This window comes from Staurois parvus, unplaced genomic scaffold (genome assembly GCF_062004578.1).
Source record: "Staurois parvus isolate SC_StPar_1 unplaced genomic scaffold, SC_StPar_1.0 ptg000244l, whole genome shotgun sequence".
NCBI classification, from domain to species: Eukaryota; Metazoa; Chordata; class Amphibia; order Anura; family Ranidae; genus Staurois; species Staurois parvus.
Window position 1 is genome coordinate 10,181,078 of NW_028318040.1, and position 72,089 is coordinate 10,253,166.

The 72,089-nt window shown below is 39.7% G+C and overlaps 1 protein-coding gene across 1 annotated transcript; it reads left to right on the forward strand.

Annotated features, from left to right (window-relative positions):
* Positions 1-14,014: 14,014 nt before the first annotated feature.
* Positions 14,015-48,164, forward strand: LOC149459879 (alcohol dehydrogenase 1-like). The gene is made up of 9 exons (XM_089680570.1): positions 14,015-14,154; positions 23,567-23,668; positions 27,957-28,098; positions 28,249-28,336; positions 29,226-29,445; positions 32,653-32,913; positions 38,669-38,804; positions 38,926-39,067; positions 47,900-48,164. The coding sequence occupies exons 1-9, from the start codon at positions 14,137-14,139 to the stop codon at positions 47,940-47,942; spliced, it is 1,152 nt and encodes a 383-aa protein (XP_089536696.1). The 5' UTR covers positions 14,015-14,136; the 3' UTR covers positions 47,943-48,164.
* The last annotated feature ends 23,925 nt before the right edge of the window (positions 48,165-72,089 follow it).

A 72,089-nucleotide genomic window follows, 5' to 3' on the forward strand; every position in this document is an offset into this window, starting at 1 on the left:
CAGAGGGGAGGGGAATGTGCCAGAAGAGAGGGAGAGATTAAAGATGTGGGTGAAGGAGCATAGGATGGAGGAGGAGGGAGATTGTAGGAGTTGTGAGGGGACAGGGTCGAGGGGGCAGGTGGTGAGGCGGGCTTCAGAGAAGACTTTAGTGACCTCCTCAGTGGCAGTAAGGTCGAAGGAGTGGAGTGGGCTTCAGTGTGAGGGATGTTAGGTGGGGTGGAGGTCGGGACAGTGGTGAGGCCAAGGGAGAGGGGTGTTGGGGGGGTTACCGTGTGAGAGGTGATAGGTAGGGTGGAAGTCTGAGCAGCGGTGATGTCCCTGCGAATTGTGTCAATCTTGTTTTTGAAGTGATTGGCAATCTTGTGGGCAGTGAGTGAGGTACTGGGTGGAGGTGGGGGCGGAGAGAGTAGAGAGTTGAAAGTAGAGAAGAGCTGGCGAGGATTGGAGGAGATGGTATTGATGAGAGTCAGAAAGTAGGCTTGTTCAGCAGCGGGGAGGGAGGAGGTGTAGGTGTGGAAGGCAGATTTATATCGGGTGAACACTAATTGGGATCTGGTTTTGAGCCATAGTCGCTCCAGCGTGCGACTGCGTTGTTTGAGAGTTTTGGTGTGATCTGTCTGACAGGGCTGAAGCGGTCGGGGTCTGAAGCTTCATGTGGTTAAAGGCGTTAGCGAGTCTAGAGCGTTTGACAGCGAGTTATAGGCAGTCGTGGCCAGGTCGGGGCAGGACAGCGGAAGGACGCTGTCGTAAAGTTGATCAGCTGCAGAGTGGAAGGGAAGTTCAATGATAATGGTAAACAGGACAAATAGAAAGGGTGAACCTACTAAATGGGGGCATAGATGGCAATAAAATGGACAAGCATTCTAATCTCTCTACACTCTATTTAAAATTTAAAAAAAAATGTTTGCCTTTAGTTATATGAGGTGATATAAAAAAAGTTTTGAGACTAGTTTTGTAACACACCAACAGATGACAGGCAGCAAAAGGCTGCATGCACAGTCACAGTGAGCACCGATCTTCATAAGTCAGTTTTCCAAAAGACATTGTCCTGTGTACATCGGGAGCTGTGCAACTGGTGCTATTCCAACCATGTGCATTACCACATCTGCTATTTCATCATGGACAGCAAGTTAGAACAAAGGACAAACATGAAATTCTGCCTGAAACTGGGCAAAATCGTCACAGAGACGTTTAACATGATTCGGCAAGTTTACAGTGATACTGCAATGAGTCGTTCGAGGTGTTCTGAGCGTAAGAACATCACTGGAAGACAACGAGAGATCATGAAGACCTTCAAGGAGCTCAACCCCCAAAAATGTGGAAACCATTTGGCAACTTGTGCATGATGATCATTGGAGCACAATCCACATTTCCAGTGTGCCATACGGAACAGTCCAGGCAATCCTCATGTTTGAACATGTGCTATGTTGCTGCTAAGTTCATCCCCAGGCTGCTGACCCAGGAGCAGAAAGAAAACTGCATCAAAGTCTGCCAAGAACTGCATCAGCATGCCGTGTATGACCCATCCTTCATGTAAAAGATCATTACCAGTTACGAAACTTGTGTGTACGGGTTTCACGCAGAATTTTATGTTTGTTCTTTGTTCTAACTTTCTGTCCATGATGAAATAGCAGACATGGTAATGCATGTGGTCAGAATAGCACCAGTTGCACAGTTCCCGATGTACACAGAACAATGTCTTTTGGCACACTGACGTATCAAGGTCGGTGCCCCCCTGTGACTGTGCAAGCAGCCTTGTGCTACCATCTGTTGGCGTGTTACAAAACCACTCTTGAAACTTTTTGATACCACCTCGCACTTTATTTTCCTATTAATTAATTATTATTTTCTCTTCTCTTTTATCCAACACCCATTACACATTTAAGATGATTCTGGGCTGATGACTGAAATTGAGGCTAGATTACTTCTCTCTTGAGTTTAAAGTCTATTTCCTCTCAAGTCCCCCTATTGAGTCCTGTAGCCTAGAAGATGGAAGACTCAGGAACCAACTTGTCAAGTAACCACTAATTTATTACAATTAAACATTTTAAACTGATGTTGTATATCTTTTTTGTATGATTATTTAAATTACATTTTATTTACAAATAAGCGTTTAATTAAGTGTAAATCTATTACACTGGTGTTACAGAGCATTATACATTTTCTAAAAAAAAAAAAAAATTCAAGTCCCCCTATCGAGTCCTGCAGCCTAGAGGATAGAAGACTCAGGAACCAACTTGTCAAGTAACCACAAATTTATTACAATTATACATTTTAAACTGATGTTTTGTATCTTTTTTGTATGAATTATTCAAACAACATTTTATTTACAAATAAGCGTTTGGTAAAGTTTAAATCTATTACACTGGTGTTACAGAGCATTACATTTTTTCTAAAAAAAAGTTTTAATTTTTATAAAAGTATGGCAGAAGCTGTTCTTATTAGATTCCCTCTCTTCAACTAAACCTCTACATGGGCCAATATGAAAAGAATAAGAGGAAAGGCGGTGGAAGGAGGATTACTCATTGAGCTGTGTGTATTTGAAAAACTGAGGTATTGAGGTCTGAAAACCATCTAACTCAGCAAAGCCATTAAGAATAACTATCAAAATACATAAAAAATAACTTAGAGCTTAACATGTTTATTGACCCTGTTTCTGAGACATAGTAAGTTTTTTTTGTCATCCGTACATGTAATGGGGACACCAAATTTTTTGTTTCACTAAATAAAGAAACACCTTTTCCTTTTACCACTGGAAGCAATTTTACTGGGGCACCCTTCAGCGCTAAATTTTATGTGGTTGGGGTCTCATGCTTTCTATTTCTGCAGCCATGAGAACAGGAACTTGTACAACTGTATGGTGTTGTAGAGCTGTGTAAATCTCAGAACTGGAGGGACAGAAATACAGATCCATTTGACAGAAACAGCTCCCATATGTATTTATTTATTTCAGGTACTTATATAGCACTGTCAATTTACACAGCGCTTTACATATATATTGTACATTCACATCAGTCCCTAACCCTCAAGGGGCGTAAAATCTAAGGTCCCTAACTTACATTCATACATACACATTCTAGGGCCAATTTAGACAGGAGCCAGTTAACCTACCAGCATGTCTTTGGATTGTCAGAAGAAACACACGCAGGCACAGGGAGAACATGCAAACTCCAGGCAGGTGGTGCCACGGTTGGGATTTGAACCGACGACCCTCGTGCTAACCATTTAGCCACTGTGCTGCCCATATATATATTTCATCTGTGCATTTAGCTGTTTGCTTGCAATTCAGCTCTAAAATGAGTATAAAATAAGTTGAGGGTAGACCAATAAAGGCACCACATTCCAGTTGAACAAACATTAGAAAAAAAACAAAATTGGGAAAGGTGGGGCTTCTAAGGTGCCAATAACATGAGTACAAGCAACACTTAAAAAAAAATATTTATTATAATGAAAACACTGTTAAAATCCATTTTCATAAAAACATATGGTGAATACTCATTATCAGGACAAATAGTTTGATGCTAGATTTAGCAAGTAGTTATTTCAATGCGTTTCATGACTGGCTTCATCAGAAAGATATACATACCATAGATATATAAAATATAAATGCCACGCTCATTCAAGATGGGTCCAAAGACACCTATGGTCAGACCACACTGATGGGTGTCCCCATGCACATAAATCCGGGGGGGGGGGGAATACAAATTGTGGACACTTGATAAAAAATGAGAGTGCACAAGAGGACACAAACCCCCGGCAGCTTTAAGGTGTATGAAGCATATTATTTAATATTGTTGTTGCTGCAATAAGACATGTGCATCCTTGTGGCTCCGGAGAAGCAGCAACTGTATAACTTGATTATTTATATTGCACTGATAATGGATATTCCCCAAATTCACTATATCAAAATAATTATTTTAAGTGGTTTTTATGTTATTTGCACCTTTAAAGTCTCACATTTTTCAATTTTTTTTAATCTGCTGCAAGTGAAAAGCTAAGCAATTTTAACACCTAAATAATACTTTGTCATCAACTAAAAATATTTGTAACTCAGGTGTTAACATTTCAATAGATGCCTTTCAGGCCTTTTATATTGCATTGTTTAATATTTCATAATCACACAGCCAGCTATTAGATATTAAGTCATATGTTGTATACTTCAAGAAGGCAGAACTTCTGTTTTCCCACTGCAACTATGTAATCATGTAAAAAAAAAACGATTTTCTGCATTGCAGTTGCTAGCTTGTTACATAATCTTCCTGGGTAAACCAAATACAAACAAATAAATGATCCTGCTTGGGAACTACACCCTGATATACAGTTGTGACCAAAATTATTCAACCCCCACTGAAATTGAGTGTTTTGGCCAGTTTGACATTGCTTTTGATCATTCAGTCATCTTGCTTACATTTACATTAAAGAGGCACTTGTAGGTCAGACAAATATAACATAACAGTTATAATGAAATAACCACAAATGTCTTTTCTGTGCTCACAGCATTATCAGTTTTATTCAACCCCCAAGTGACATTCAATCTTAGTACTTAGTACAGCATCCTTTTACAGTTATAACAGCTTTTAAACGTGAAGCATAGCTTGACACAAGTGTCTTGCAGCGATCTACGGGTATCTTCGCCCATTCTTCATGGGCAAAGGCCTCCAGTTCAGTCACATTCTTAGGCTTGCGCACTGCAACTGCTTTCTTTAAGTCCCACCAGAGGTTCTCAATCGGATTTAAGTCTGGTGACTGCGATGGCCACTCCAAAATGTTCCAGCCTTTCCTCTGCAACCATGCTCTAGTGGACTTGGAGGTATGCTTGGGATCATTGTCCTGTTGAAAGGTCCAACGTCTCCCAAGCCTCAGGTGTGTGACGGACTGCATCACGTTTCCATCCAATATCTCCTGGTACTGAAGAGAATTCATGGTACCTTGCACACGCTGAAGCTTCCCTGTACCTGCAGAAGCAAAACAGCCCCAAAGCATGATTGACCCTCCACCATGCTTCACAGTAGGCAAGGTGTTCTTTTCATCATAGGCCTTGTTCTTCCTCCTCCAAACATAGCGTTGATCCATGGGCCCAAACAGTTCTAATTTTGTTTCATCAGTCCACAGAACACTATCCCACAACTTTTGTGGTTTGTCCACATGGCTTTTGGCATACTGCAGTCGACTCTTCTTATTCTTTGGAGACAGCAAGGGGGTACGCCTGGGAGTTCTGGCACGGAGGCCTTCATTACGCAGTGTGCGTCTTATTGTCTGGGCTGAAACTTCTGTACCCACATCTGACAAATCTTTTCTCAGTTCCTCAGCAGTCACACGGGGACTTCTCTCCACTCTACGCTTCAGGTAGCGCACAGCAGTCGAAGTCAGCATCTTCTTTCTGCCACGACCAGGTAGCGTTTCAACAGTGCCCTTTGCCTTGAATTTGCGAATGATGCTTCCTAAGGTGTCTCTTGGTATGTTTAACATCTTTGCAATCTTCTTATAGCCATTGCCCTTCCTGTGAAGAGAAATCACCTCTTCTCTTGTCTTCCTGGACCATTCTCTTGCCTTCACCATGTTTGTAACCACACCAGTAAATGTCTAGAAGGAGCTGAGTATCACAGTCATTTTAAAGCTGCCTAATTGGTGCTTATTATGCTTGATTGCTGCTCGGTGACATCCACAGGTGTTTTCAATACCTGATGGAAAGCACCTGTATGAACCTCTGTTCTTCAGAGTGGTAGTCTTTAAGGGGTTGAATAATTGTGGCAATGAAGAAACCACATAAGAACCATTTACTACTGTATTACATAAACAATTGATGTCATTTTAGTTGCATTTGGGTAGTTACAACGTCCTTGTAGGATTTGATTCTGAATACAATTCCAAATGTACACTATAGTCCCTAAACCCCTTTACAGCATTGGGGGTTGAATAATTTTGGTCACAACTGTATACACATTTGTATTGTTTGTGGAGTCATGTGAACAAACATTGTGAGTACTTTGCAGTATTGACCATTGTATTTTTTCTTTTTACTTTTTTGCATGTATAACATTGTGAAGAATCAAAAACGTTGTTTAAAAATCCCAAATTAGATTTTTTTAAGGACTACAATGGCTATTATCATGAAAATATTTTCTCTAAATCTTACTTGTAATAGTGGTTCTGCTAATCTTAAAAAAACATAACTACACCTTAAATGTTCCAAAACATAGTGAATTGTCTTTAAAAGGATAATTTCACTTTTATTAAAGAAAACAAAAGCACTTTTTTGCAGGTAAAGAAATGTGCATTGAATATTTTTTTTTCCTTAGGTGCCTGCAGAGCATTTCACCCATGATAAACAGATCACAGGTGCAATATCAGGCTCCTGCGGACTCTCAGAAAAGCTGTCTGCCTGTACCTCCTGTATATGGAACATCTTACTAAAGGTGGACTTATCCTTTAAAATGTCTCAAAAATTTGATAACTATCAACTATCTATCATTAGAAAAATAAGAATTGGTAACTGTTTAGTCCTTGTCTTTAAAGAAGAATTATGGGGTCAGTAAAAAAACAACTGTAGCACCCTGCCCTAGTTAGGCTAATTTTAGTTTTTGACTCAGCTGTACAGAGTGGAGCAGCACTTTGTTTTCTGGGTCTGAAGAGGTTTCTGTAAGTTTGGTGGTTGATTGCTTCTGTGTGTCTCTGGAAGAAGCTTCCAGACACAGAGTAGGAGGGCCATCTACTGTAGTTCTGAATATTTATCTGAATCAGCCAATCCCTGAGAAGGGGCACCCAGAAGGTAGATGGGGGAAATAATAAATGTTCAGGAGGCCTGTTTGTTGGTGGGGTGGTTCCTCTCCTATGAGGTTTTCATCTCTCCTGAGCTGCTTTCCCATGGAGGCTGCCAGTGTGTGTTTTGAGATGTTGTTGGGCCTGAGCATGTGCTGGGCATCACTTGTGGAAATAATCTGGAGAAGGATCTGTTCTCATTGCAAAACACAAAAACAAAAATTCCCAGCTTGTTTACCAGCCAGACTCCTGAGTTGGAGCATCTATATAATAATGGATAGATTGAGGGCAGGTATACCTAAGAGAGCCCGCCCCTCTTTCAAGGTATAGGGACACACTGTACACCCAGCAATAGCACAATGGCAATGGAGGTATCCAGTGCATCCCCTCACCAATTCACCAATAGTAAAAACAAATGGCAACCACCCCAGCCTATAACTGACCTTTGCAGCAAGGAGCACATGGAATGGCGGTGCATGCCAAAAGACAACAAACAAAGATTCACAGCTCACTTGCCAGCCTGCAACAAACTGAATTAACTCCGTATAACAGTTCACGTTAAAACAAGGGGTTTAATTTGCACACGTTTGCAAATATATGTGCCATGTCATGGCACCCCAATGTACCACAGTCCTAAATCTACAATTTTGAGTCTCCTGAGTTGGAGCACATATATAATAATGAATAGATTAAGGGCAGGTATGCCTGGAGGGAGCCCACCCTTTTTAAATGTATAGGAACATCCAGCAATAGCACAATGGCAGCAAAGGTATTCAGTGTGTCCCCTCACCAATTCACCAACACTACAAACAAATGGCAATCACCCCAACCTATAACCTTTGCAGCAAGGACTTTTGAAGCAAGGAGCACATGAAAGGGTGACACATATCAAAAACAGCAAACAAAAATTCCCAGCTCACTTACTAGCCAGCCTGCAACAAACCGAATTGACCTTGTCTACCAATTCACATTAAAACTTCAGTTTTAACATGAACTGTTAGACAGGGTAATTTGGTTTGTTGCAGGATGGCTAGTCAGTGAGGTGGAAATATTTGTTTGTTGTTTTTTGACATACATTGACCTTCCATGTGCTCCATGTTGCAAAGGCCAGTTGTAGATTGGGGTGGTTACCATTTGTTTGATCTGTTCCAACTCACTGCAGAGTATCATGGAAGCTGGAATGAGTGACAGCTGTCTTAGGACATTGTGAGTAAAGACCTTCATCTGGGATCTCAGTTGTGCATGTGCTTGGGGAAGTAGGAGTCAGAGGTTGCTATAAGAATAGGGCTGCTCACATAGAGTCCTAGATCATATGGTCATTCTTCCTACCCTCAGCAAAGGCTGTTGCTAAAGGATTTTCTGCCGAAAGACTGTCCTGTTATTTGTTGCTAGCATTTTGGAGTATCCTGCACCCTTATCCTTCTCCTGTTCATATGTTCTGTAATAAGTTCACAAAAAGACATTCCCTAGACTGAGCCTGTGTTTGCCAGTGTGCTTGGGACTGTCTGTGGCTGTCAGCCTCTGTATTATTCTGGGAGAACATGTGTATTTCCAGTGGCCCCTTCTGGGAAGAGCACTACACAACCATACAAATTCACTTCCATGCTGCAGCATCCATGTGATGCTGCAGCTGTCCCTTGCCAGTTCTAGAACTAAAAGCGGAGCTATCACTTGACCACTAATCAGTCAGCTCTTAGGCTACCCACAGCTGGGAGCTGTTGTCAGCACTTACTTGAGTGCCAGGCTGGGGAAGAGGCAGGCGAGTAGGCTCTGACTACCAGGCGTGCCCTGAAAGGCAGAACCAGCTGTCAATTCGACAATAGCCTGCTATCAGGTGACTCTGGGTCAAAGGAGAACATTATTAAATGTACTCATGGTTCCAAAAAGAGAAATATACTGCTGTTACTGCTATATTGCTGTTACTGTTTTTACACTTCTGAGGCAAAGTGCGGTCTATTGTGGCTAAATAATTTATTTCCATGCAAATGTCCTTGTTTGATGATAGTGAATTATGCTGAGTTTTATACTGTGAGGTAGGTACTTAAATTTTTGCGAGTGCTACTTAAAGAATTTTTTTTCATTTGCTCAAAAGAGAAGTATAGCCAAAAAAGCAAAAATGATTTGGCTATACTCCTCTTTTACATCACTGGGGTCATGTAGACAGCAGTCTGTGCTTAGTGCTTATTCAAGTTAAGGAGAATATTCTTTAGATTTCTAATAGTTAAAGTGTTTGGTTTATTTCTTTCTTTCTCACATTTTCCAGTGCTGCCCATTCATTTTCTTTTTTATGCTTATTTTTGTATTTGATCTTTCATAATTTTTAGGAGGTTGTTGGAAACACAAACAATAAAGTAATTTGATATGTAAAGGGATAGTAATAGCAGTCTATAACCGTCTCCTGAATTATGTCTGTAGTCTCTGAAAATGGCCATACATGAATGTTTTTTTTTTGGTCTGCCAACATAGTGTGTGTGTCCTAAATTCTAATTAATCTAACATGTGGAGTTTTAGTTTTTACCAAAAAGTACAATAAGACAAGGATAGTTTTATGTAATGTGGCCACTTTAGAGAGTATACGAATTGGTTACCATATATGTTTTTGGATTTACCCATATATTTCACTATACCCTTTGAACAATAACTGACATAAGGGAAAACAAAATGCAAAAATAATAGCATCTAAAGTATTTTAAGCTGAAATACTGAAATTATGCTATTATCTGTTATTTTTCTAGAAAAATGGCATGTTCCTACCTCTTAGATACCTTTTTGAAATTTCTAACACAAAGTGGGGGAGATTTCCTAAAACTGGAGAGTGCTAGTGCAGCTCTGCATAGAAATCAGTTTCCAGGTTTTATTGTCAATGTTTATTTGAGCAAGCTGAAGTTTTAAGCGGATTACCAACATGCAAAGCTGCACCATTTTCTGAGTGATCCAGTTTTAGTAAATCTCCTCCATTGCCTGATAGCCTATTACAAAAAATTTGATGGATTCATCGTACGTATGACTTATTGGTCTTGCTTTTTATAATATTTTATATCGATGCTCACTGTATTGGACTTTTATAATTGTTATAAAACTAAATATAAATGTTTAAACAAAAAAATCTGATGTTAAATGTTTTGCATCAGACTGCTTATTTTTCAAATGATGGCTAATTTATGTCGTATATTAATTTATCATCGTTTTTAGTGAACATCGCAGATCAAAAATTCACAGTGCTGAGCCTTTGTTGTTATAAGATTAGAACTGGGTGGTATAATTTTTTTGTTTCATTTAATTTTTTAAAATGTGTTTATCTTCAATGTCAGAGATATTCCCCTGCATAATTTGGCAAGCAAATGTGCTGGTACTCCTGTAAAAAAATTAGCAAAAAGAGCTAAGTTTAAATAAAAACTGCGACATACTTTTATTCTGTTTAGGTTTTCTTTTAAAAGTATTTCCCAAAATATTTTTTTTTTTTCACATTTAGAACATGTGTAATGCATGCTCCAAGGATTAAATTGTGAACTGGTCAGGTATAGGCTATGAAGAGAAGTGGGGGAGGCACACTGTAGGCATCACTACTGCCAGTGTTACAAACAGGGGTGGACTGGCAACTCATGGGGCCCCTGGGCAATAAGGGATCATGGGGCCCCTGTGTCCTTGTCCAAACTCAAAAAAGCCTATGAAAAAGGTACCATTGGCATCACATGGGGCCCCCTACTGACCCCGGGCCCTCGGGCAGTGCCCGAGTTTCCAAATGGTCAGTCAGCCCCTGGTTACAAAGAAAAAAAGTAATTATACAAGGTATTTCAACCCATGCTAGTGTTTCTTCTTCAACAAGCTATGGTCAGTGGCATCTGTCAATGTTCCATAGACATAAGCAGGGGCGGACTGACAACTCATGGGGCCCCCGGGCAATAGGGGATCATAAGGGCCCCTGTGTCCTTGCCCAAACTCAAAAAAGCCTATGAAAATGGGGCCCCTGGGCAATAGGGGATCATGGGGCCTCTGTGTCCTTGCCCAAACTCAAAAAAGCCTATGATAAAGGTACCAGGGGCATCTCATGGGGCCCCCTACTGACCCCGGGCCCTCGAGCAGTGCCCCTGTTTCCAAATGGTCAGTCCGCCTCTGGACATAAGAGATTGTTTCCTGATCTTGTTAGACAGAAAAAATTTGCTGAATGACACAAAAACAAAAGTCTCAGTAATTAAATCATAACACATAAGCAGAAATCACATTAGTCAAATCATAGCACATAAATTATATAAACAGACCTACAACCAAAGATGTATAAATACAGCTCAAATAAACAGTTTACAGGGTGCAGAAAAAAATAATGCCAGAAGAAATGTGGGAAAGATACTCTTTAAATATTCTGCCTCCTTCTGTAAAGAGCAGTAAATTGATTCCCTGACCCGATGCAATATATGGACACTCATTCAAAAATGGTAAAAGCTTAAAGAAATGAGGATCTAACAATTCAAAAAGTGTAAGAATTATCTTTAAGAAGTCTGAGGCTGGCCAAGTCTTTACTATCTGGTGGTTTGGTGTAAGCGTAAAAAATATGGTTCATTAATGGAAATAAAAGTTGTTATCTTTTGTTGTTTTATTTTCCATCCCATTTACACAATATTTGAGCAAATAAAGATCACATTATTTGCCAAAAAGTTGGTGTGCGGATGCCTTAAAAGAGAAGTTTGGGAATCACAAAATAAAACAAATCATACTCACCTAGATGGCTGCAGCACCGATCTCAACTGCAGCTGTCCCCCACCACCTCTAAGACCAAGAAATGAGTAAACAAACACCACTGATCACCAGCTCTCAGTCCTCAACCTGCAGACAGCTGGTGACTGTCAGTCACCGGCTCTCTGTTCTGCCATTCCAGAGTTCAGTGGAGTGCCAGACCCTGGAGGGTGCAGGAACATTTGGCTCAGGCTCTCAGCAGATCGCTAAGAGGCTGAGTCAGCTGTTGGTCCAGGTTTCTGGGGAAGATCGCAACCATATGGTCAGGATCATTTCAGAGCCTGGGCAGGCTTTGTGTCAGCCAACAGCAGGCTCTGGCCCGCTGTCAGCTCAAAACGGGTCACAGGAGTGCAGAACTAACTGCACTGCTGTGACCTACAGAAAAAGTAGAGCCCAAAAAGCTCTAGCCATACTTCTCCTTTAAGGGCCTGGCAGCTGATTTAAATAGAACGTTAAAGAAGAACTCTGGGATAGGCAAAAAAATCACTCATTAATACACTCCCCACACAAAACACTAAAAAGATAAACAAAACTAAACAATTTTAAAAATCCTTACCATTTAGGTGAAAAATTCTAATTGAATTTTCATGACCTCATCTCTGTAATTAAAAAGATAACAGCATCTGCTCTGCCAAAGAAAAGGTGTAACAGCAGGGATTATGTCATATGCTCTCATTGCTCTCTCTGCAGTTAAATGAAACTACAGTTCGCATCAACCACAAGGAATTGTAGTGAATGTGGGCGGTACACTAGGCCTGTCGATGTTGAATGTGTTTGAGAGCTTTGGTCCACCCACCACTGAAAGTGGGGCTGTATTACATCACTGTGTCCTGGAGAAAGAACTACAGAAGGGATGTGCCATGACCAGTGGCTGGGGGAATAGGAGGCATAGCAGTCACTGGTCTTACAAACAGGAAACCAAACAGAATTCATGGTTTTGTTTGAAAATGACTAGGTTATTTCAAGCAACCACTGAGTGAACCAGAAGATGATTGACATATTCAGTGAAGCTAGAAAATCAGCAACAAGGACAAGTAAAGAGGTTTTTGCATGGATTTCTGCTTTCAGCTAAAAGGCGACTGCCATTCAAGATCTCTTCTGAAAAATGCTAGTTGCTATCTGTACTGCTGTTTCAATTGCTTCAATATTTTTTGAACCGGTGACCCAGAACAAGCATGAAAATCAGGAGTTAAGATTTAAATAGATGAGTGCTTATTGCAGGCATATTATTCAGGAGAAACTGGTAGAAATGGTATGCCTTGCATTTCTCTATGTCAAAGCTTCTTTTAATAAAACAGACCAGTGCTTGCTTCAAAGCCAGCAGCCAAATGAATGGAACATGTGTGAAGTAGTTGGTGTAAATTATGGAAAAAACAAAAATAATCAAAACCAAATTCAATTACATCTCAAGGTGTCCATACAAAAATCATTCCAAAGGTGCATTAGTGTCCATACATAATCATCTAAATTCATAAACGTGATATAATCCACATTCGATCCTCCATGTTCCAAATGTGATACTTAGTAGACCACCACCAACACCCCCACACTTTGTGCAATATACTGTATATGCTCACCAGGGTTGGGACCTCTAAAATATAGGTCATAAAAGATCATGTTTAACATCACCATACCTGGCTGATCAAAGTATTCCACTCTTAAGCCACCCTTAGGCTCTTCCAGCAGATACCAAGGAAGTAGGTGGATACTTAGATAATGCATGAATAAATGTGAAAAGGAGCCTATCTCTTTGCTCCTGCATTATAAATAAAAATGCTGCATACAGAGCTCAGTAGCTGAAGCCCATATTACCACATACTGTAACTGTTAATGAGTCAAAGAAGTCATTTTTCATTTATTGGTCTGATCTGTTTGACGTTTTGGTGCATGGTACCCTAGTAATGGAGATAACAAGTGTTTAGCTGCTTCTACAGACAACCTATAGTGCTCTGCAAATTCTTTGGTAAGAACTAAATGTTTATTAGATTAATACAACTGAAAAAATGGTATGTAGAGTATATTCTGTTTACAAATGTATCATATTAACAAACCAAATAAATCTTAATATACAGAATAATTTCAGAATACACCTAAAATGTAAAATGTAATGCTTTTGAAACTGGAAAAACATTTTCTGTATGCTTTTTTTTAATTAAATGAGCTGTAATGAGGAAAAGTTACAGAAAAAATCACTAAAGGGAATAACATTGTTTCAATAAAACTGAAACTAAATTGTGGTGTTTATTCTACATGACATTCAAAACATTCATGCTAGAAAGCTATGTCTGTTTCCTTAACATTCATGTAATTAATAAGGAATATGGCCAAGACATTTTTCATAAAATAGTAAAAAAGTATAGTTCATGATGAACAGAATAGAATGACAATGCAAAAATCTTATCAGAAATGAAATAGTGTAGGGCATGATCGTGTCTTTGTGTAAACCTGGCACGATTGTTTGTTTTAGCTGAGGGCATTTACTCATTTGCTGCTAAGTGATTCCTCTTTAAGGGGTGTAATCAAACTGAACGAATGCCCTCTATATAAGCTGAGCCTGGTTCACACTGGAAGCACAGAAGTTTTGACAGGAGGACAAAACCTGTAAATCTTCTTTATCGCCTAAAAGAACTCTGTAACTGAGCAGAAATGTCCACTGCTGAAAAAGTAAGTTACCCTTTTTTTAGATGTTATCTCTTGAATAATGTATTGCATCATCTAATACATATACTTGAATAATGAATACTATATGCTGTTCATCTAGTATACTTTTAATTTATTTCACTTTCCAATCAACCTATCTATAATAAACATTCTGTAACTTTATTTGAGCATGGATGTTTCCATTTTTCTCATCAGAAGTTTATCCACTCATACACATACACTCCTACAAAGAAAATATATTTTAACTATTAAAAAATCTATATAAAAAAAACCCAAAATGAATCTTATCTTTCTTTACATTTTCTTGTAAGAATGAATTCAAAACTATGAAAATTAAATGTATGTGTATATATATATATATATATATATATATATATATATATATATATATATATATATATATATATGAAATGAATGTTCGAGTATGTTGAAATGATTACTGATGGCTGTATGGCATCCGTGCATGTGCTAATCAGAAGCTACGTTTATGGCCGCAAGCGTATAAATAACTCATATTATTCTTTGTATGTAATGAGATTTAGACAAGATAATTAGTATACAAATAAGGGTGTAACAAGAAATGTTAAATATTGTTTCTGTGTATGCTTTGTATTTCTAATACTTGCTAGGATTTATTTACTAAAAGCAAATACACATTTCCTCAGAGCTTAGTAAATGTGGTAAAATTTCACTTTGCAAAGAACACCCAATCACATATAAATAAAATAAAAAAAACAGCATTCTTGCTTGCACAGAATTAAGTGATGGATATCAGCAGAGCTTCATCTCATTCACTAAGTTTTGGGGATCATTCCCTTGCAAAGTGCAACTTGACTTGCAAAGCGAACAGTCTATATCCCGTTCATCTCCCCACTGCTTCTTTTAGGTGTGCTTCTATTCGCAAACCATTGTTGGTGTTATGTGTCACATTGATGCGAAAATTTACAGATATCTGTTACATCCTCATATCTATATTATTTTAGAGATAAAAATGTGATTGATGAAATATAAAACTGTGCTATAAGATTTGCATGTATCGGTTACGTTAGTAAGGTAACAAAATGTAGTGATGAAATATAGTATGAGACATAATGGGGTTTATTTACTAAAGCTGGTTCACTTAGAATCTGGTGCAGCTGTGCATTGTAGCCAATCAGCTTCTAACCTCAGCTTGTTCAATTACGCTTTAGCAATAAAACCTGGAAACTGATTGGTTTCTATGCAGCTTTAGCAATACAACCTGGAAGCTGATTGGTTTCTATGCAGATTCTGAGTGAACCGACTTTAGTAAATATACCCCTTTATGTCTCTTCAGCATTAAAAATCCTGCCGGTTTACAATTTTTTTCTTTCGGGCACTAAAGTTCCGCTTTAACTTACCTCTAAATATTTGATGACTGATCTCAAATTTGACAAAAACTATTGCCCATTTCAAGTGTTTGATTTTGTTTCTCTGTTTGTTTGTTTGAACTATAATCTGTAAACAAAAACTGTATTTGCGCATGCATAAACTGCTCTTTGAGGGCCGGTTCACACCAAAAATCAGACAGGAAAGTATTTACGTTACTGAGCAATTTGAGTACAGTGCGTTTTCAGCCCACTTCTATACCATGCAATCCGGCACAGGTAAATGCGTTTGTGACATGCATTTGCGGTGTCATTTGAGATGTCACACCCACAGCAGATTGCAAGACAGTTGGAAAATGTGCACGGAACATGGGTTTCCAACACCACGTTCTGCTGTGATTGAGCCTAATGGCTAATCTAATGTTATCCATAAATTATTTTAAACCTCAAAATCTATATTGAAACATTAATCTCAGACAAACATCTGACAGACATCCCGTTGGGTAAAAATATGGCTGCTTTGTATATGTCATCCCATTACATCCCTAAGATAAGCAGAGTTCCCAGGTTTCTGAGGTGCAGATAGACATGCATGCTGAAGCCAATCACTAGGTTGGGGTACATTCCCCCTCCCACAGCCTTCTCCCTCTTACAGGCATTTTTTTAATTAAATATAGTTGTACCTTTTTGGTATTTTCATGATGTCTTTTCAGCAGTTAGGGTTAGGGGGCCCTGTTCCTCTCTCTTCCTACAGTAGTCAATCCTGAATTCTGCAGAGAATAGGAGGTTATGTATTGATTTGCGCCCCTTTATCCTGTGAACCCTAGAAGGTATGTCCATGACTCCCTAGGCTAGGTTTACAGAAAATAGGTTGTGTGATGCTGGGCATCCTTGACTTGGAAAAGGAGCAGAGGGCAGTGCTGGAGCATGGAGAAGGTGAGAAGTGCTTTGCCAATTTTTTTTTTTTTTTTTTTTTTTTTAGATAAGAAATCAGGACGAGAGAATTAAAAACAAACTAGATATGGACTTTAAAGCTATAGGTATCTACAGTATGTGTTTCTCAGGGAGGCTAAAGAACATGCACTGACTGTGTATTTCCTTCATGTTTAACCCTTCTCCCATCTATTATCTGTGAAACACAAGTCATTCTGCGGTTACTACAATTTCAGCTAATTAATATATTGGTTCAGCTTATCTATTAAAAGTAGAAGCATTCAAACACAAAATGCACTTTGTTTCATTGACATAGAGATGGACTTTATTACGAATTCCCTGTATAATACACAATATGTGACAAAAAGCTTAACCATTTCAGCTCCAGAAGATTTTACCCCCATCCTGAACAGGCCATTTTTTGTAGTTCGACACTGCGCTACTTTGACTGGCAATTTCCCAGTCATATAATGATACACGCAATCAAAATTTATATAATTTTTTCACACAAATAGAGATTTCTTATGGTGGTATTTGATCACCACTGGGTTTTTTATTTATTGCAATACAAATGAAAAATAAAGAAAATTTGGGAAAAAAATCCAATATTTTTTACTTTGTGTGATAGAACATATCCAATAAAAACTACAAAAATCTTCATAAATTTTGGCCAAAATGTATTCTTCTGCATGTCTTTGGTATGAAAAAAATCCCAACAAGTGTACATTGATTGATTTGCATGAAAGTTATAACATTTACAAACTATGTAATATATACTGGAATTTTTATTTTATTTTATTTTATAATAGTAATGATGGTGATCAGCAACTTATGTGACTGTGATAGTATAGCAGGCAATCTGACACTAACTGGCACTTGGTGGGAACTGACTAACTGCCACTGACATCTCCAGTGACACTAATACAGTGATCAGTGATAATAATATACAGTACACTGACGCTGTGCTAATAACACTGGATGGGAAGGGGGGTAACATCTAGGGGCAAACAAAGGGTTAACTGTGTGCCTAACAGTGCTAGGTGTGTTTACTGTGTGGTGCTTTTACTAAGGGATGTGCCAGCTTTTATTCCCTGCTTAGCAGGGAAACAAAGAACAGCACATCCCCGCTGACAGGACAGATCTCTGTGTTGTTTACATTCATAGATCTCTATTCTCTCATCCGCTTTACCGAACGGCAGGTCCCAGCCATCAATCATTGGCCATGACCTACTGATCGACTTGTGCTATAACTAATCACAGCACAGCTGGAGCTCACGCCCCCTACCCGGAAGTGCTGAATCACATATTAGATACATGATACAGCCCAGGGATGCTGCTTTGCCACCATACATCTAAATGGTATGATCGGCAAGCTGTTAAAAAGAAAAATCTATAGGAAGAAACTATATATAATTGAATGGCTTTAGGGTTTGTGTCAGCATCTATTCTTGTGTGTGTATGTACATTTTATATGGTCAACCACATGCTGTACATCTTTTCAAATGTAAGCTATTGTAGATCGTTGGAACTAAATTGCTTTTAAAGGTTGCTCTGTTCTGTTATATGATATGCAAATAATGCAATAGAAGAAGAAAAACGTAAAACATTTCCTGATAGAAACACAGAGGCTCCCTTTACTGAGCTCTCCTTTTGAAATATTTGTGTGGCTGTCTTGTTGATCCTTCGGTCCTAATATTTTAAGACTCTGACCCACAACATGGCCCATGAAATAGAAAGAAATAGGTCTTATTTCTGATACTCACATTTTTTTTATCCTTGGTTAACTATGAACCAAAGTTTTTTTTTGTCCTCTAGAGAGTAACAGAGGACATAAATCTCTCTTCAAACATTATCAAAGATAGAATTGGCTCCAACAGCATCTGACTGGATGGCAAACTGAAGCTTGTAATAGCATACTGTTAGCACACTGATTACAATTCATACTGCACCACGCCCAGTGCCTTTGCCAGAATAAGTTCCATTGCAACGTTTGTTGAACTTGGATAAGTAACAGCTTTAGACATGCCTTCTGCATATTTAAAATTTAAAAAAAATTTGAATAGCAAATATAAAAAGCATACAGGTGGGCTGGGAGTTGAGAATTGTCATGCAATACATTTTAAATATTCCCTTTAATTATCTAATCATGTGAAAAGCAAAATTCCTGTTCACTTGAAAAACCCAGTCCTGTGCAGATAAAATTAGTTAAAGCGGAGTTCCAGTTGAATTAAAAAAAAAAAAATAAAAGTCAGCCACTGACTTTTAAAATATAAACACTTACCTGTCCCATGGTCCAGCTGTGATATCACCGCGGCTGGTTACACCGGCCGTCTTCTCTCGCCGGTGCTGGCCTCTTCAATGTGGGCACTTGGCTGTCACAGCTTGAGGGTTCACAGCCGGGTGCCCACTGCGCATGTATGAGTAGCATTGTGCTTTGTAAATGGTCCCTGTCACATGTCCCAGAAGACTACAGGAAGGGAAGGGGGAGAATTGCACCGGACGTGGGAGTGGGTACCTGTCAAATTCGGGTACCCACTCCCCAGAGGTGCCAATCCTTAAAGGGGAGTGGGGGACAAAGCCTTAAAGTGGAACTTCCCTTTTGGGTGGAGCTTTGCTTTAACAGGAATTTGCTTTTCACATAATAATTGAAGTGAATATTTACACAACTTATTGTGAAAGAATCCCAGCACCTTTAGTAAATCAGCTACAATGTTGTATGTTGCCTGTTACATCATTAATTGTTGTTGTTCTTTGATATGTGCTTATTTTTATGTTTTGAAAATCACAGGAAAAGGTTTGTGGTAATCTCATCACCGATCAAGTTTATTTCTGCATGATGCTGTTGCGAATTTTGTTCATAAAAGTAAAACTGCCACATTTTAAATCTTTACTAATCTGTTTCCATTACCAAATTTCAGTGACCTGAGCTTTATTTACAATGTAAAGACAGTCTTAATGGACTAGCTTGTTAGTTAATGTGGGGTGTTGCTATTTAGAGCTTACTTTTATCTTGGTTGCACAGTTTTCCATATCATTCAATGGACAGGGTTATGCCCGGTTATCTTCACCGCTGGAAATAATACCCTGTGGCAGATATTTAAACTTTTTTTCCTACCATGAATATGTAGTTGATCTGAAGCCTTTGTACCCATTGTGATATTGTATTAAAAAGAAAGGACTTAGAAACACTTTTGGCATATGGGCGTATAGTATGTAATCCCACTACCAGAGCCCCTGGCATTTGCAACAAAGCAGGCTTTTGTTACTTGTGCCAGAGTAGTTTGTCTGTATTGGCCGTGTGGACTGTACGATCTGAGCTCATATCATAATTTGCACTCTTTTTCTTTTAACCCAAGAAAGTTATCTTCTGCCATGGTCACTATATACTATACTGTATATATCATGCTATTTGCAAGATACGAATCACAGGTTAACAACTATATGCCTAGCTTATTAACTTGCATACATTGTAATGAACACATTGGGGTTGATTTACTTAAGGCAAATAGGTTGTCAACTTTGCAAGAGACATTTAAGTTTGCAAAGGAATGTTGTGAAATTCATTTGTAAAGAATATCCAATTATGTGCAAGGAAAATTTCAATAAAAAAACATTTTTGCTTGCACATGATTGGATGATGGAAAAAAATAAACCCTAGTAGGAGAAACTAATGGTGCTTTTAAGGTACCATACCATTATTAGTATAAAGATGCATAATCATAAACAATATTGAATAAAATAGAGCATATTTTATTATGACATTAAAAAAAAACATACAGAGTGGTAAGCAAGTCAAACGCCAATGTAGGCACATACATAATAAGTCAACAAAAATATAAGAAACCAAAGATGCTTTTCCATAAAATTTAATCCAAAACTGGATAATCAATCAAAATATCCAACGTGTTTCGTGGGATGTGACCTATTTCTTCAGGGAAAGTGGAAAAGCTAAGCAACAATGCCTACAGTGAAATCATATATACAACCAATTAACAATGAAAATACACATAAAGCACAACAGTGTACACAAAATTATATAAAGCAATAGATGAAAAAAGAGAGAAAAGAGAATATATATCATCTTGTGTACACTATTATGCTTTATCTGTATTTTCATTGTTAATTGATTGTATATATTTTTGATTCCACTGTAGGCATTGTTGCTTAGCTTTTCCACTTTCCCTGAAGAAGTGGGTCACATCCCATGAAACGCGTCAGTTATTTGGATTGATTATCCAGTTTTGGATTCAATTTTATGGAAAAGCATCTTTGATTTCTTATATTTTTGTTGAATTATTATGTATGTGCCTACATTGGCGTTTGACTTGCTTACCACTCTGTATGGTGTTTTTATAATGTCATAATAAAATATGCTTTATTTTATCCAATATTGTTTATGATTATGCATCTTTATACCCATAATGGTATGGTATCTTAAAAGCCCCATTAGTTTTGCCTACTAGGGTTTATTTTTTTCACTGTTCCAATAGGGGTGTGGTACCTGTAAAATCTTCACACAAGGACAGGTGAGACCTAGTATCTCTCCAGCTCCCATCAATCTCCAAACTAATAGATTGGATGATGGAATTCAGCGGAGCTTCATCTCATTTACTAAGCTAAAGGAAAAGTGCCTTGCGAATTGAACCACCTATTTGCCTTTAGTGAATCACCCCAGTTGTAATCATGGTGCAGAGTAAGGCAGTGGGGTTGATTTATTAAAAGAAAAAGGCTATTCACTTTACAAGGGACATTACACAGTCCAAGGACGTTTTCATTTTGTAAAAATATACACACAGGAAAAATAAAAGAAACATAATTTTGTTTGCGCATGACTGATGATGGAAGTTAGCAGAACTTCACCTCTTCCTCTAATCTCTGGGGAAACTCCTCATGCAAAGTGCAACTTCACTTGCAAAGTGATCAGTTTATTTGCCTTTAGTAAATCAACGCTAATACACATCTATCCCCAACCACAGTTAGCCACATGATCCAGACAGGGGTGCAACCTAGTTAAGGACGTGATTCACTTAAAAAAAACTCCTAACATTGTGGCGGGTGCTGGATTACCCAGAGGACCATAGTCTAATATGTTTCAAAGGGGTTACTTTACTAAAGGCAAATAGTCTGTTCACTTTGCAATACAGTTGCACTTTACAAGGGAATTTGACTCAGAGCTTACTGAACAAGGTAGAATTTCAATTTGTAATGAATAACTAATCAAATGCAAGGAAACAGCATTTTTGCTTGCACATGATTGGATAATGGACGTCAACAGAGCTTCACCACATTGGCTAAGTTCTGGGGAAAATTCCTTTTCAAAGTGCAACTTCCCTTGCAACATACCTATTTGCCATTAGTAAATCAACACCAAAGTTTGGGCCCCTATCATTTCTCTGCTTATTATCTATGATGGACTTTCAGCACAGAAACTTTTCAATAGGCTCATACTGTTATCAATATGTCAGAGCTGCTATTGTTTCCTCTGCCTGCCATAGACATAAACATGGATGCTTGGGAGGTCTTAGATTGTGCCCACATGTCCAAACACTGCAGGCGCCAATGTCCAGATTTTGCTATGTTTGATATAATTAGGATTTGGTGTGTCACAAAGCTTCTTTCAGTAAGAACTTAGAACTTATACAAAGCTAAGCACATATGGTTCAATTTAAAAATCTCAGCAAAGCAGAGAAACTTTTTAGAATGGCTAATGCTATCTTCAAACCCTTTTGATGTCCAATGTCTGTATGAAATGGAATGAGTTTACCACTCATATAGTAACTAGAGTCCTTTTATACAGTGCGTGGCTTCCTGCCAGCTTACTATTAGACAGGCATGAAAACAGCTTGGAAAAGTGGATGGGGAGTGCTTGCTTTAGTGTGAATAACTCTTTCAGGCACACTATCAAAACTAGAGGTTATTTAAGGACAGCTAATATAATCAGAATACGGCATGTCATTGTACTGGCGGCTTACTTGTATGTGTGTATGTGCGTGTGCATGTATATATATAAAATTACATTTTTTTTCTAAATTCCAAAGTTTCCTGTTTAAAGTTGACCTGCAATGATAGAAAATCTGCTGGCTTGTGTTTGAAAGCTTCAGGCTCCAGGGCACTCTTCCCAATCCTGCCATCACAACTTAATGACAGCTGTGACTGCATGCGTGTTCCTGCCCAATGCTTCATTAGCCTACAGCTTTAAAAAAACAAATCAGTAAAGATAGTTGCCATATAATCTTTCTCACACAGGTTTACATTAAAGTGTTACTAAACCCAGGATCCTGCAGACACTATTCCTGGTCTCTCACAGTACACACTACATGGAAATGCAAAATGGAATTTAGCAGTAAATATAAACTGCTAAATTCCTTTTCTCATCAGCAGCATATAGCAGTTTTGTGACTATCAGTGTCTGGCCAAGCACTGGTTAAAGCTTGGAGGAGGAGTTTTCATGCTGCTCTGACTGTCCTTTGAGGCTGTAAAACTCCTGACCCTCTGTCTGGACAGTTCTGATTTGGCTCTGTGCTGATAACATGCATCCTCCCAAAGAAAAAAGAAAACATCTCTTTGGCAATACACACTAAACTGAGCATGTGCAGAGCAGGGGTGGACTGACAAGTCATGGGGCCCCTGTGTCCTTGCCCAAACTCAAAAAAGCCTATGAAAAAGGTACCAGGGGCATCTCATGGGGCCCCCTCAGTGCCTGAGTTTCCTGGTGCAGAGTGACTCTTAGAGCTCTGTACTATCAGCAGATGGATTATGGACAGTAGAAGAAGGAGAGGATCAGAGAAGACAGGATCAAACAGTCTTTTTACAGAGTATTACAGAGTATAACAAGCACTGAATATGCAAACTGATTTTACTGTAGTAGGTTTAGTAACACTTTAAGCTTGTTGAGTATCTGAAAATCTGATGCAATATCCAGTAGCAGACCTGATCAGCAAAACGATCCTGGGTTAGAACAATGCTTGCCCCCCCCCCCCCCACGCACACACATTTAAATATTAAAATAATAATAATCTTAAACTATAATAATTTGGGTGATTTAGGCTAGGGATTTCACTTTTTTTTTAGGGAAAGTATAATGTTTTGTTTTTCTTGTTATAATTCACATAAATAAATGTAATACTTTGTTCTAGCCTATCAAATGCAAAGCTGCAGTCCTTTATGGATTCAATCAACCACTGAAAATTGAACAGATAGAGGTTGCTCCACCCAAAGCACGTGAAGTTCGGATTAAGGTAACATGATGATGATATGAATATGATAATAAATATACAAATATAAATGTTTTCTATATAAATATTCTGTATGATCTTTCAAAATTGTCAAGGCAACAAGGAAAGAGAAAAAGAAGTAATATGTCTACATTTTCTCAAAAAACAACTAAAGAGGGCAACATATAAATCATTATATAAATGACCCTACTGATGTGTTTTCACCGCAGATGATTGCAGTTTGTTGATCATCAATCTCTGTGAAAATTCAAAGATAAAAAAAATTACACTGCTCCAAGTCCTAAACTTGCTTCTTGGTTCCTCTATAACTCTGGAGCTGCATAAAAAGTGCTTATCCAGCTCAGTAAATTAAGACAAGAGCGAAGTACAAAACCGCACTCCATAGAAGTCATCCAGTTAGGTTTAATCAATGTCGCCTATTTCCAACACAGTCCCCATCCCAAGCCATCCCCATCTGACACATTTTACCCCATATGTGCTTATTCGTAGATTTACATTAATGGGCCAAATCTAAAAGAAAAGGATCAAGTGGAAGTGTGGGAAATCAGCTACGTACACTGATTAAACCTAACTGGATTATTTTTATGGGGTGAACCATCAATATCTTTCATCTGTGAAATGCACATCTGTACATAAAATGATAATGCTAATATCAAATTTACCAGAATTGCTTTATATATTTAGCCAGTCACATGCAATAGTGTAAATGGCCCTAGTTCCTAATATGGTATATACTACATTTACAATATTTTTTTACATGCTATGACACCACTTTGCCTTTTGCACTAAATTACTTTCAATGTAAGTGAATCTTATCGCTGTGATAAGTCACTACACTGCTGTGTTTAGAAGTTCAAAATTCTTACCTTGGGATATGTGATGTAATTAGCAAATGAATATAAATAATTTCTGCTCTTATTTTTCTTGCACTGGGAGTGGCGGAAGGTAAGTGCCAAAAGCAGAACATGTAAAGTCCAGATGGAATTTTATTTAGAATCTTATGTCATTAAAATCGAGTGTGTTTTGGAGGTTCTAAGGAGCCCACTTCATAAAACAACATGCCTGTTAAGCCTGAAAATGCATTTACAATTTTTGGCTGGAGATGGGCTTTAGCTTGGAAATATTATAATCCTTCATAACATATTATTTTATTTTTTATTTCAGTTACTTATATAGCGCTGTCAATTTACACAGTGCTTTAACAACAGTCCCTAACCCTCAAGGGGCAAACAATCTAAGCTCCCTAACTTACATTCATGTATACACATACTAGGGACAATTTAGACAGGATCCAATTCACCTACCAGCATGTCTTTGGAGTGTGGGAGGAAACCCACTCAGGCACAGGGAGAACATGCAAACTCCAGACAGGTGGTGTCGTGGTTGGGATTCATACCAATGACCCTAGCACTGCCAGGTGGAAGTGCTAACCATTTAGCCACTGTGCTGCCCTATATTAGGCATACTTCTAATAATGCTAATGGGAGTGTAACCTCTTGTCACATGATTCCTTGTTGTGCATTTTTCCTGCCTAAGAATCAGCTTCAGGGCCAGTCAGAAAACAGGAACTATCAGGATTTATGTAACAGGGATGGCTGCTATGAGACATGTCAAGATTAAATTTAGACTCATGTGGCGGGTAGGATAGTTTCCCCCAATGCCCAATGAGTCTGAATTGTTCAATACTTTGATGCTGCATTTATTACTATTTACTGCAAAAATGCTAAAACAGTTTCATAATCACTGTCACAAAATGAAAAATTGGATCTCGCTGCACTATAGATTAACTTGCCTACTGGGCACTTTCATTCAATTCCTGCTCAGGCCAATTTTCAGCTTTCAGCACCATTGCACTTTGAGTGATAATTGCACAGTCATGCAACGCTGTACCCAAACATCATTTTTAGCAGGTTTTTTTTTCACATACATCACATAATAATCACCACAGTTTTTTCATGTGAAAGGGCTCACACTCGTGCGCTGCTACACCCTGAATAAAAATAAACAAAGGAAGATTGCTGCACCCACTCACTCTTAGGCTAACAGGCTAGGTTCACATCTGTGCAGGTGGTGCCGTTGCGGATCCGCATGAAAATCCGTGCAGCCGCACCACCTGCACAAATGTGGATCAGCGGGCGGGTGCCATTACTTCTAATGGCACGCCGCCCCCACACTGGAAAATGCAACTGTACTGTTCCCGTGCGGGTTGCGTTTTCAGAAGAAGTGCAGGGACTTCTTCCCTGCGTGTCACGGGGCACAAGAGTCCATTCACATGAATGGGCTTTTGTACCCACACAAAACGCGGCCCGCACGACCGCATATATGTGAACCGGGGCGAAGTGTACTCTCACTTAAAATTTATATAAACCAAGAATGTGTAGAGCGTTAACTCATCATCCAGACATGTAAATGAAATGAAAAAGAAAAAAAAAATCCTCCAGTAATCCCATGCAAGATAAATCCACACTTCAATAAAAGTTCAACTCCCAAATCACAGAATGTCCAAATTAGTGCGTTTAACAATCACTTTCCAGAAGACGTGCTTGTGCACGAGATACTCTCCCTGCTCACCTTTAACCCCCCTGGCGGTATTACCGAGTGTAGCTCGGGGTTAACTTTCAGTACCAGAAGAGGTAACCCCGAGCTACACTCAGGATTACCCTGCAGCGTTGCTCAGGGATTCCCTGTTTCACTTACCTTGTCCTGCACTCCCGCAATGTCCCCACTGCAGCGTCCCTGGCCATTTCCTCCGGCCGATGCCGGCATCCGTCTTCTAGGCGGGAAATTCAAAAATTTTAAAAATTACATTCACTCAATACACTAAAATCTGATAGTATAACATTACTGTATCAAACCATTTCACATACATTTTGTCCCTAGTGCTTTGTCCTGTGACCTGCCTGCATTTTTACTGTTCTTTCTGCCTGGAAACGATTCTGCGACTTAGCTCAGCGATGTGCGAACTTGGCGCTCTATTTCAAATTTCAGTGTTTTTGGTTTGATTATATTATTGAATTAAATGTATTATTATTCTATTATTATTTTTAATGATTATTTATTAAATTATATATTATGATTTCGTGTTTCAAATTTTATCATACCCGGGATGTTTACTAGACTCTTATTTGGACAGATTTTAGTGAGTTATTCCTAAAAATTACGGGCCTACAATAAAAAAATGACATATTTCCATGCAAAAAAATGTACTGCTTTGAGCACAGAAATATTGACATAATCAGACCACTAGGGAGGTTAAGTTTGACCTACAAATTATAATAGGTCAAATGCATTTTTACAGAATGTGTTTTTCCTTTCATGTGGCGATGAATCCAAAATTTCTTCACTCAATCACGACTCCAAAAACGTGTATATAAAAAACAAAAACATATATCGTAGTGCAACACCGTTTAAATTAAAACTAATGGTTGAGTGCACAAAACCTATACGCTCACATTACAGCAAGACACACCGTGCTCCACAACAGTGTTGTAAAGTGTTCACTTCATCCAACATATACAGAAGTGCTTCCCATCACCAATGTGTGCCATGCACTCACCTTCTTCCTTGACCCATATATCATATAGGCCATAAGCATTATAAACATTTTGCTTGTCCATCGCTATCCCTTAGTAGCTATCTCCTTCCTTGCTGTGAGTGTATAGTTTTTGTGCACTCAACCATTAGTTTTAATTTAAACGGTGTTGTTTTTACATTCATGAATTCTATGCATGAAAGTAAAAAACCTTCAGTGTGCAGCTCCCCCCTCAGCCCGATCACAATCCAGTGCTGTGCATGAGAACCTGAGCTCTCTCAGGTCTTTTTCTCCGCATAGGCTGAGATACAGCAGTGGGAGTCAATCACAGCTAGCAGGGAGACAGCAGGGAGTGGGGCCAAGCCATGCTCTGTATGTATTATGGACATACAGAACCAGCTCGGAAGGGAGCACGTACGAGTGTCCCCTGAGCAAGCAGCTTGCTCTGGGGGCACTCTGCAGGGAGGAGGAGCTAGGAGCGCTGATAGTGACCCGAGAAGAGGAGGATCAGGGCTGCTCTGTGCAAAACCATTGTACAGAAAATGTAAGTATGACATGTTTGTTATTTTATTTAAAAAAAAAAAAAAAAAAAAAAGTAAATGAACAAACAAACCTAAACCATTCAGCTATGTACAGGGAAATGTTAGAGCTTCTTCCACACACCATTATATATTTGTATTCATTATACACTGTATATAATGTACATAATGTTTGTAACATATGAACAATTTTTATCATAGATGTGCTTGATTTTTTTAGATCTGTGCTAGTGGAATCTGCCACACTGATGACCATGCCCTCACATGTGGTATGGCCTGCCTACATTTTCCTATTATTTTGGGCCATGAGGGAGCTGGAATTGTTGAGAGTGTTGGAAAAGGAGTAACAAAGGTTAAACCAGGTAACTACAAATACCCTTAAAATGAATCAAAACTACTGCAATGTATTTTATTAGATCACAATTGTTGAATCTGTGATATGCTTACCTCAAGGTGTATTTCTGCCATAATTCTGGCGATCCCTTTATCACAATATACATTTATGTTTACAGGAGATCATGTTATTGTCTTGTGCAGTCCAATGTGTATGAAGTGTAAAAGCTGCCTGCATGAGGATAGCAACTTCTGTGTAGACAATGAGTAAGTTTTTTTTTCCTATTTTTACTTCATTTTGGAGATACACAATTAGGCTCAACATCAATGGATATAGACTCTTCACCTTGACAGGACATTTTACTATAATCTTTGCGTTTGTGTACTTTTTAATTACTGGTTTGGCAAAATATGCCAAACCTGTCATTATGCTCTTGACACTCATCTGAACTGAAGAGACAGCTTATCTCAATTATGAAATGTCTTTACAGAACAAATCCAGTTCAATGCAACTATTACTATCTATACAATGACCTTGAAAATAAGAACCTTCACAGACAAATTACTATTGTTTATAATAAACAGTTTGCATTTTCAGCAAACCATTGGTAATCCCAATAGGGTGATTTTTCTTTTTTGGGGCACTCCTAGGCCTTCACAGTTGTGTCCATCTATGAGCTTTTGGCCAAAAGGTCTTTCCTTTAATAGTAATACGTAAGTACTAGTAATAAGTGCATGGGCACAAAAAAGATATCAGGCAGTACGCATTACATGTTCCCTGTACAAATGTAGTGGATGCAGTGATGGCCCATTTTACTTTATGTGACATGCTGTAGGTCCCATAATGTACCAGCAGTATGTAAACATTTTCAAAACTAATGGTTAAACTAGGGTTTTCTACAAGTGCAGATGCACATGGCATTGGCATTATCTGCAGTGGACTTTATGTTGCTACCAGGCCAGTACATGTTTTCTCCGATCTTGCTAAAAAGTGTCATCTGGAGATACAAGTAATGATCTAACCACAGTCTAGTCCAAACAAAATGGAAGGCAGCTACTCAGCTAATTTTGTCTTTTTTCCGTCTATTATAGTATAGGATGCAAACGAGCTGATCAAATATTTTGACACAGCCATTATTACATGTTTTCATTACAGCGTTGGCAAAAACAATGGGGTTATGCTTGACAAAACCACCAGATTTAGCATCAATGGAAAACAGATCCACAACTTCATGTTATGCAGTACATTTACAGAATACACTTGTGTGGATGAATTTGCATGTATTAAGATTGATCCTAAAGCAAAGTTGGATGAAGTGTGCCTTATTGGATGTGGATTTTCCACTGGCTATGGAACAGTACTTAACACCGCCAAAGTAAGTTTGACTAAATATTTTCCATATTGAAATTTACAGAATGATGTTATGAAATATTCTACAAACAGGAGCACTTCAGATAGCTCCAGGATATCAAAAGAAATTATCAGAACAATACAGTATATAAAATAAAATAGCTTAGTCATACAATACAGGCCACAGGCACAGTATTCATAGACCCTGTGTTATAGGCTCATATTTTCAGATGATTGGACACTGGCACAGCTCTTTAGGATATGCTGCCCTGGGGTTCCTCCCCTAGAACCCTGCCTCACTTCATAAGTCAAGTTTTTTGCTAGTGGTTATAGGTGTCAAACATCTCCCTTGCAGAGAAATCACGCATAACTTTCTTACTTTATTATATTATCTCCAGATTTGTCAGTCAACTCCTCACTGTATCACAATAGAAGCAGTACATCTGGATTGTGTAACCTTGGTAAAACCTTGGGGTACCCAAACCCGTAACCCGTAATGTTGCTTTGGGCACTGAATCCTGTGTGGGGTGCTTAGATTGGCACTTGGTGCAATGCATTGAGTTAGCCACAGGGTGCTATACAGGTTCAGGGTCGTGGTCCATCCCTGTGGAACCCAGACCCTGAATACCCCTTCTGGGATATGCCTACCTTTACAGGGATCAGCAGGATAGACAAGTAAGACAGGCTTGCTCTATATTTCTGACTTTCACTGTTATAACCGAGATGATGTTTGGAATGTTCTTCATGTTTCTGAGTAAACTTTTCAAACTTGACACTAAAACTTCACCAGGCTCAGGTGGATGACTGAGTATTACATGATAGCACAGACCATCCCACCTACAACCTTAATAAGGCATGAAGACACTCTTCCATGAGGATGCTTGCTACAGGACCGTCTCCAGTCAAGCTATAACATTATCCTCCTGGACATGCTTACCCTGTATTCCACACCTTACTTTGTGAGTTCCCCATGGGGATATATCTTCACCTGTAGCAATATGGCGGAATCCAAAAAGAAGGCAGCCACGGCATAAGTTAAATCTAACAGTCACCTTGCCAGGGCTTTACATGCCACTCCACTTCAGATTTATGAGCCTTCCCTAGCACTGAAGCAGTAAATAGCCATAGCACTTGTCCCTGCATCCAAATCTGCCTATATCTCTGGCACACCGCAGCTTGATGTCGAATGCCAGAAATTGTTTCCTGGCCAAATTCTAGGTTTATTCTTAAACATTACAAAGATTAAGATAATTATGAAGATCTAGAATAGAATGCAGAAGATTCTTCCTTACCCACTCAGGCTGATTTCAACCTAGCACGTTAGGACTTTCAGTCTACTTATAGAGTATGGCTGTCTAAAAGATGCCTTCACTTTTTTGCAAGGTCACCTTCTGCCCTTATTTTAAACCTCTGGCACTAAAGAGGTTTGTTTTTATTCTATTTCCCCTATTAACTGTGGAGTTTTACAACTTCTTTAAATTTGTTTTTCTTCCCTTACCTTATACAAGGTTAAACTATATTCAGGCATACCCTTTATATATCTGTTTACATTCTGCTTCCCTGTTACACAAGCAGAACCCCTTACAGAGTGCACTCTGTAACACAGGTTTTTTCTGGCTGCACTCCTAACTGGTTTGTCCCAGATCTGTACCTTACACCCTTGTTATAGGACCTGGGTTACCCTTGTCCTTTTTCTCTAAGCATACATAAAAGAGGTTTTAAGACTGAGATTGGAAGGAGTAGGGCTTTCAGCTCCATTTATAATCCAATCTTCTGTCACCATTTTGTGCTTACTTGAAACCTCACTCTTAGAGTCTCTGCAGTAATGAACGTATAATTTAATACTCCTGGTGGATTCTTCCTTTTGACTACCTTATTGGCAGTCTCCATACCTTAGGCATCTCTGGCACCTCCAAAGGGAACACCTTCCATTCCTCTTGAAAATGGTGTAGTACTATTACACATATATCCTTCTTCCAGGGATTTATATTATAGCTGGCAAGGAAAAGCTTTTTTTATCAGGGGTTCTTCTAAAGTACCAACCCCCAAAAGATGGCCTGTGGGAATTTTTCCCTATCAGGTTCTTCCCAGCCACATTCTATTTTCCTCTCATCAACAGCATCTGAGATAGATAACATGTTCAGCTGGTAACTCTTCTTTCAATCATGTAACTCCTCCTTTAAGGAGGACCTCATTCTACAGCTAATTTGGGGTGGTTCGTCATCATGGTCATACAGCCTGCCATATATATATATATATATATATATATATATATATACACATTTATGCATATTTATTCCATCTTCTTTCCTTCAGGATAAGCTCATTCCCGAACAATGGTAACTTCAATTATGCTGATTACAACAGCATTCTGAAGTTAGGTTAGCCAACTCTTTTTTGGGACCTGTTGCACATTTCTATTGTGTGTATTTTTCCCACCCTTCTAATTTATTGCTTAGGGACATCCCAGGGTCTATGGATACTATGCTTGGGTCCTACACTGTATGATTAAGATAGGAGAAATGTTGACATATCTGTAAATTCAATTCTTGAAGTACAGCACAGGACACAGACCACCCTCTACTCTGTTCCTTGGTTAGTTTGCATTGATTGCTACAAAACTGGGGACTTATGGAGTGAGGCATGGGGCAGGTCCTCAAGAGCTTTGGCAATGTCCAGTCAACTGAGGGTATGAGCCTATAACCCAAGGTAACATGCTGGGTTTAAGATGTTTAGACTGTTTAGACTTGCAGCTCCCTATTTTCCCCCTCACTTAAATTTATTGGGGGTGTACAAAAGTACACTTCATTTATATCATCATACAGCATCACAATGTGTTGCACTGCTGTATGGTGAAATGCAATCCTGTACAGTGCGCTGTGATAAAATGCAGAAAGTCTGCTTTTTATCACAACTCGATGCAGTGCAGCTGCCAGTTTGCATTGCTGTGTGAATGGGACACACAGAAAACAATTGTTTTCTGAGTGTCCGTGTGGTGACTGGCATTTTACAGTGCACTGTGCATATGTGAATACAGCCTAAAAGTATACAAATCTCCTGATCTCACATTTCCTAAGAAAATGCTAAATTCTCAAATAGTAGGAATTTAAAAAGTGAGTTATTGAATAGTTCTTTCAACAGGTAAACTATCCATAGCTATTATAATTAAGACCTATATTTATTTTCAGAGTATAAACCCTTATAACATTTTAGTAAATGTGTTTTTTCCTAGGTGAAACCAGGGACCACGTGTGTTGTGTTTGGTTTGGGTGGAATTGGAATGTCTGCTGTCATGGGTTGCAAAGTTGCTGGTGCTGCCAGGATAATTGGCGTAGACATCAACCCAACCAAATTTAGCACAGCTAAAGAAGTGGGATGCACTGAATGCATCAATCCAAATGACTGTGACAAACCAATCCATGAAGTTATTGTGGAAATGACTGAAGGAGGAGCAGACTATGCATTTGAATGCATTGGCAAAGTTGATGTTATGGTAAGAGATAAAAAAATAAAAGAACTTTTTTAGTTTGTCATTCCTTTATCTTTCTAAAACTGCTTAACCCAGGGGCGGACTGACCGTTTGGGTATTTGGGCATTGCCCGAGGGCCCGGGGTCAGTAGGGGGCCTGTGAGAGGATCACTGTCCAGTGACAGTGTGGGGAGCGGAGAAGGAGGCAGTCTCAGATCACGACCCAGCAGTAGCTCACCTGTCACTTCACCCGGTGACAGAGTGGGTCGGGTGAAGGGTCCGGACACTGTGCTGGTGATGGAGCCGGTGGGCTGTGGGAAGGTGAGAGGCATATCATCCATGGGTGCGGGATGTTCACTACACACACCCTGCCCCCCCCCCCCCATGGATGATATGTATCAGGAACAAAGTCGGAGGTGATCAGTGCAGGGGAGGGACAGTGACAGCACCGATCTCCCTGAATGGATTTCAATGAAGCAGCTGAAAGCTGCGGGAGGGAGAGACTTCCAGCTGCCTTGTTGAAATCCATGCAGGGAGATCGGTGCTGTCACTGTCTCTCCACTGCACCGATCATCCCTGACTGTGCATTGGATTTCCCTCCTGGGCCCCCTCTCTGTGATTCTCAGCCCCCCCCCCCCTCACAGGTCTCTGATGCCTCATCTTCTCTGACAGTGTCCAGCCCCTCCCCCTATCCTCCACTGCAGAGCAGAGGTGAGAGGATCTGCTCTGCCTCTCCTGTCCAGATCAGTCGACAGCTCTGTGATTCTCCCCCTCCCCCCTCTCTCTCTCTCCCTCTCTCCCCTTCATTCCTCCTTTCTTCATTCCTTCCTTCCTCCTTCCATTCCCTCCCTTTTCTTCCTTTCTCCATCCCCTCCCTTCATTCTTTCCTTCCTTCCCTCTCTCCTTTCCTTCCTTTTGCTCTCCCTCCCTCTCTCCCCTTCTTTCCTTCCTTCCTTCCTTCCTTCATCTATTTCATCTCTCCTTTTCCTTCCTTCCTTCCTACCCTCCTTTCTTCCCTCCCCTTCCTTCATTCCATCCTCCATCCATTTTCTTCCTTCCTTCCTTCATTCCCTCCCTCCTTTTTCTTCCTTACCTTCATTCCTTCCTCTATCCCCTCCCTTAATTTTTTCCTTCCGTTCCTCCACGTCCTTCAGTTATTCCTTCCTTTCTCCCTTCATTCCTTCCTTCCTGCATCCCCTCCCTTCATTCTTTCCTCCCTCCCCTCCTTTCATATCCTTCCTTCCTGCCTCCCTCCCCTCCTTTCATTAATTTTCTTCCTCCCTCCTTCCTTCCTTTCATTCATTCTTTCTTCCATCCATTTCCTTCCTTCCTCCATCCATTCCCTCCTTCCCTCCCTTTTCTTCCTTCCTTCCTTCCTTCCTTCCTTCCTTCCTTCCTTCTTTCCTTCCTTCCTTCCTTCTTTCCTTCCTTCCTTCCTTCCTTCCTTCCTTCCTTCCTTCCTTCCCTCCCTCCCTCTTACCCTTCCTTTCTTTTGCTCTCCCTCCCCTTCTTTCCTTCCTTCCTTCATCTATTTCATCCCTCCTTTTTCTTCCTCCCTCCCTCCCCTTCTTCCTTCCCTCCCCTTCCTTCATTCCATCCTCCATCCATTTTCTTCTTTCCTTCCTTCCATCATTCACTCCCTCCCTTTTCTTCCTTACCTTCATTCCTTCCTCTAACCCCTCCCTTAAGTTTTTCCTTACCTTCCTCCTTGTCTTTCAATCATTCCTTCCTTCTTTCCCCCTTCCTTCAATTCTTCCTTCCTTCCTTTCTCCCTCCCTCCCTTCCTTCCTTCCTTCCTTCCTTATCCTTCCTTCCTCCCTCCCCTCCTTCCTTACCTCCCTTTCCTTCATTCTTTCCTCCATCCATTTCCTCCCTCCCTTTTCTCCCTTCCCTTCCTTCCTTTCTCTATTTATTCCCTTTTCTTCCTTCCTTCCTCCCTCCCCTCCTTCCTTCATTCTTTCCTTCCCTCCCCTTCCTTCATCCATCCATTCCTTCCTTCCTCCATCCATTCCCTCCCTCCCTTTTCTTCCTTCCTCCATCCCCTCCCTTCATTCTTTCATCCCTCCCTCCCTCTCCTCTTTTCATTTCCTTCCTCCCTTCCTTCCTTCTTTCATTCCCTCCCTCTCCTTCATTCCTTCCTTCCTCCATCCATTCCCTCCCTCCCTTTTCTTACTTACTTCCTTCCCTCCCTTCTTTCCTTCCTTCCGTCCTTCATCCATTCCCTCCCTCCCTTTTCATCCTTCCTTCCTCCATCCCCTCCCTTCATTCTTTCCTCCCACCCCTCCTTCCTTCCTTCCCTCCCTCCCTTTTCTTCCTTCCTTCCTTCCTTCCTTTCTTCCTTCCTACCTTCCTTCCTTCCTTCCTTCCTTCCCTCCATCCATTCCCTTCCTTCCAATATAAGGGGGTACAAGTTCTGTTTATTCATCCCAATCTAATGACAGCCCAACATATACTAGTGCTCCCTGTTCACTCCCTACTGACACTGTCCGCTGCCCCCACAAAATCAATGTGAAAAAAAATACAGAAATAAATTGGAAAAAATAGTTAAAAAATTAGATAATAAACATTTAAAAATTCTGACACCCGCGCCATTGCTCTACTGGCAGCATCCACTGGCCACCCAAAAGCATTTTGAAAATAAATGATAAAAATAATAACACATTAATTTGTAAACAAAATCATAAAATTGTAAAAAAAATTAAATAATACTAATATAAATGAAGAACTACTAACACCACCTACTGACACCATCCTACACATACTACCCACCGCCGTACACTCCGCACTCCTCTCCCTGTACATACTACCCACTGTCATACACTCCACACTGTAAATTCCCTATTTAACATTACCTCATTCTGCACTATATAAGTCATCTCAGACACTATTTAACCACACCCCTTTTAAGCCATGCCCAATTTTTAGCGCAATTTAAAACACACCCCTCCTCTCTCATCCCTTCTTCTCTCTCTCTCTCTCTCTCTCTCTCTCTCACACTCCTCTTTTTCACCCTCTCACTCCCCTCTCTCTTTCACTTCCCCCACATGGCAGCCATCTTTAAACCTTAAAGTGCCCAGTGGCTTCTACGGAAAATATGTAAATGCTACAGTAAATATGTAAATGACCCTTCTATGCAGCTGAGCTACAATATGTAGGTAGGGTGTTGTGTGTGTGTGCTTGAGTGTAGGTGGAGGTACAGGGGGCCCCATTATCTCTTACTGCCTGGGGACCCCATGAGTTGTCAGTCCTTCCCTGGCTTGACCGGTTTCATCAGTATAGACCAGCTGCATTTATAGAACATTTACTTGAACACCACTGTCTGAGACCCAAGTTATGTGCTGCTTGCCTCTTCTTTGGAGGGCACCTAACACCACTGACATGCTTCTAAATGTGTTACAATTGTTCTACGTTGTGCAATAATACTGAGTCTGTATGAGTATTCAAGCAATCTGACACACAGTGTTGTCCTGGCCAACCTAGTGGACCCAAGGGCTATGCTCTCTGATGATTCTGGTTTATCCAGATAGCCTCATTTTTACTGTGTGACAGATTCTTTCTGAAAGATACAGCCATCAACCATACCTCTGTGAAACTTACAATAAGCTATGGCAATTGTTATTATTGATTCTGTTAGTTGGAGAGCCCACTTTATAGAGAGGATATAGAGAAGATTACATTTGCTTAAAATTCTGATGTTTATTGTGGACTCTACATTATTATTTGTGTCCTCATCCAATGTCCTATTGGTAGATAGCATTACACTGATATTAGAGATATACTGATCCAGCAGTGATTCCAATGTATGTGTTCTCTTGATCAAGATTTTTATTTTGTGTGTTTTTTTTAAGCTTATTGATAAATAAAGTTTAGGATGTTTTATGAATATTTTTTCTGATATGTCATACAACACTATTCTGCCAATTCTGTTAAGCGGCTGGTAGTTGGAGCCTGGTCTTTTAGCCCAGGAAAACACACAATTTGCACACATTTTAGTTTTCAAAATGATTTTTTGATTTTCTAATTGGCATTTTTTTTTACCATAGCAATGAGAAAATTGGAAGAAGGGTGAAATTTTTTCTCAGGCAAAATTCTAACAGTGAATGTGGTTTTCATTCAGGAAATTCCATTCATTCGAAAATTGGTCTCTCACCCAAGAATGTATAGAGCTGGAATTCCAAGTGCAAGTCTGACTTTAATGTACAGCCAGCGTATGTACAGTGCCTGCAGGGAGGAGGAAAGAGCTCTTTACAGTGGCTTGTAAAGCCTGGAGTAGTGATGTCACCCATAGGCTCCCATGATGCAGCCATTGTTGGCACTCCCTCTGGCTGACATAGGGGAACTGGATCACATGACTGCACCTGATTGGGCTGAAAATAGGTAAGTATATGCATCTTTTTTACACAGGTTAGTCATTATACATGCTAGGAGGAAAAGGAGACATTTATAAGACTAGTTAGCTTTAGCCTGCAATTCTACCTAAAAGTGGTTCTAAAGCCTAAACATTTTTTACCTTAATGCATTCCCTCCATAAGGTAAAAAATGTATGTTCCAGTATCTGTATCGCTCCCTCACCCCCCTTTATACTCACCTGCTCCAGAGCTGTGCCTGTCTGTAGCGACTCTCCAGGCTTTCACAGGCTTTGCTGAGGCAGCGGGAGCCATTCTGTGATGAGGGTTTGGGGAAGGGGTGCTGGGATACACTGCCTGTATCCATGGATGCAGGCAGCACGGCTTGGGATTGAGTCTGCAGGTGTGCCTATAGGAATTGGCTTCCTGTGGTGGCATACAGAGATGAGGAAGAGTGGAGAGCAATAGCAGGGGACCCCAGAAGAGGAGGATTGGGACCACTCTATGTAATTCTATTGCACAGAGTAGGTAAGTATACCATGTTTGTTATTTTAAAAAAAATAGACTTTACATACACTTTAAGCATTTTTTTGAAAAATACATCCATGTTTAAGATGTATAAAAAAAATATGTTTTTTTTCATCTGGCTGGTTTTATTTTATTTGCTGTAAAAGCAGAAGGACTACATAAAATGTGCCAAAAAGGGCAACGTTTTATAATGAAATTACCGCTTTCAAAAAGGAAAGATAAAAATGAAAGGAAAAATAGACATGTATTTAAAGCTGAACTCTAGCCTTATCTTCAGCATTGCACAGCTGTAAAGGTTCCTTGGCTGTACTAAAATTGCCTACTTCCAGCATCAATTAGCTATTTTCTTCGTAGCCTTACTGACCTTGGTCCACCTCTTTCATTCATTGGGATTTAATGCTTTCAGTCAGGGAGGCTCAGCATCACATGTGGGCATTACGTACCTCTGTATGTAATGCAATCTTCCTTGGAACACTCACTTCCCCTGACTGACTTTCATCCATCAAGGCATTTTGCATTTGCAGAACTCCTCCAAAGTGCCAGTTCAATGTATGCATCTGGGCTGTGGGTGCTTGAGACTGAGGTAGAGTGATATGATGTTGTCAGGAAGCTAGGTATAGTACCCTGGTGACCCCTACCACCAATTATGATCTGCCTGCACAGCACAGAGAAGCAAAGAAACCCATTGATCATATCACTGGGTTTGAAATAAGGTATGTATTTGAAACCGAAATGTTTATTTAAAATGCTTATTAACGTTTATTGGAGGTAGAAAAGGCAAAATATAAACAAAAATGTTCAGGTTTAAATAAACAAAAATCTGCTAATTAACAAATTATTACTTAAAATTAATTAACCAATAATTAACTAATTAAGAGTATAACTAACTGGGAAACTTTTTTTTAGGAATCTATGATTAAGTCCACTCACTATTCTTATGGATCTGCTAATATCATTGGAGTTCCAAAATCCTCAGATAGGCTTGTGATAGATGTTATGTTGCTTCTAACTGGACGTCAACTGAATGGAGCTTTCTTGGGAGGTAAAACTCTTATCCTTTATAACTCGCTGCGTACATTTCAATGTGTATTACAATATACATGCACACAGAAAACCCTGGACCTTGTTAATTCTAGCATTTGTTTTTTTTCTTTCATTTACAGATTTTAAGGCCGACTTGCACTTCCCAGGCTTAGTACAAGACGCCATGGAAGCCAAGAAATTTGACCTCTCCAAGCTGGTGACAAAAAAGTTGCCATTTGAAAAGATCAATGAGGGCTTTGACCTCATGAGACATGGGAAATGGTAAACAATTTGTTAATAAGGCCCTTCTCTTTTGAAATCACTAGAATTATACATACAAATAATATTAACATTAAACTAATTATTTTGTGGCTTTTAAATGCAGTAGTGTCCGCTCACGAGGTTTTATAAAGCACTTTGTTTATCTCTGTAAGTAGTGACGTTTTACCACTATTTGTGCAAATATGGCACTGTCATTGATTTTGCTGCTGTTATCAAATAATTAACCACTCGCCCTCTAGAGGATTTAACCCCCCCCCCCCCCCAATGATCAGGTCTCTTTTTTGCTACTCGGCGCTGCACTAATTCTATTAATAATTGCGCGGTAATGCAATGCTGCACCCAACCAAAATTTAAGTCCTTTTTTCAGACAAATAGAGCTTTCTTTCAGTCGTATTTGATCACCTGTGCGCTTTTTATTTTTCACGCTATAAACAAAAAAAGACTGAGAATTTTGAAAAAAACCTATATTTTTTACTTTCGGCTATAAAAAATATATAGTAAACTCAAAGTTAGTTATACATTTAAACCAAAATGTATTCTGCTACATGTTTTTGGTAAAAAAAATCCCAATAAGTGTATATTGATCGCTTTGTGTGAAAGTTATAGCGTCTACAAACTATGGTATAGATACTGCAATTTACGCCATTTTTTTGCTATACAGCGCTGCACTAATTTATTTGACAACTGCGCGATCATGCAACACGGTACATACATTTATGTCCTTTTTTTCACACAAATAGAGATTTCTTTTGGTGGTATTTGATCCCCTGTGTGCTTTTTATTTTTGGCGCTATAAACAAAAAAAGTTTTGAGAAAAAAAAAATTAAAAAAAAACAAAACAATATTTTCTCATTTCTGTCATAAAAAATATCCAAAAAACTGAAATTTCATCATAAATTTAGGCCAAAATGTAATCTTCTACATGTTTTTGTTTAAAAAAATCCCAATAAGTGTATATTGATTGCTTTCTGTGAAAGTTATAGCATCTACAAACTATGGTATAGATAATGGAATTTACACAGCTTTTACTTTCTGACTGCTCATCACATTTCTTGTGGTGCTAAAATACCAGGATAGTACAAACACCCCCAAATAATCCCTTTTCTGAAAGTAGACACCCTAAACTATCTGCTGAGAGGCATATTTTGACCATGGAAGATTTTTTTTTCTTTCCACAAGTTTCTTGAAAATGACAAAAACTTTTTTTTTTGTTACACAAAGTTGTCATTTTAATTATTATTATTATTATACAGTATTTATAAAGCGCCGATAGTTCACTCAGCGCTGTACATTACAAAGGGGGGCAGAACATGTGACAGAACAATAACAATACAATGCAAAACATGAGGGGATCGAGGGCCCTGCTCTTTCGAGCTTACAATCTAATGATATTTAATGATATATTTCTCGCACAAGCCATGGGTATATGTGGAATTACACCCCAAAATACATTCTGGTACTTCTACCGAGTATGGGGATACCACATGTGTGGGACTTTTTGGGAGCCCAGCCACATACAGGAGCCTGAAATCCAATGACCACTTTGAAAGCCTGAAGGTGCGTAACATCCTCTTTTCACTTCTTCACTACCTATCACAGTTTCGAAGGCCCTGAAATACCAGGATAGCACCAAACCCCCCCCCCCCCAAATGACCCCTTTTTGAAAAGTAGACACCCCAAGGAATTTAAAAAGAGGCATGGTGAGTATTCTTCAGAACACATTTTTTCTCAAAATACGTTTTTGTTTTTTTTCTTCATTTTCCAAAAACTTGTGGCAAGAAACAAGATCTGCAAAATACTCACCATGCTTCTTATCAAATTCCTTGGAATGTCTACTTTCCAAAAGTGGTCATTTGGGGGGGTTTGGTGCTATCCTGGTATGTCAGGGCTTCCGAAACTGTGATAGGTAGTCTAGAAGTGTAATGAGGAAATAAAGCCCTTTAAAAGCCTGAAGGTGCTTATTGGATTTTGGGGTCCTGTACTTGGCTAGACTGCCAAAACGTCTCTCACATGTGGTACCCCCATACTCGGAAGACATAGCAGAATGTATTTGGGGAGTAATTCCACATATAACCATGGCATGTGTGAGCAATAAATCATTTAAGTGACAATTTTATGTAAGAAAAAAAAATTTTTGTTTGTCATTTTCCAAAAACTTGTGGTAAAAAAATAAATTCTTCTATTGATTCAACATGCCTCTCAGCAAATAGTTTGGGGTGTCTACTTTCCAAAAAGGGGTCATTTTGGGGGGGGGCGTTTTATGCCCAGCATTAGAAGTTTATGCCACACATCACTCACTCTTCTAACTACCTGAAGATCAAGCCTTTTCTGGCACTTTGTTCACATGAAAAAAAACCAGTATTTTTTGCTGGGAAATTAATTTAAACCTCAAACATTATATATTTTTTAAAAGCAAACACCCTAGTGAATAAAGGTAGGTGCTGAAGTTTTTTATCGCACATAGTGCTCGCGCAGCGATTTTTCAAACGCAATTTTTAAATAAATACACTTTTTTTTACTTTTAATGCATAAAAACACAATATATTGGCCAATTATTTGGTAAAATGTAAAAGATGATGGTATGCCAAGTAAATAGATACAAAACATGACATGCTTTAAAACTGCGCATGCCCTGTGCAATAGCAACAAACTGCATACGTTTTTAATATCCATAGGCAATGTTTTAAAAGCCTTTACAAGCTACAATTTTAGATTTACAGAGGAGATCTAGTGTTAGAATTACTGCCCTTGATCTGATGTTCGTGGCGATACCTCACATGCATGGTGCAACTGCTGTTTCCATACTGGCACAGTGCACAACGCTCACGAACGCAGGTGTGCACGTGCGTGGGGGGGCAAGAGTACTTTTTTTTCTTTTTCTTTTTTTTTTAAGTTTTTAGATTTTTTAATTATTTGGACACTGTCCCTTTATTTTTTTTTATCACTTTTAATGCTATCACAGGGAATGCAAATATCCCCTATAACTTCAATGGGCATTGTCATATATTATTATTATTATTATACAAGATTTATATAGCGCCAACAGTTTGCTCAGTGCTTTACAATATAACGGGAGAAAATACAGCAACAATACAGTTCAATACAAGAGGGAAAGGAGGGCCCTGCTCCTTGGAGCTTACAATCTAGGAGGGAATATTCTTTTTTGAGAAATCTGGGGTCTATCAAACTCTAGATATCTCCTCTGCCCTTACATTATCAAGATCGGTGTGATCAGATGCTTTCCCAATTTACAAATGGTGCTGTTTATATCCTGCAAAACTGAAGTGATGAAATGCTTGTAGCTTCTGATTTCTTAGGCTATAGAGACAATTGGCACCATTCTGATCTCCAAACAGCTCTATGGTCAGCTGGAAGAAACACCGGGTTCCCCCGATGGCTTGGGACTGCCCGAGAAGGCCGTGGAAGGCAGCGGAGGAAGGGGGGTTTTGTCTCCCGCTGCTTGTAAAAGCAATCCTGCAGCTAATTAGCCACTAGGATTGCTTTTACATGAAGGCCGATTGCCAGCTGAAAAAAATTATACCAGGATGATGCCTGCAGCTGTAGGCATCATCGTGGTATAACCATTCAAAGTACAGTGATATACCAGTATGTCGCTGGTCCTTGTTTGGTATATATGATATGTTCTTTTTTTTTGTATTCAGCCTGTGGACTGAATGAAAAAAAGAGAAGAAATCTCTGCCAAAACAAAAAGGTGTGGTATGCCCACCATTAAAATATACCGCCCTGCATCCACCCACTTCTAATGGTGGACACACATTAGGTCGCACGGTGCCACATGCGCCAGTTCCAAGATTGTACAAATGTCTAAATAGTGGCACGTTTGAATAAAAATTGTCCACGTAAGTTGTACCCCATATTGAAAAAGGATGACACCAAGTCCCAAACTATCTTGCCACTGCTCCCCATTTAGTCTGGGCATTCGGGGGGCTCCACGTGACTATCTTTTCCCTCGTAAATCCGAAAATGATAAGTATAGCCTGTTGTCCTCTCATTGGTCTTCTACATCTTGACCCCATATCTGGCACGCTTGCTGGGGATAAATTGTTTGAATTCAAGGTGGCCAGAAAAATTAATGAGGGACTCATCAATGCAGATTTTATGCTGGGGAGTATAGACATCAGCAAATTTTTGGTTAAGGTGATTTGCGAGGGTCTGAATTTTGTGGAGCCGGTCAAATGCAGGGTCACCTGGAGAATGACAGAGTGTATTGTCAATGAAATGCATAAAACACATTATACTCTCATACCTATGCCTGGCCATGGCAGCAGAGAACACGGCATATGTTGAATAGGATCTGTGGACCAATACAACTGCAATTCATTTTTTTTAGTAATGCCCATGTTGAGGGTTAAACCCAAAAAAAATTTAAATTCGGAAAGCATAATGAGTTTTCATGCAAACGGTCTGGCAAGGTTTGAATTTGGGTTGGCAGCGATAAATTGTTGTGCATATAAAATGCTTTGATCCACAATCCAATGCATACAGATCCAAAAAATCAAGGGGAGGAGATAAATTTGCTATTTCCACCTGAATTCCGTGTTGGGCAGTGAATGGGGGAAGTAAGGGTGTTGCAGAATTTGTGGGCTACCAATCGGGATTTGCAAGCACATCTGGAAGGATACTAGGGGCTCTACAGGCCTGTGTGCGAATTCTTGGTGGTTGTGGGACAATACTTGAGCTCTCCACCGCACCAGCTTGTTCTGCACTTATGGGACTCACCACGTCACCAAGTGATACTGCAGTGCTGGTATTATTATTATTATTATTATACAGGATTTATACAGCGCCAGCAGTTTGCTCAGTGCTTTACAATATAACGTGAGACAATACAGCAACAATACAGTTCAATACGAGAGGGTTAGGAGGGCCTGATCATGGGAGCTTACAGTCTAAGAGGTATGTGAAAGACTAGGATGTACTAGGCCGCTGGTACTCGCCAGTTCACCAAAAGGTAGTGTGGCACTAATACTGGCACTCTGCTGCATATGAGAGTCAATAAAATTTACCGGAAAGTGCTAACAGAGATCAGGCCTGATTCTGCAAACACTGCGGTTTTGTGTGCAATGTATCAAGTGACAGTGAGCTACTGACACTGCACTTGCTCAGGGAGAAGGGGGGGTAAGCGTAGGGACTAAACGCAGGTGCTGGCAGGTGCCGGGGCTAATCCCACTAACTCTGCGTTTTTTGGGATGCTATACTAATGTATGGTATAGTGCTGATCTGATCAAAGATATTGATCCGTTCAGACACTATATTAGAGATGGAGATGTATTGTGTTTATTGTGTATGAGCGTGTTCCTGGCAATCAAGGGGTTAAATGTGATTACTGGTGTACTGATGGGCAATCTGAAGCTAACTGGGAAAAATATGTGTGATTTTGCGCACCTGTGCCTCCCTGTAGCAGTATTTCTGCTATAGGGCGGTCAGGAAGCAGTTACATAAGCGGTTTGTGTTACGGCACTGCGTTACTTTAACTGACAATTGCGTGGTCATGCAACGCTGCACCAAAATGAAATTTACATCTTTTTTTTCCCACGAATTGGGCTTTTTGGTGGTATTTGATTGCCTGTGCGGTTTTTATTTTTTGCAAAAAGACTGACAATTTTGAGAAAAAAAACAATATTTTGGACATTTTGCTAAAAAACAGATCCAGTAAAAAAATGTAAAAATCTAATTTCATCATAAATTCAGGCCAAAATGTGTTCTGCAACATGTCTTTGCTAAAAAAAATTCCAATGCGTGTAAATTAATTGGTTTACATGAAAGTTATAGCATTTACAAATGACGGTATAGATACTGGATTTTTTTTATACTAATAATAGTGGCGATCAGCGACTTATGGCGGCAATCAGCGACTTATGGAGGTGATCAGCGACTTATGGCGGGACTGCGGTGGACATTCTGTCACTGGGGGTGAACTGACTTGGGGTCACTGACATCCCCAGTGACACCAATACAGTGATCAGATCAAAAAAAAAAAACACACTGTAATAATGGCACTGGAGAGGAAGGGGTTACCTTTTGGAGACAATTAAAGTGTTAACTGTGTGAGGGGAGTGTTTTACTAGGGGGCAAGGGTGTGTACCTCTCTGTTACACACTGTTCCAGAAGGCTGTGTCCAGGAACAGTGTGCTGAAGCTGACAGGGAAGAAGAGCTCCATTGCAAACAATGCAGCCTTCCTCCCCGTCTGTGTTTTCCGGCAATCGTCGGGCTCCAGTGGGTAATCACCAGCCGGGCCCCCTACCTCGGAATGCAGGATCACGTTTATATACACAATCCTGCACACAGGGGTCGCCTTGTAGAAGTATATGTACTGCGGGCGGTCCCCTAGTGGTTAAAGCAGTATTAAACCCAAAAATAAAAAATATTATAGTTTAGCTTACCAATTCTTAGAAGTGGCTACATTAGTTTCCTTTAGATTTTTTCTTTACTTCACCTGTTGCTTCTGCCAAGACCCAGCTGTCGAGCAAAAGTGGAAGTTAAAGCATTAGAGAAATCATTTAAATGATAAGTTCTCCTTTCATAACATGTTACGCTACACCTATATTCAGGGTGTAACATCTAACATATTAAGAATGGACTGGCCCCGTTCCTCCCCACTCCCCATTCTGACAGCTAGCAGGGAATCTTCTCCTCCCCATTAGCTGTCACAATTTTTAAAAAACGCAACTGGGTGGGGCTTCGCCCAAACGGCCGTGTCATTCATTCATGGTATAGCGGCTGTTGGCTTGTAGTTCTCAATGAACTACCACAGCACTGTGGAGCTTCCGTAGTAGTTCATTGAATCTTCCTGTCAGTATACTGTATTTGCTTGCTGGTACATCTTGTACTGGCAAGCAGATATACTGACAGGTCTGCAGGAGACCTGCATGGCACCAGCAATCTGCTGATCGCTGGCGCAAAGCTTTAGAGGCTCTAGAAACAAAAAATAATAAATGCACATTTTCTTTTATCTTCAAAAAAAATGTGCATTTATTATTTTTTGTGAAAAGGTGAACTTATCCTTTAACACTGACAAGGATACATACTAGTGGTGCACCGAAATGAAAATTCTGGTGCCAATAGCAAAAACGAAAATTCAAAATGCACTTGGCCGAAAACCTAAACCGAAATGCGCAGTTTTTAAAACTTAATATTTTTTTTGGGGGAAAAAAATACACTTTGATTAAAAAAAAAAAAAAAAAAACACAATATATACCCCAATATTTTTGTAAAATATGAAAGAGAATGTTTTGGCGAGTAAATAGATACCCAATATGCCACGCTTTAAAATTGCACACGCTCGTGGAATGTCGTGAAACTGCGGTACTTAAAAATCTCCATGGGTGATGCTTTAAAAATGTCCACAGGTTGGTAGTGTAAGGTTACAGAGGAGGTCTAGTGCGAGATTTATTGTTCTTGCTCTGACATTTGTGGCGATACCTCACATGTGTGGTTTGAACACCATTTACATATGTGGGCATGGCCTACGTATGCGTTCCCCACTACGTGCGAGCACGCATCCCTTGTGATAGAAATAATTAGTGACAGGTCCTCTTTATGGAGAGATATGGGGCCAATAGGACCCCACATCTGTCTTCTGCAATGTAAAGCATTAGATTAAAAAAAAGCATTGATCTAGTGCTGTAAAAAAAAAATGGCTGGAACCGGAAATGACATCGCTCCAGTCCTCCAAGGGCATAGAGATAAGTAGAAGCCATCTTTCCTTCACTAATCTCTATGCCCAGTGCCGGAATCGTTCGATGGTTTCTCAGGTAACGCTGAGAACTACCAAGAGGCGGCCGGTGGTGGCAGCAGCGGTGATGGCGGAGGGGCGGTGGCGAGGGGCAGGCAGCGGCGAGGAGCGGGGGATTTTCAGCACCTGTATCAATGCTTTTTTTCATATTGGCCGATGGCCAAAAGGGGTGTTTTTGGTGGAAACATTTCGGCTACTGAAATTGCGATGCATCCCTAGTGATTACAATTGTCAGCTTTTATTTATGTATAACCTTTATCCCAAAAGGAAAAAAAATGAAACTAATCTTCCACCCAGTAGTAGAGACACCTAAAAACAAGAAGAGTTACTGGCTAGATCACCAGATGAAAATAAATTAACAAAAGCTTAAAAAACAAAATGACTGCAGGCACCATATTTAAAGTGTGGCAAGCTGCAATATATTATTGTTTTTGTATTTAGGTTTAATACCACTTTAGTGTAAAAATCAGAAATGTTAAGTTTGCAGTAATTATTGGGATTTAACTTTTACATTGATTTGATCTTAAAGTGACAAAAGTCTCAGGTTTAAATTTCAATGACATATCTGTCAAACCAAAAGGAAGCAAATACGAGAAGTTCATTGTATGGGTTTACATTCACTATAATCATCAATCTTGCATCTAAACAACTTTAGCACATTGAAAATACATGATTTTGGAAGTTAAGCATGTTTTTCAGATGGGTTACAATACTGGAGAATTACCTTTTCATATACAAAACTGCAACACTCAGAAATCACTCATTATATAGAAAGATAAGATTAGTATCTTTGTAGTTGTGTGTACAAATATGTGATTCTCATATCTAGAGTTGTATTATGCCTACAAATAAACCTAGCATGTTTTAAACAATTGTTTTTTCAGTATACCAAGTTAATCAATAAATAATATCTTTTTAAATTCATTTAATTTAATAAATGCTGAGTTAAAATGGTCCTAAGTATAATAAAAGTAAACTTTTGGGTTGCTTGATGGAGCACAATGTTACAATGTTTACTAATTAATTTAAGGCAAAATGAAGTATACTAATGCAATGTTAAAATAATATCTTACAGTGTCCGCACAGTCCTTATAATGGATAAATGTGAGAAGAAATAGAACATCTGCTGTCCTGTGGATATTCTTCACAACTGTAATGCCATATCTTCGTCATTTCAATTTCAGTGAAACACCAAATTTGTATTTTTATCTTTGGTTTCATACTGCTTTTCTAGGTTCTGGGGTTTTCTTGAACATTCTGTACTAAACAAGATTAAATCGTTTTCTTACGATATACAGCTAACTTTTGACAATAAAAAAGGATTATGGGTTTGAACTAAACTTGTGTCTGTTTTTATATTGCCAGCTATTCCACTTAGAACAATAAATTATAAACTAGAAAAGCTACAATTTCTGGGGAAAATGTGTGAAGTGTTCTTGCCTCCACCAGTAGTCTACAACCAGAGTGGGCGGAGTAACTGGGTGGAGTGGCTTGTCACTCTGCTGCCTGCTCACACACCTGGGTTCCTATGGCAACTCACTCTACAGCAAGGGCAGAGAAGAGCGGTTAAAAACAAACTGCTCCAACTTGCTCACTTCACTGGCGGTTGCCATCTTCAAATGTTTGTAGTTTAAAAATTCTAAATCCTACACTGAAGAGCTTTATATTGTGAGAATCACAAGACCCAGACCTACATTTTGATGCATAGTATGTCTCTGAAATATTAAAAAGGAAGGCACAGTCGCAGTTTAGAAATTGCCCTTCAAATTTGAGGTAGCTAGAGTGGAGTTTCAATGAATGTCAATGGGCGGCGTGAGTTGCAAACAAATGGTCATATTGTGAAAACTATCAGGACTATGGCTTAGATGTGGATATTTTTAGTGGCAGCAGGGATAGCTGAACGTTTTGATATACGATTTGTGTAGGTGGGCTTGAAAATGAGGGAGTGGTGGCAGTTTAGAAATCATGTGATTCTTCAGCTCACACTCTAGCTTTTGTCAGCTCCCACTCTAGTTTTGAACATTCCGCCATTCATTCCTATGGGACCAATTTCACCACAAAAACGCTGATATTTCTCGAACCATTCGGCGAAACGTTCCACAAAGCAATAGCACACTAATCAGGAACAATCCACACGTTTCAGTATATTACTGTCTATGTAGTGTAAAAACTGTGGGAGGAGTTAGGGTGGTAAATTTGGCGATAATAATAAGAATATATATGTGAGATAACAGTAAGTGGTCTTGCCATGAAAGAACACTTAATAAGCAAGTTAGAAGATAAAATAAACGATGGATTCTTCACACTAAATGTATTTTTCATAGAAGTGTATTTTTTTTTTGTTCTCCACTGCTACATTCAGCTGCCAGGAGTGAAGAGAAACATGCTATACTTCCACATGTAGAAAAACGTGAATCCCCCACTCCAATTGATGCAGAATTTTAGGAAAATAGACACATGTTCACTTCAAGTTGACAAAGTTGACAGCCACCTGTAAACACTTGCACATCAGTATTTAGACTGAAATAGGAGGGAGGAATAGTACTCTGAGACAAATAGGGATTCCTTGCTTGCAAAGAACATACTTAAAAGTCCAAATCTGGGTTATTTTTTGTTAATGCTCCATCTTCCCCCAAAAGTTTGAAAAAAAACCAGCTCTGGCTGCAATACTTACATTCAAACCCACGCTATCCCTGCAATACCTCTTTAGCTGCCACAAAATGTCTTCACATGTCCATCATCACTCAACTCCAAAGAATGAGTAAAGACTATAAATTCAGCCCCCACCCCAGAACATGGCTCCCTGCACTTCCATCGTATTGAAGCAGAGATTGATGCAGATTTTGTTACATATGCACTGCTCTCTGCCCCCTCTGGCTTGGGCTGCTTCCCACTCTCTGTCATTTAAGCTTGGAATCTCCACAATGCCCTTTGTACAGGTCCCTTGCTGGTCTGGTGAGCAGGACTAAGTCAATAAAATTGCAAAGGAAATAAAATTGCCAAGGGTTGTATAGCGTGCACCTTAAAGGGACCACTAGCCAGGCTACACTTAACTGCTATGCAGAATTATAGAGGTCAAGAAATTGTCTGGCCGGTATGTCAGATCAACAAAAGAACCTACTGTACATACCTTTGGCATAAAAAATATCATGTATAACATATCTTACCAGTGGAGTTTGATGTTAAAGTTCAGCTTTCATTTTTTTTGTATGTATCTAAAAAAATTAATGGATACATGCATCTTTATAGTAAGACCTCAGATTCAAGGCCCAGTGTAATACATGCTGTACCTCTGATACTGGTATACAGAAATTTACATTGCCTGACCTGAAAAGCAACATGGGTTCGAGCAAATCTCATCTACGTAGTCCACGTGGGAAAATATACGTTCATTTTTTTTTATTTCCCAATAATATAGTTTAATCTCCTCCCTTCTCCTGTATAGATGTTCTGTATTGGGTGTAACAGGAGTTCAACCTGACCCCAAGTTGTGGTTTGAGAAAATAGTGAACTAATGTGGCTGTTCGCATCTGTAGAAAGTAGTTATCAATAGTGTATCTCCTGGCCTCAGGTGGCTTAAAGGTTCAATCATGGGGGCTCTCTTATGTTTCAGCCTCATCTCTTGGCTTACTAGGACAATTTTGACACTTCTCTCATATATGTAAAAATCAGTGGGTTTTTTTGCTAAAAAATTATTTATATATATAGTGAAGGAAAGAAGTATTTGATCCCCTGCTGATTTTGAATGTTTACCCACTCACAAAGAAATGATCAGTCTAAAAATCGAATGGTAGGTGTATTGTAACACTGAGAGACAGAATAGCAACACAAAATTCAAAAGAAATGCATGTCTAACACATTATGCACTGATTTGCATGTTCATGAGGGAAATAAGTATTTGGTCCCCTATCATTCAGCAGGATTTCTGGCTACCAGGTGTCTTTCATACAGGTAACAAGTTGAGATTAGAAGCAGTCTCTTAAAGAGCATATAACTAAAAAATGTTGCACTCCCAATCTCTAACAAACTTATAAATGAGTGACTTCAAATTATATATCCATGAAAAACTAACAATATACCATACATAAATAAATGAATATCAAGTTAAATGTGATGTGAATCAAAAAAAATAAAACAACAGTCCCATTACTCAAATAATAGTCCAAAAAAAGGGATTTGTGATGACGTGATCCAAACACTTCATCAGCCACATGACCTATAGCGTAACGCGTAGGGGTGCGGCTACGACGTTACTCGGCACCAGAGAGCATACGGCGAGTATACACACTGTGCGGGGCACACACAGGCAAAGGATTTTTTAATACCATGCGGCACTGCTCCGCGATCCCTCGATCACTTACCTTGTCCTGCGCTCCCGCGATGTCCCTCCTGCAGTGTCCACGTCAATGTAATCCGGTGGATGCCGGCATCTGTCATCTGGGTTTCGTCCCCTGCGAGTGCCGGGACATACGGGGACAGAAAGGCGGGAAATTTGAAAATGACAAAAAGTGACATTCACTAAAATCACTAAAATCACATAGTAAAACGTTACTGTATCAAAGCATTTCACATACATTTTGTTCCTAGTGCTTTGTCCTGTGCCCTGCCTGCATTTTTACTGTTCTTTCTGCCTGGAAACTGAGAAACATCCATGGTGTCCAAAAAGTGTCCCTTTAGGTCAAAAGCAGTTTTAGACCAGCTAGAGAACAGCGATAGTAAATTAGAACCACTTGCAGAATTGGGTGATAATGATTCGTGGGGAAATTCATCATCAGACACTGAAAACGAGTCTGCGACTTTGCTCAGTGATGTGCGAACTTGGCACTATATTTTCAAATTTCTGTGTTTTTGGTTTGATTATATTATTGAATTAAATTTATTATTATATTATTATTTTTTTTTTGATTATTTATTAAATTATATTTTATGATTTCGTGTTTCAAGTTTTATTCTACCCGGGATGTTTACTAGACTCTTGTTCGGACAGATTTCAGTGAGTTATTCCTAAAAATTACAGGCCTACAATAAAAAAATTGACATATTTCCATGCAAAAAAATGTAACGCTTTGAGCACAGAAATATGGATATAATTAGACCGCTAGGGAGGTTAATGATTTAAGGATTCACGAAAAGTCACAATTGGTGTGTTTGGATCACGTCATCACAAATCCCTTTTTTTGGACTATTATTTGAGTAATGGGACTGTTTTTTTATTTTATTTGATTCACATCACATTTAACTTGATATTCATTAATTTATGTATAGTATATTGTTTGTTTCTCATGGATATATAATTTGAAGTCACTAATTTATAAGTTTGTTAGAGATTGGGAGAGCAATATTTTTTAGTTATATGGTCTTTTTTACACAGTCTGAGTATGTGATAAATGTTAGCGATCCAGAGGTATATTTTAGTGGCTCGCAAGTTACACACACATATTTTTAGTCTCTTAAAGAGAATGCTGCTAATCTCATTTTGTTATAAAATATATAAAAGAAACCTGTCCACAGAAGCAATCAAACAATCAGATTCCAAACTCTCGACCATGGTAAAGACCAAGGAGCTGTCCAAGGATGTCAGGGACAAGATTGTAGACCTACACAAGGCTGGACTGGGCTGCCAAACTATTGCCAAGCAGCTTGAGAAGGTGACAACAGTTGGTGCAATCATTCGCAAATGGAATATATATATATTTAGTAGAGGCATTAGAGAATAAAATAATGGTCACTGCTATTTTTATGCCACACGGTATTTGTACAGTGATTTTTCAAACACAGTTAAAAAAAAAACACTTTAATGAATGTAAAAAACAAAACACAATATATAACCCAATTTTTTTGTAAAATATGAAAGATGATGTTACGACATGTAAATAGATACCCAAATTTAACATTTTGCACGCTCATGGAATGATGCCAAGCTACAGTACTTAAAAATCTCCATTGGCGACAGTTTAAATATTTCTTCAGGTTACCAGTTTAGAGTTACAGAGGAGATCTAGTGCTAGAATTATTGCTCTTGCTCTGATGTTTGCAGCAATACCTCACCTGTGTGATTTGAACACTGTTTGAACACTGTTTACATATGTGGCGTTCACTCCTGCGTATAAGCACGGGGGGGTTGGGGCTCTTTAATTCTTTTTTTATATTATTTGATTTATTACATGCTTTTTATTTGTACACTGTCCCTTCACAAAAAGTTTTTGATCACTTTTATTTCTATCACAAGGAATGTAAACATCCCTTGTGATAGAAATAAGCAGTGACAGATCCTCTAAGGTCAATAAGACCCCAAATCTCTCCTCTACAATCTAAAGCATTAGATCAAAAAAAAATCTTTGCTGTAGTGCTTTAAAAAAAATGGCCTTGTTTACATTAGGTCGGAAATGGAAGTGACGTCATGACGTCACTCCGATCCTTCTAGGCTAAAGAAATGAGCAGAGGACATCTTTTCTACACTCATCTCTGTCACAAGCATCCACGACCGCTGGATCAGTTCTCAGGGCTACCGATCATCCAGGTAAGCCCGAGAACCAATAGGAAGTGGCGTGGGTCGACCCCTCCTTCCACTTCTAAAAGTGATCCAGCAGTGAATCTGCCACTTGGACCACTTTTATCACTTAGATAATCACCAGCTGAAAAAGACAATAGCAAGATCATGGCATATTTCTGCAGCCATGACGCTGGTATTCCACTTCCTGCCGAGGAGGTTTTTTGTTTATAACTCGGTCTGGAAGTGGTTAAAAGACAGGGTTCTCTAACCCACCCCCACTGCATCAAATTTTGGGTGTGACCAAATTGAGCTAACAATGGGAGGGGTTTAAAAGGCCATAGTTAACCATTTCAATATCGGGCAATTTTACACCTTCATGCCCAGGCCATTTTTCACGTTTCAGCGCTCTCACACTTTGAATGACAATTGCGCGGTCATACAACATTGTACCCAAACTAAAATTTTAGCATTTTCTTCACACAACTAGAGATTTCTTTTGGTGGTATTTAATCACTGCTGGGGTTTTTATTTTTTGCTAAATTAACAAAAAAAGACCAACAATTTTGAAAAAAAACAAGTTTTTCTTTGTTTCTGTTATGAAAGTTTGTAAATAAATAAGCGTTCTTCATAAATTTAGGCCAAGATGTATTCTACTACATGTCTTTGGTGAAAATAACCCAAATTAGGATGTATTTTTTAGTTTGTAGGAAAGTTATAGAGTTCACAAACTATGGTATAGATCTGAAAATTGATCAATCCTGAAGTACTGACATCCAATCTAATTTCTTGAGGTCCAAGAATGTCAGAACAGTACAGATATCCCCCAAATAACCCCTTTTTGCAGAGTAGACAGTCGGATGTACTTCATAAGAGGAATGGCGCGTTTTTTGAAGTTGTATTTTTTTTGTCATAATTTTTCGGAAAATTAAAAAATTAAAAAAATTATTTTCACTATTTTTTTTTTTACATACTGTCACCAGTGCAGTACAGCGTCATCATATAACTGGCATGGCGGTGAACAGGGACACTGACTGGTGACAGTATGAAAAAATATATATATATATTTTTTAATTTTTTTTTATTTTTTTATTTTTTATTAATTTAAAAAAAAAATTAAGATTTTTTTTTCATATTTTACTATGACCAAAGTAGTACAATGTTACCATAGTAACATTGTACTACTTTGGGGAAGTGATCAGTATTTTTTTTTTACACAATTTGCTTATAGCAAATAATTACTTTGCTATAAGCAAGCATTTACCAGAATGAAATCGATTCATTCAGGTTTTTTTTTTTTTGTGCTTAGCTGTGATTTGGCCACAGCTAATCACATGACATGTGCATGTGACCTGCTGTGACCATTCACAGCTAGGCACTTGTATACAATGGATGGCATGAATGAAGCCATCCATTGTATACAACTGTCATGTGACCTGTTGTGATTGGTCACAGCAGGTCACATGGTACCGGCAACGGGGTACTCAGATCTGTCATCTGCCGTGTCCGAGGTACACGGCCGGTGACAGATCGCGGCGCTGCGCGGCTCTGCAACCGCGCAAACTGCGCATGTGCGGGATCACGCCAAATGGCGTGCACCCGGAATGGTGAAGCATTTTTGCCGCCGCCAAACGGCTATAGGTCGGGCGGCTAATGGTTAAATAAAACCTGAGCCTACTCACTGTATCCACAATACACATATGCCACAGTATTTGTATCTACACTCTCAGGGCTCAGGAGTGGGTAACACACACATTACTGCACAGAATACAGCCAAAAAAGCATTTTGCTATTCCCAGGACAGTAGCCAAAAGTGACAGATAACCCCACAAATGAAATTAACAACAGTAAAGCACAGTTTGCTAACAGACCCCATTTTCTATATATGCAGATCCAAAAGACCCCTTATTTGCCCTTTATGCCTGATGGGCATGGTCCAAAGGCCACACAGTGAATTTTGGTTTTTAAAATAGTCTGCCCAGCAAATTTGGCCAAAAATTCATCTAGACCACATCATTCAAACAAACATGACATGAGCTGCTGCATTCACAGAACCACAGGGCATCTAGTGTTACGCCACCCTCCATCCACTAGAGGCCGAGCTGAGGACATGGACTGCTGGATACTCTAAGGAGAAGTGTAAAGGACTGTGGGAAATGTAGTGAAGTAAAGATACTTAACCTGTATTATAGTTTGTTCTTAGACTTCAACTCCCAGCTACACTGTGCTGTGGAGGAAAGGGAGTGTTATTAAGTATTTTCCTAGCCCGAAAAATGGAAGAAGGGGCATGCTGCAGGTTGACTGAGACTGAGACAGACCTGCTACATCTCATGAGAGCGACTTTTTTTCTGAGGAACAGAGGCAGTGAGTGGGCATTGGGACCTAAGGGGAGAAAAAAGAGCCTGGCAGCCATTCTGGAGCAGTGGAGTGAGCCCTGGATGTTGGGGAGACTGCTGTTGAGCTGAGGAGTCAGTTGATGAGGACACTGACAGAAAGGGACCCTTTGCCTAGTATGTGGAAGGAGATCTCCTGTTGACACAGAGCTGGGAAGCAGCCCCTTGACAATCTTGAACTACACCTTTATAACAGAGGGACAGAGTTGTTTGCCAGAACTACTGCTTTATTGCCTTCATCAGCTCTTAAAGGGACACTGCCTGAGCATGCCAACATAATGTTTGGGCCCCAACGAGCTGGCCAGCAAAAGGAATACAGTAGGCTGTTACTGACTGCTGAATTGATATTGTGGTATATCACCAACCCCCCCCCCCCCCAGTTAGGGTTACCCAGTATAGGGTGCAGAAGGGGCTGTAATTTATACCCATTATTGTGGCTGCAGCACATTTTTGCTCTTGTTTAATCAGTGCAGTGTATGTATCCAACTCTATATATGTTATGTATATACAGTATAATATATATATATATATATACTTTTTTTCCTTGCTGTTATGTGGTTGTAGTCTACTTCTCACTATTGTTTAACCATTTAATGTGTTAACCTGCATGCCTATACACCTTATAGTTGAAGTAAAGTCCACTTTGTAAGTTGTACCTACAGGTAAGCCTATAACAAAGCTTACCTGTAGGCACAGTGAATATCTTCTAAACTTGTACCAGGCAAAGATGGCAGTCCTGGGGAGCCGTGACAACGCGGCAGTGGAAATGGCATGTACAGGTAAGCCTGTGCATGTATGCTTCGCATATTAGTACATTATGACCTAAACCTGCAGGGGGCCCATTATTTTGTTTGTTTGTTTTTTTTTGGGGGGGGGCAGTTTACTACCGCTTCAAGTTATCGATGTGTATATCTAGTCATTTGCAATAATATTTCCTCATTCACTAGGTGAGTCAGAGAATGTAGTGCTAGGGACAGGAACAGTGGCCCAATACATTATAAGTGTAGCACTTACCTCAACAGGAGCCACTGATGTTGATGGGTCCTCCATTCTTCCAAAACTCTCAGAACTGCTTAGTTCAAATACACCCAGTTAGAGGTAGAAGACCAAGTACACCTGGACAACTTCAGTGTTAGTAATTCACGACAATGGTATAGTGCAAAGAAAATTAGACCCCACATGGCAGGTGTCCCCAGGTTGAAGGGAGAGAGGCCAGAGAACATGTGTTCTCTGATCTCCTTTACCTAGCATGATCCAGAAACCGACATGTATAACATCACTTATGGTTTCTGCTGTCAGCCAAAGCGGCTGGGGAAAAAGGTAATGAAGCGCAATCTGCTTCAAGGTAAGGTCAGGCATCAGGGGTCTAGATGACCACTGGTGTCTCATCAAAGAGAACCTATCACACCAATGCTTTATCACCAACGCTATATTAGATAGGGGACTTTTAGTCCCCTACTGTATCTGATATAAATAATGCTTTAAAGTATAAATAAATTCAAGTTTCTTCCAAGCACTTAAAATGTCCCCCCACCTGAAGGTGGTTTTAGCAGAGAAAGGGTTAAGTCACACTCAAAAGTTTGAGTAATTTCATCATACTCATTTTCAGCGCAGCTCTATCTCGTCCATCTCAAAGTGTCCCTTTTTCTATGGGAGGTATGAAGTATAGACATTGCATATGCATTGTGCTGTACCAAGGCCTTACAACAAGTGTCATCTCAACCTAAAACATTGCTCCATGCACTGTGAATAACTACTGTCCTTGCCTCACTGCTCACCAACCCCACAACAGGTTTCCCCTAAAAGGAAAGTTCATTGGTTTCAAAATAATCCACCATAGATGAATTACAGCACATCAGACATAGTTGAATGGTTGTCAAACAGGTCTACAGTTTGCTGTAAAGTAATAAGATTTGTTCAATATCTTGTGTAAACTTTTGTATGCTTTGTCATTTTTTTCTAAGCTCATCTGAATGCAGAGTTACATCTACTGTATACACCACCAGAGGGAACTATTGTCTATTATTTACTGCAAGTGCTGGGATTAGCAAATTGGTAAAACACAAAACAAATACCGTAGATCGCATAGAGGAAGGCTAGGAGCAATAATCCACATACAACATATAGGGGCTGATTTACTAAAACTGGAGAGGGCAAAATCTGGTGCAGCTGTGCATTGTAGCCAATCCGCGTCTAACCTCAGCTTGTTCAATTTAGCTTTGGCCAAAAACTGGAAGCTGATTGGCTTCTATACAGAGCTGCAACAGATTTTGCACACTCCAGTTTTAGTAACTCAACCTCTTAGTGTGTCCAAGCTAATCTTTATACTGCCTATCAAACCCCCACACTGTCCAAGTTTCTCTATTAAATATTTGAATTGAAATGTGCAAAATATTATATAGTACTCTGTACAAGTCCCCCCATCCCTCCCTATTCTATTGTTCAACCAAGAACACCATCCTATACTCATTATCAATACATGCCAATAGCTAAATCAACAAAAACAAAAAACAATTACAGAAGGTGCCCTGCTGCTATGCAAAATCCTTAATGGTTAGCAATCTCCTTACAATAGGTGTCAAACAAAGAAAAGTAAAAATGACCACATGCCAAAAAAGTGTTAATTGTAAATCCACAAAAAGAAGTTGATATATGTAAAGTCCAACTCCAACCATAACTCCAAAATTATAATATTCTAGTGCTCTTTAGGAAAATCTGAACAACACATTCAATGTGTTTAAAATTCCAATTTACAAACTCCTCGGACCATGCTGTAAGACCTCTCCCCCAACTTTCCTAGCACTCACCCGAGTGAGATCTTTTAAATGAATAAGTGAGTCCACTGCGTTTAATGATCCTCCCAGGATGCGATAGGCTGATCATACAAGTTCCATGTGGGTATAAATCAGAGGAAGATAAAACCACTCATAGTATAAAATCATTGTTTTATTAAAATTATAGATAAAAATCAAGCGATTACACTTAAAAAAGATGGTGCAAGTCAGAACTAAAATAGCTACAGCATGTGAACTGTCAGATGCTAGCTCCAACAGCCTCCCATTTGACAGCCTCTGATTTGTTCATCACTCAAGATGAACACTGCCTACTGACTTGTCAAAAGAAAAAAACCCATCATGGGACTGATTTAACAGATCTTCAGTGCATCTTCACAGAGTGGTAACCAATTTCAGCCAATTTTACCAATACAGCATGAATAGCGTGGATTACATCCTACACACCAATGTGTCTAGTTTAATATGATGGTAGTGTCCCAAAATCCCTTTTAAGGCCAGAAACAGTTGGGCTTCATTCAGATGGGTGATGGCCGCTGTGTCTGCATCCATCTCTATAGGCTGCCTGCATGAACTGAATGTAGATGCCAAAAAGTGCCATTGCCATCTGAAAGAAGGCTTAGAAAAAAACATAACTGGGTGTCTAGCTTAAGATCTGCCAAGCTTCCACTATTTTGCACCAGTGGAGCCACACATTGAACCTTTGCCATACAAAGTGAGTTATTTGTTTATTACGAGCTCCATTGAGCCCCAATTTTGTTCATCGAGGACAATTACATGTTTTATGTATCTGTTTTTCAGTGGCCAGTGTGACTAAAAGGAGAGACTGTTTTTTTATATATTGTTAGTTGTAGTTTACCTTTTGGTGCAGGCATCAGCACACATATATGCAGCCGCTCGGCGGGTGGGCCTTAACGTCAGGTGACCGCATATATGTGGCCCTGTTAAAATGACTTACCATCCTGAAAGATTTCTCCTGATTCATATTTGCGATTGGGAACTTTCTGATCATGTGACCGCTGTGACAGCCATTCACAGTGGTCACTTGACCCGTATTCCCGCCTCCACCTCCCAGCTTTTAGAACCCTTAATAGGCAGGGCCTGCTAACAGTTATTGTTGCTTTCCGTAAATGTTGTTATTTTTGCTCACAGTTATTATATTTGCTGCATATGTCAGTGTCATTTTGTTCTTTTTTTGGTTTACACTAATTTGTGTGGGAGTCCATTTTACAGTTGTGATTTATTCTGGAAACAAGAGCACGGTGGTGTCAGCAGAGGTTGGGCTTTCAGCAAAAGGTCCAGATTGACAGGGAACCCCAAAACATTACTAAGCAACCCTTAAGGGAGTAGTGCTACATCTTGCTTGCATTGTCCTCAGTGAATCATCATTCATCCTTCTTCTCATTGTGCACCAACAGGGCCTCATCAGAAGACTCACTGCATTTAAGAGGACATTGGTTAATTGGGGTAAAGAGTTATTTTCTTGTTTCAGGCTACCTCCTTGCCATCAGGTCCTGAGGGCCGAAAGTGATTTAGTCTACCTGTTTGATAGTCCTAGCTGCTCACTGTAACGCCACCTCAGGCTGAAGGTATTGGGTTAGTTTCTGAAAAGCAGGCCTGCTAACACTAGCTGAGACTTGGTGATAACTGTTGTCTTTTCCTTTTCATATAAAGCTGACATAAATAACAACTGACTCTGCACATGTCAATTCTGTTTATTCTGGGTAACCAAGCTACAATGAAGTTTGCTATAAATCTCTCACCAGTTTACTCCAATCAGTGTGAGTTTGCTTTCTGGTGGTGGTGTCAGCAAGGGGTGGGCTTTCAGAGAGGGGTTCAGAACAACAGGGAGCCCGAAAATAATGCATCAAGAAGGCAGTACTACATAAGGGTTTGTTTACACTTGCAGTCATGGTTCAGTAAAAATAGGTGTTTGAACCACACTCTTACCCTTCCCAAACCACCCCCTTAATCTTACATGGCATCTGGACAGGGTGGTACATATTCCACAGCAGTACCACCAACAACTGTGACCCCTTCAAGTGAAAGGGGTCATGCCACCACCAACCTGCAACAATGTGTAATGCATGCAGTGCAGCACAGTGCTGCGATCTTTCAAGGGTTAAAACAGAGAAAAAGGGGACAATGACGGAAGGCACAGAACGCCTAGGTCAAGCGGGTCCAAAAGAGGTCAAGCTGCGGCTTGTAAATGGAAATATATAAACCTTTTATTGCAGTAAAAAACACGGATCAATAAACATTGTAAAACAAGACAATAATGGACAATAAGGAAGAGAATGGTATGGTCGTCCAGGGTGACGCCGCGCATGCAGTAGTCCCAACACCTAAAAGGTGAATAATGGGCCAAAAGATGGTGTATAGGATGATTCAGAAACGGAGACAGCACCAGAGAAAACTGTAAGGAAGAGACCAAAAGACACATAGATCATATAAATCACTATAAAGCTATATCCCCTTTATCTCAGGAACAATAACCTAGAATAAATATGGTCATGTTTAAAGGTAGCTAATGATAATCATAATAGTAACAAGAAATGATGTGTCCATGATGGAAATGGTAGGATAGAATAATTTCTCTGGAAAGTCCTCAGAAATGATAGTGATGCAGGCCTGAATGGTGATACTTATCCAGGTATACCAATGTACATCACATATGAACCGGACTCAATTTGCACTTTCAGGATAGAGTTCACACATAAACATGCAGTATAGATGTAATGTTCCAAATAGTGATGTCAGAGAAAATAATGGCGTTTATGCCATATCAATTGCTTGTATAGCTATAGTGGAACATTCCAGCAGCCACAAAATACACATAAGAATAATAGCTTGGAGAATCATAAATCATAGGGTAATAGCATAGATCCCAACATTTTCAGCCTTACTGTATGCTACATATATCCCTCCAACAGTCATATCATGTATGCAAACTTGACAGTGACCTATTGATGGACCAACAGTTATGTAAATGCAAGGAGGTATGGAAAAATAGCTTCAAACCTGCCACCAGCCGAACGTAGATCCAAGATGGATTGGGTCCTGTAATACCTTGTGATGGCATATAGGCATCAATAACAGTCCACCAGATTAATCAGTGGTGTTACACAGGTGAGCGTCCCCAGGTGCAATGCAGGGCAATTGGTACTGTTGGCCAGGTCCTGTATACAGCGATGCCACAGGTGGATGCAGCGACTGAGTAATATGGGCTCAGCAGAGTATGCAGCAGTGAGGTTTTTCCTTCCATTATTGTCTTGTTTTACAATGTTTATTGATCCGTGTTTTTACTGCAATAAAAGGTTTATATATTTCTATTTACAAGCCGCAGCTTGACCTCTTTTGGACCCGCTTGACCTCGGCGTTCTGTGCCTTCCATCATTGTCCCCTTTTTCTCTAGCTATGTTTGGGTCCTGAGGACACCACATGGTCACATCCATGTGAGTCGGCTGTATATACTGGGGGCAGTATAATCATTTATTATTCAATTGTTGTACCCCTTTCTTCTTAGGTTTTGCCTTTTTGATTGTATTTTCATTTTAGTCCATTATCAAGAGTGCCCTGGTTATCCTATTTTTCATAAGGGTTAAAACAGGCAGTGAAGCAGCAACCTGTTACTTCCCAGCAGCCTGTCAAATGCCTCTGAAAAGTGATCCACCACAGATCGCTTTTTTAGAGGAGTGACAATGACAGCCACAAGTGTAAACAAGCCCTAACAGTGGAATTTTTGCTCACCACAAATGTTACAAAGGAATTTGCACTGACCACCAGTGTAACCAGGGCATTTACACTAGCCAAAACCTCAGCGTGCAAAATTTCAGGGAGCATTTATAGTCACCCTAAAAGAGAAGTATGACCAAACCTTTTTTGGTTGTACATCTCTTTAGGATCACAGAAGTACATTTACTATTGTACTCCTATGACTCAGAGTCAGCAGATAGCAGGCTTTTGCCCGCTGTCAGCTGACGGAGCAGGCTTGGGATGGTGCAAATCTGGGGAGGGAGCAGGTACAGCTGGTTCCATCACTCAGCCGCGTGCCTGAGAGCCAGAATCACTTACCCCCTCCCCTGTCTGGAGCCTCAATTTGAGCTGGCGGAGCAGAGTGGAAAGCAATCACCATTCCTTGTAAAAGCTGACTGATCAGTGGTCATGTAATCACTTAAATCTCAGTCTTATGGTGCCCAAATGCGATTTGGTAAATGATCCACTTATTTTTCACTGATCTCTTCCAATTGGAATATATTCGATTTACAGAGTGCAGTGAAGCAGATTTTTGATTGTTTGAAGATACAATCATGAATTATCAATCACTTCTCTGTTTCCACCATGCAAGCTCATTCATGACCAGAGCATCTTGGTGCAAAACGATCAATCATTTTCCACCCTGGCCAACACAGTCTGACTGTATCCGATCTAAATCAACTGTAAGATCTGTATCAGACTATTTGCAGATTCAATTATTTTTATTAAATTGCACATCGATCACTTTAAATTCAGCCAATAGATAATGTAAGGGAAAATGTATGGATAATATACCTTTTTTTACATAAAGTGTAGGTAGGTGCAGTCTGCTTCCTCTAATGTAGGTGTTGCTCAACCGGAGCAGTACTGAAGATGGAAAGGAAGTCAGGCGGTAACCTGGTTTCTCTATGATTCCCTGGGCATCTGGGGCAGTGTTTTGGTTGGTTATGCTGCATCCAGGTAAACCCTAGTGACCATCTTGGGTCAACAGAGAGTTTTTAGCTCTCTGCCCCCAGATTTTGCTACACATTTGTAGTGAGCACCCATCTGACAGGGAAAGTAATTAGCAGCAGGGGGAGGTTCCAGATGAGTATGGACAGGCTAGGAACCCGCCACCTTTTTGGAAGCCTACCCCATTAGGACCGGACTAGCCAGGCCACATTCCGCCTCTGAAACAGACACTGTTGGTGCATCTGAACCTGCGGTAGCTCCAAGCTACACAGAACTGTGAGTGTTTCCTGGTGTGGTGCTCTCCCCCACTGGGCTGTTTGTATTGAAGCCATTCCTTCAATACAAACTCTTGTTATCTGCAACTGAACTCTGTGTAATTGACACCGCACCACATTTCACTTACCCACAAATGTAATGTGAGCTTGCAGATGTTATTAAGAGGGCAAAGAACTTAAGCTTGGGCTTCGTGTGATCTGTACCATGTATTTGTATTTGTATTGTGAAAATAAAGATAGGGAGGGGAGTTTGGAGTGTTTGCTGATTTTTGGGGAAGTAGTGAGAATTCTAATCATATAGACAGTGGAAATCATTTGAAATGCAGGCAATAGAATATTATAATTGTAGTTGGTGATCAGGTAAGAACGATACATTTAGAGCTGTGACCAAGCCCTATTTAAAACAGCTCTGGCAAGCCATCTGCTCTTTGTTTTTTGAAAGACATCATAGTTTTTATCCAAAATGTGCCTGGATATTATTCTTCATCCATAAAGTACAAATCACAGTGTGGAGCCTGCAGTGTTCTTTGGAGTATTATCTACATAACATTGCAGAGAACAATCTGGAACAGGAGGAGGGCCCTGTCACCTGTTGAAGTCAGGCAATGAGTTTCTGGCTTCTCCCAAAACTTTTTCTTTAATTTCATCAGAATTAATGAGTCTTACTTGCTCCAGATTGATGTTGAGTATACTGCTGTCCTTTATGTGTAGGTGTTTAGGTTTTTTAAAAAAAAATCCATTAGAGCTAACGGCTTGAAGATGAAATGTCCTCATCCCTTTGTACAAGACTCAGTAGCTGGAATTCAAAACAATATCAAGCTAAAACAAATGGTGGACTTCTAAAGATCTCAATGAGTTCTATAAAATAAAATGACTTTATACAGTGGCTTTGTTATATTACAATGTATGTGTGACATTACTGGTAATTATGCAGCTGTTCATCATTTTATTGCAGAAAAAGGCTGAATGCTAAATTATATAGATGTAAAGCATAAAGGTGAAAACATATTACAAATGGACTATTTTTGGTACAAAAAGTGTCCAAACTACAATTCCTTGTGTTCATTGAGTCTCCCTTGCGTCCCTCTACTCCTGCTCTGTTCATTGCATCATTTTGTTCTGACACCTGGGGGGTGCTTTGTGGGGGGCATATTATCAATGAGCATATTTTATGTGCTTCTTCATTCCAGTGCTGGATGCATCAGCAAGTATTTACAGTAGTCCATGTCTGAAGCAATCAGAAGAGGATGGCTATGTACCTGCGCTCAGAAAGGAAGTTAAAGCAGGGGAAAATATAACTATATTGTTTGCAACGTGCCTTGCAATGCTGCCATTAGCAGGGGCACAGATCTCTAAAAATGAAGCTAAACCCTACCTTTAACATTCACTGTCAAATGACATACAGTTGCAAGAAAAAGTATGTGAACCCCTTGGGATTATGTGGAGCTTTGCATGAATTGGGCATAAAATGTGCTCTGAACGTCATCTAAGTCACAACAATAGAAGAACACAGTCTGCTGAACATAATACTACACAAACATTAGATGTTGCCATGGTTTAATTGCACATAACATGTAAACATTCACAGTGCCGGGAGGAAAAAGTATGTGAACCTTTGGACTTAATAACTGGTTGACCCTCCTTTGGCAGCAATAACCTCAACCAAACATTTCCTGTAGTTGCAGATCAGACCTGCACAACGATCTGGAGTAATTTTGGACCACTCCTCTTCACAAAACTGTTTCAGTGTAGCAATATTCTTGGCATGTCTGGTGTGAATCGCTCTCTTAAGGTCATGCCACAGCATTTCAATTGGGTTGAGGTCAGGACTCTGACTGGGCCACTCCAGAAGGCGTATTCTGTGCTGTTACAGCCATTGTTTTGTTGAATTACTTGTATGCTTTGGGTCATTGTCCTGTTGCATCACCCATCCTCTGCGGAGCTTCAGTTGGCGGACAGATGGTCGTACGTTTTCCTGCAAAATGTCTTGATAAACTCTGGAATTAATTTTCCCATCAATGACAACAATCCGTCCAGGCCCTGAGGCAGCAAAGCAGCCCCAAACCATGATGCTCCCTCCGCTATGTTTTACAGTGGGGATGAGGTTTTGATGTTGGTGTGCTGTGCCTTTTTTTCTCCACACATAGTGTTGTGTGTTCTTCCCAAACAACTCAATCTTGGTTTCATCTGTCCACAGTATATTTTGCCAGTAGTGCTGTGGAACATCCAGGTGCTCTTTTGCAAACTTCAAACGTGCTGCAATATTCTTTTTGGACAGCAATGGCTTCCTCCGTGGTGTCCTCCCATGTACTCCTTTCTTGTTTAATGTTTTCCTTATTGTAGATGTGTCAACAAAAATGTTAGCATGTGCCAGAGATTTCTGTAGGTCTTTAGCTGACACTCTGGGATTCTTCTTTACCTCATGCAGCATTCTGCGCTGTGCTCTTGCAGTCATTTTTACAGGACGACCACACCTAGGGAGAGTAGCAACAGTGCTAAACTTTCTCCATTTGTAGACAGTCTGTCTTACCATGGACACATGAACATCAAGGCTTTTGGAGATACTTTTGTAACCCTTTCCAGCTTCATGCAAGTCAACAATTCTTGATCGTAGGTCTTCTGAGAGCTCTTTGCTGCGAGGCATGGTTCACATCAGACAGTGCTTCTTGAAACCAGTAACCCAAAACAGGTGTGTGTTTTTTAAGGGCAGGACAGCTGTCAGCAACACATCCAATATCATCACACTGATTGGAGTCAAGGTTGCCTCACTCCTGGCTCCAATTAGCTCTGGGAGAAGTCATTAAGCTAGGGCCTCACATACTTTTTCCTCCCTGCACTGTGAATGTTTACATGTTATGTGCAATTAAACCATGGCAACATCTAATGTTTGTGTAGTATTATGTTCAGCAGACTGTGTTTTTCTATTGTTGTGACTTAGATGACGTTCAGAGCACATTTTATGCCCAATTCATGCAAAACTCCACGTAATCCCAAGGGGTTCACATACTTTTTCTTGCAACTGTAATTTCAGGAGGAGAGTATATGCTCTGGCATTAAAGATACAATGGTCATCTTAAAGTGGTTCTAAAGGCTCAAGGTGTTTTACCTTTATGAATTCTATGCATGAAGGTAAAAAAACCTTCTGTGTGCTGCAGCCCCCCAGTCCCCCCAATACTTACCTGAGCCCCATCGTGATCCAGCTATGTGCAATTCAATTAGCTTTAAATGGACTCCCCAAGACACTGTTATGGAAGTGGACAATGAGCCTGCACTATACGACTCCACAAATGCACATGCAGAGAGGAAACAATGAGATGCAAAGAAAATTTGCAAGCTATCAGGTGCCTTATATTTTGTGTTTTATTTTCTGATTATTGCCGTCAATAAATCCTCAAAGGCTCTCAGTAAAATGTAAATGAAAAAGAAAAAGTAGACATGAGAGTTAGAAACACTTGAAGACATTTAAACTTTTGTCTTGCTAAAGCAGGGGTCAGCCCTGATGAAGGGGGTGCAAGAAGCATTGTTTGTTTTTTAATTTATTTTGAATAAAGCACAAGCATGAACATAACTCTACATATATGATCTCAGGTTTGGGCTCACCTTTCCTAATATATATTACCGTATATTATATTAAGAATATAATCAGTTGCTGCTTGTTCCCTGGCAAGAAATTTTTGTTCATCGTGACTTTGCTAAAAATGCAAACCAATGGTATTCCACAGTGTGTACATACCAGGGTGTAGCTCCTGAGCAGAACACTTAATCTGCATACATAGGCTGTATCTGTTCTATTCTGCACGTTTACAGTTGGCATGATTCATTAAACCTACTTGAAATGAACATTATAATTACACATTACATCTAATATTTTGGGTGGGGATCATGAGAGCTGAGTGGGGTTTAGCTTTGTAAACCCCATACATTTTTCACAGAGCACACCAAAAGTTATAAAAATAAAACAACCGCGAGCATACAGGCTATTTATCACAGAAGAGATAATAAAATAAAATTAGCTGCCTTGATGTTGGCACTGGCCAGGGACCTCCCAGATGTCTAACTGTTGGTAGGGTGGCAAGTGTTTGCAGCTTTAGTTCCACTTTAAGGCCTCGTTCACACCATATGTGTAGAAAAACTGTTGGAAACTGATGCACAGATTTCACTTGCAGAGACGTCAGTTTACATCAGTTTTCATGCGCGGTTCAATTAGTTTTTTACACGTTGTTGATTCCTGCGCAGAAAAAAATCTGTTGTGGTGTGAACAGGGCACATAGAGAACAATTCATTTTGTTGTGCCTGTGCAGAATGCATGCAGAAAAACAGGAAAACTGACTTTTCTCTGCACCATGGTGTTAACTGATCCTAAAGGCTCGTTCACACTGTGGTGCAGAGCAGTCAGTTTTTTTGCACGCATTATGCAAGGGCACAATGAAAACAATTGTTCTCCATGTGCCCTGTTCACACCACAACACTGGTATCACATGCAGATTTTTTCTGCGCAGGAATCTGCAACATATATAAACTCATTGAAGCGTGCATGAAAACTGATGTAAACTGATGTCTCTTCAAGTAAAATCTGCTCATCAGTGTCCATCAGTTTTTCTGCATTTATGGTGTGAACGAAGGTCTAAGGCTGCTTACTTACACTATATAGAGATAATAAATCTGTTAAATAGAAGCTCACTGCCTCCTTATTTAAAACCCAACTGAATTTTCAGTTTAAGTCAGTTAAACATATATTCCAGCTGTATCAAAACAAAAATCATTCAAAATCTTAGAGTTACTTCTCTTTAGAAAGATGCCACAGCCTGAGTAGTAAAGCTGAGCTGTCACCTTATGGAGAATAACCTTCTCAATCCCCTTCAGTCTGGATTTCCCCCAAAACACTCCACAGAAACTGCTCTCCTAAAACGATTTGCTAACCGCTAAAACCAATGGTCACTATTCCGCACTCTTACCCTTGGACCTCTCCGCTGCCTTTAACACAGTTGACCACTCCCTCCTCCTCAAAAAATTCTATTTACTTGGTCCCCATGACTGTATTCTCCATTAGTTCAAATCTTACCTACCTCACCGCACTTTCAGTGTCACTTACAACTCTACCTCCTCCTGTTCTACTCCTCATACTGCAGAATGAAATGAAAACGAGAAGCGCACCAACCTTGCGCATTACCTCAGTAACCAAAATGTATTAATTGTAAAAAATATACTCACAAACAGCGAATGAAATCAGGCATGTAAGTCCTCACAGGGACTTGAAGATAGCGTGAGTCCCATCAAGGGAATGGGTGTTCAGTATAGCTGACGCGTTTCGAAGGGGGTCCCTTCTTCATCAGAGCTCAGAACTCCTCGTACTGTCAGGGTTCCCCAAGGTTCTGTCCTTGGACCTCTCCTATTCTCGATCTATACTTCTTCCTTGGGTCAGCTTCTCATGGTTTCCAATACCATTTCTATGCTGATGACACACAAATCTATCTGTCTATTCCTCAACTCACCCCATCAGTTTCCTCACGTATCACCGATTTACTAACAGACATATCAGGCTGGATGTCACACCAATTCCTAAAACTCAATCTATCCAAATCTGAGCTCATAATATTTCCTGCCCATGTGCCTTTTCCCCTTATTTCTCGATCAGGATCAATAGCACCACTATCAACCCATCCCTTATGCCAGAGTACTAGGGGTAACCCAGGATTCTGAACTATCCTTTCAGGCCCACATCTAATCCCTGTTCAAATCATGCCACCTCAACCTCCGCATCATCTCGAGAATACGCCCCTTTTTAACCAATGATACTACAAAGCTCCTAATTCACTCCCTGGTTATCTCTTGTCTCGGCTACTCTAACTCCCTCCCCATTGGCTTAGCTTTACATAGGCTATCCCTCCTCCAGTCCATCATGAATACTGCTGCCAGGCTCATCCACCTTACCAACCATTCAGTATCTGCTACCCCTCTCTGCCAATCCCTCCAATGGCTTCCACTCGTCCAACTAATAAAATTCAAAATACTAACAACAACTTACAAATCCATCCACAACTCTGCCCCCAGCTACCTCACTAGCCTGGTCTCAAAATATCTACCAAACCACTCTCTTCGATCCTCCCAAGACGTTCTGCTTTCTAGTTTCCGTGTCACCTCCTCCCATGCTCACTTTCAGGACTTCTCCCGAACTTATCCCAGTCTATGGAACTCCCTACCCCAATATGTCTGACTATCTCCTAATCTATCCACCTTTAGACGATCCCTGAAAACCATTCTCTTTAAACTAAACTGACTTTTATTTCCTCCATCAGCTCATCCTCCACAGCTATTACCTTTTGTATCACTCAACCCTTCCTCCTAGATTGTAAGCTCTAACGAGCAGGGCCCTCTGTTTCCTCTTGTACCAAATTGTATTGTAACTCTTATGTCTACCTTCATTTTGTAAAGTGCTGCGCAAACTGTTGGCGCTATATAAATCCTGTATAATAATAATAATAATAATAGAAGACATTTACTAGCACTTGCAAGCCACTTCTTCAGTATCCTGTTGTAAAAAGGTACACAATTGCACTTACATTATTTTGATACTGCCCAAGGTTTCCTCTAAAAATGTAGCATGATGAAAATACATACTATTGCCAAAAGTAATACAAAATTTCTCATTTTCTCATTTCTCATAGACCCTAACACCAGACTTGAATATTGTCAAACATTTAATGCAGTGGTGTGTGCATCAACATACATCATGCACCACACACTAAACAAATCTTGCCATCAACATCCTCATCTTAGCCTAAACCCTAGGGCACCATAGCACAAATTTAATCCAGCTGATTGACTTTACTCCTAGGTCCATTAACAGTGTAATCTCACAACGATAGAGAAATCGTGATCCATTAACATCTCATCTCTATGGCCAATGGTAACTTGGCTTATGGTAACTTACAGAACTGGACATCCATTCACTGGCTCAATGTATCTGACATAGGAGCTGAAGTCAACATAACATTCAGGTTGAAAGAGTCCCAAATTAGAATTTCAACTATTTTGAAGAATTAAGAAAAATAGATAAAATGTGGACCATAGTTAATATTAAAATCTTGATTTATATTTAAAGAGCTTATAAACATTACTGACTTTTAAAAATTAATTAAAACAAAAAGTTTTACCTAGGTGGATGCAACATTGCTCGATGCTGCATCTGTCTCCCACCGGCTAAGTGTGAGAACTCATCGATCACATGATTGCTAATCGCTGATTTCTGACTGCTGCTCAATGCTGCATCTGTGCCCCGCCGGCTAAGTGTGAGAACTCATCGATCACATGAATGCTAATCGCTGATTTCTGACTGCTGCTCTGCACCGCGCCCCCCCGAGCTCCTAGCAGATCACTGAGAAGCTGAGCCAGGTGCTGCTCCAGATTCTGGGGTGGATTACGACTTTACAGTTGGGATCTTTCCCCAGCCTGGACCGGCTGAGTAACATCAACCGACAGCGTACTATCAGCAAAACACGTGTTACAGGAGTGCAGAGTGCACTGCACTCATGTGATCCACAGGAGAAGTACAGCCAAAGAAAAGCTTTGGCTGTACTTCTCCTTTAAATATTCAAAACAAATGTATGTATCCTATTCACTTTACATGTTTTGCCTTATATAGTACACAGTATAGTGTATGTGGTTGCAAATTATTGAAATTATTTTTACATATGAAGGAGTAGCAGGAAAAAAAACATTTCAGTGAAGTAAATAATTGCCTTGTTATCATGACATGCAGTAAGCAACGTTAAGATGATAAATTACATTACTGCATTACAGTTATATAAAATTAGAAATTCAGTGGATTCTTTCATAGCTGAAATACTGAAAGCTTGCCAAAACAATTAGTTCTCAATCCTGCTGTCAGATTTTGGCTGGCTGATAACAATAGCAATCAGACCTGCAGGCCACAGATAGCACACAACACTGTAGTCACTGAGTACACTTATAAAAATAATGTGATCGTATGATAAGAACATTAGCACAAAACTATGAATCCAAACTATGAAACTATAAAAACTCATTGTGCTGCAACTATTAGCAACAGAGGTAGCCCTGTACATTATACAGTACACACTGACGCTATCTAGCACTAATGCAGCCAAGCCATCAGGAGTGGAAGGCGTTGGGTTCATGCAGAGACAAAAGCAGAAACAGAGCAAAAAGAACCTATAGTGTACGTTAAAATCAAACAGGCTTATTAGGTCATCTTAAAATGCACTCACAACCATGGTGGTAAGCAAAGCGAAAAAGTGGAGTGCAGGGTAGCTGGTCTCCTCCAGCACTGTCCAAGCTCTGGCCAGGGGTGACAGTGGAGAACGCTGAACCAGTACATATGAGGAAAGGTGTGAATCAGTTGCAGTGCTCTAGCAGGAACGTGTTTCAGGGAATGACCCTGTCTCTTCAGCCTGCCTAAGGGACTACCTATGTTGCTTAAACAGCCACCCTATTGGGATCCATAAATATGTAAATGTAAAAATAGCAGAGTATGGGTAAATATAGAAGGAAAAATATTTAGGTAAGTATGAAAGAAACAGTGATCAACAATAACCCACAATAAAGGAGCAATAATCAAGAGGTTAGCATT

What these genes read in the sequence shown, in the direction of transcription:
- LOC149459879 (XM_089680570.1), top strand. An exon ending in AACTTCTGTGTAGACAATGA is followed by an intron (nt 28,337 to 29,225) that starts GTAAGTTTTTTT and finishes TTTTCATTACAG; the next exon opens with CGTTGGCAAAAACAATGGGG. An exon ending in GAATGGAGCTTTCTTGGGAG is followed by an intron (nt 38,805 to 38,925) that starts GTAAAACTCTTA and finishes TTTCATTTACAG; the next exon opens with ATTTTAAGGCCGACTTGCAC.